The sequence below is a fragment of the Schistocerca piceifrons genome, chromosome 7 (assembly GCF_021461385.2).
Source record: "Schistocerca piceifrons isolate TAMUIC-IGC-003096 chromosome 7, iqSchPice1.1, whole genome shotgun sequence".
Lineage (NCBI taxonomy): Eukaryota > Metazoa > Arthropoda > Insecta > Orthoptera > Acrididae > Schistocerca > Schistocerca piceifrons.
In genome coordinates, this window is record NC_060144.1 from 190,380,089 (window position 1) to 190,452,177 (window position 72,089).

The 72,089-nt window shown below is 38.6% G+C and overlaps 1 protein-coding gene across 3 annotated transcripts; it reads right to left on the reverse strand.

Annotated features, from left to right (window-relative positions):
• Positions 1-8,056: 8,056 nt before the first annotated feature.
• On the reverse strand, positions 8,057-58,592 carry LOC124805207. 3 transcript variants are annotated; one of them, XM_047265706.1, is made up of 8 exons: positions 55,321-58,592; positions 50,373-52,370; positions 43,780-43,906; positions 26,287-26,490; positions 25,461-25,554; positions 13,337-13,487; positions 10,081-10,160; positions 8,057-10,002 (listed from the first exon to the last, which is right to left on the reverse strand). In XM_047265706.1, the coding sequence occupies exons 1-8, from the start codon at positions 58,563-58,565 to the stop codon at positions 8,693-8,695; spliced, it is 7,209 nt and encodes a 2,402-aa protein (XP_047121662.1). In that variant the 5' UTR covers positions 58,566-58,592; the 3' UTR covers positions 8,057-8,692. The 3 variants fall into 3 exon arrangements, with proteins under 3 accessions (XP_047121662.1, XP_047121660.1, XP_047121663.1); XM_047265704.1 differs by having other exon boundaries at positions 25,440-25,554; XM_047265707.1 differs by lacking the exon at positions 10,081-10,160 and having other exon boundaries at positions 9,855-10,002; positions 25,440-25,554.
• Positions 58,593-72,089: the final 13,497 nt, after the last annotated feature.

A 72,089-nucleotide genomic window follows, 5' to 3' on the forward strand; every position in this document is an offset into this window, starting at 1 on the left:
AAAAATACATTATTATCATCACTATGTGCGCCATGCCTCTTCCATTTCAGCTCCGCTTCATCGCTTACGCCGTAAAGGTGTTCCGTTCGTCTGGACGACGGAATGCGAACGCGCCTTTCGCCAGTTGAAATCGGCGTTGCTTTCCAATACTTGCCTTACACCATTCGATCCCCGGAAGCCCCTTTTGTTGATGGTGGATGCATCAGATTTCGGGATCGGTGCTGTGCTTGCGCACAAAGATGGTTCGCACGATCGCCCTATTGCCTTTGCGTCCAAATTGCTCTCGTCTGCACAAAGAAATTATTCACAGATCGAGAAAGAAGCTTTGGCTCTTGTATTTGGTGTTACTAAGTTTCATGATTTCTTGTATAGTCGTCACTTTACCATCATCAGACCACAAACCTTTGACATTGCTTTTTCATCCGTCCAAGCCTGTAGCTCCACGTACAGCGCAGAAATTCATTCGCTGGTCTATTTTCCTCTCGCAGTACCGCTACGATATCTTGTATCGGTCCACTGTTAAGCACGGAAACGCCAATGCGTTGTCCCATTTGCCTGTTGCTGAGGATAGAGCATTCGATTCCTCCAAACTTTCTTGCATGTTCATTGATTCGGAAACCGATGACATGGTCAAATCGTTTCCGATTGATTTTCGTCGTGTAGCTACAGCCACAGCTGCAGACCCTGTCCTTGCTACCGTTCTGCGTTTTGTTGCTACGCAATGGCTCTTCTCAAAGTCATGGATCGAGGATCCGTTGGTTGACCGATCTTTTGCTCACAAGGAGAGACTTTTTGTACGACGTGGTGTTTTCCTGTTGCGTTCTGATAATGATCAGTCCAGGGTTGTGGTCCCACGTTCGTTACAGTCCTCTGTCTTAAAGCTTCTCCACCAAGGACATTGGGGTATAGTGAGAACGAAACAACTTGCTCATCAGCACTGTACTTGGTTCGGAATCGATGCTGCGATTACGGCTATGTGCTCTTCTTGCATGGTGTGTGCCGAACAACAATCCGCACCGTCGCGTAAATTCTTTGCATGGCCAAAAGCCACTTCCCCTTGGCAACGCTTACACATCGATTTTGCTGGTCCCTTTTGGAATGCTCGATGGTTGGTTGTTGTCGATTCCTTCAGTCATTTTCCTTTTGTTGTCCGTATGTCTTCCACGTCATCTGCCACCATCCAAGCGTTATCTGCTATTTTTATTGAAGGTCTTCCACTGACTATTGTTTCTGACAATGGCCCGCAATTCATGTCCGCAGAATTTCAGTCATTCTGCAAGGCCAATGGTATTCAACATCTGACGTCCGCGCCATTTTCGCCACAGTCAAACGGTGCCACTGAACGTTTGGTCAGGACTTTCAAGTCACAGATGTTGAAGTTGAAAGAGTCGCATTCTCAGGAGGACGCATTATTGCTCTTTTTGTCCTCGTATCGCTCTCAGCCTCGAGATGGTCACTCACTGGCTGAGTTGCTTCACGGTCGCCCTCATCGAACCTTGATGTGTTTGCTACATCTGCCGCATCAGGTTCCTGTGCAGCGGCAGACACCTGCTTTTGCCCCAGGCGACTTTGTCTACTACCGCAACTATCGAGGTTCACGGCGTTGGCTCGCAGGGCGCATTCTTCGTTGCCTGGGCCGCGCGATGTATCTGGTTTTGGGGGCCTCTGGTGAGGTGCGTCGGCATCTCAATCAGCTGCGCCTCTGCCGTCGCACGGGATCGGCCGCTCCCCGTCTGCTTTCAGCGACGGTGCCGTCCGGTCAGCGCCCTGGGGATCCATCTACTGGCTCACCTCAGCCCCAGGTATTACCGACGCTGCCTTCCATTTTGCCCCATGGCGACGCGCCGCCGCCGCCTGTTCTCCCGCCAGCGACGCCTGCAGTGGATGCGTCGCTGCAACCGCCAGGCGCCTCCATGGGTCACGCGCCACCAATTGCTTCCCGTGACCAGTTGTCCTCCGCCATGGACCTCTTGCCCACTCCAGACCATGTCGTCTTCGCCCGTCGGGTGCCCCGACCTGATGGAGGTCGACCCTTCGGCCGCTCCTGTCTCTCTGCGGGCGCATACACCGCATGTTGGCATGCACCCTGGACTAGGTTTTCAGACGTTTCCTAGCTCCCCTCGGACCGAATGGCAGGGTGTGGGTGGCACAGCCTCGCCTGTTGTTAGGCTCCCCACCTCATCGCATACGCCATCATGGGGTCCTCTCCACGGCGGGCGGAAGCCTTATACCACAATCGTCCGCCGATTTGCGGGGGAGGAATGTGGTGTCACCACCAGACACCACACTTGCTAGGTGGTAGCCTCTAAATCGGCCGCGGTCCATTAGTATACGTCGGACCCGCGTGTCGCCACTGCCAGTGATTGCAGACCGAGCGCCGCCACACGGCAGGTCTAGAGAGACTTACTAGCACTCGCCCCAGTTGTACAGCCGACTTTGCTAGCGATGGTTCACTGACAAATTACGCTCTCATTTGCAGAGACGATAGTTAGCATAGCCTTCAGCTACGTCATTTGCTACGACCTAGCAAGGCACCATTATCATTTGCTATTTATCTTGTGATGCATGTACCGTCAGACTGATGTTCACCAATTATGGATTAAAGTTAAGTATTCCAGAAGCTACGTACTTTTTTTACTAGATTCAACTCCTTTAACTATTCCAGACCTCACGCCAGCCTGCGTGAGCTTAAACGCGTGCCTTTCGGCTTCCTGTCCTAGTGGCTTGGCTGTCTTGCCAAGTCACAACACAAAGAATACATCAAGGCCACAAAGCAGAAGACAATTTTGAACCTTATCTTTCAAAATAACATCTGTTGTACTCACACTATTATCAGATGTACAGAATCCAGCTTGGAAACATAAAAACTGATGTTATAATTGTTCAAGTACCAGAGAAAATGCAACCTGCTCAAACACATCAGACACTAAACAGAGTCTTTGAAGGAACCTAAATGGATCATTTTGTGTCCAAGTCTATGTCAAAATAGGAGGGATTTGGAGCAATTGGAAGATGAAGTCTCACTTCACATTCAGAACACATATTAACAAATGAGAATGTGAGTTTATACTTATTCACTACACAAAACAAAACAAAATTATTTCATTACATGGGAAGACTTATACTGACAGGTTAACTACTACAAATGAGTGTCATTGTTCACAGCCCATAAGAACAAATTACTGTTATTCTCTATACATGTGACAAAAATGATGACAGAATAGTAGAAATAATGGAGAACAATAACTTTCCCCTGTTTTTAAATGTCAACAAAATCAAAAAGACTGTCTTTGGTACTATAAAATCCTCACAAAACGCAAGTAACGTTGCCTCCCTAAAGCTGCAGCAAGATAAGTTGGCTCATCATACATGAAGCTTATGATGTGATCTGCAAACAAGAATAAAATATCTACAGACTCGCCTGTGTTAAATTTTTTTACTTGAACATGGAAAAAATTATGCTGACAAATTATGTTATGAATGTGGACCAACTGTATGTTACAGTACCTTTTCTGATTTTGCTTCAGTCATACAATATAGAGGTAGAAAGTGTAATCTATTGTCTCCAATAACATGGGCTGAATAGGGTTAGTGCAGTAATCTCCCACTGCACACCACTGTGATCGTTTTGCGAGCTGAGTTGGCTATGTTTGTAAATGCTATATCGTGTGCTTTGTTGCTGATTTACAGATATTTTGAGTTATGTATGTGCAATTCTGCAATGGTACAGATTATTGGTGGAGCTTGATTATAAATTAAACCAAAATACCTGGTTGCCAAGCGAATATTTCGATCAAAATTAACAGTTGGCTCTGCTGTCTCCTAAACTGTACTGACAACACCTTCCTATTTTGTGCTGGGTTGCAAATCAGATGCTTTTTCAAGCTCCTGAAAGGTATAGAAAATTTTAACAAATGGAAGAAAGTTATCCCAGGAGAAGACAAGGAGCTAACAAGAAACTCATACATTTGAGACACTCACTCTGCTGAAAATTTGATATTAAGAACAGACAAATTCATTATTGATAGAAAGGAAGTAGAATTGCCCAGAATTAACTGTCACTTGAAACCAATTTCAGTTCCTCAAATTGTCCTGAATTTTCCCAAGTATTTGTCTACCCCATTAAAGCTAAGAAAATCTCCCATGAAGAGGAAAGCTGATTGCAAAATAGTGAATAAAGTACCCATTAAATGTTTATGAATTTGTGAAAGTGATACCACTTCTGGTTTCAGCAGCACCCAGTTGTTTGGTAAGTCTGCATCAGTTGATCTGCTTGATGAAGTAACTGTATTGAAACTACAAACAAACAAAAAATTAAAAACTAACTTGGCTAGGGGAAACAATAAACTCAAGTCAGACAAGGCTAGAGTAATTGTGCTGCAGACAGAAGTATGTAGACTAAAGAAATGTAAATGTAGTGAAAGCTTATCTAGTAAGTAAAAAAATACTTGCAGATACTATCTTACAGAAGTGCCAGAGGAAGGATATAAAAGGAGTGAGATAAAATAGTGAATTTCTTTTAGAGTTTTTATTATACATTGAATCTCCTAAGGGTTATGGGTACCTCTTCCTTCAGATGTGCATTTGAGGAGACTCTTAAAAGGTTGAAATGCACATACGGTGTTAACAAGACAGCCATAGATGTTCTAAGGAGAATTTTAGAGAAGAGACTTATAAAAACAGAAAATCATGGGTAATTATCTTTGATGATCATGCTCTTGTTTTCATGTTTTTAACTCTGTGTTAATGTTGGGTACAACCAGTTGTAGTCTATGCCAACAGAAATGCAACTCCTGAGAACTGTTAGAAAAAGTTTTAATTCACATTATAATACAACTGGAGCAGGTAGATTGCAGAATTTATATGTGATGGCAGTCAATCTAACGAACAAGCCCGGAAACATTTGCAAATATCAGGAAAGAAGGGGAATACTAAATGCTATCTTCAAAATCCTGTCGATGGAAATAGAAAAGTTTGAGCTTTTTCAGGTGCAGTACATATTTTGAAATACATACGTAACCACTATCATGATAAATGTACTGTGCTGTTTGGTACTGACATCATGAGGTATGGATTTCATGAATGTGTTTATAAAGTTGACAGTTAAGAACAGTTTGCTGGTGTAAAGGCATGTAGTAAATTGACATATGCACACATCCACCCGACCTCCTTTCTGCAAATGGTATTTGCCTTCCTTTCCTGTTATTTAATACCAGAATGGCAAAAGATTTTCTTTTTTATTTTTATTTTATGGACTGAAAGTGGCATTGTGGGATTTGAGGATAGTGATCCAACTGAAAAATTTACTCAGTATATAAGCAATGTTCCCAATGCTCCAAATTCAAAAACAACATAAGGTGGTATGAGAAAAGATTCAGATCACCATAAAATTATGCAGCAAATTTTTCATATTCTGGCCGATCCAGACAGTAATTTTGCTTCAAACAGAACACTGGAACCGCTCAGAGTAACAGTACAGAGCACATTAGAAATATCTGAATATTTGTGGAATAAAAGATTCAGACACATATTGACTGCAAATTTCACCCAGGATCCCCTAGAGTGACATTTTGGTATTATTTGATCAGTGGCCTGCCATGACCACCCTTCACCAGTAAACTTTCTACATTTACATATGCTCCAGTCAATACATGTGCCTGTCAAGAAAGTTTTATCGTAGGGAGGGAATTGTGAATGAGGGACAGAACCCGCTCTTACATCCTATGTCAGTCAGGTATGAATCTTGGCAAAGAAGACTAAAAAGGAATATACTGACATAAAAAAATCTGTACTACGGAGTATAGAAGAAAAACTGATTGTCATGCAATTGAAAATCATTCTAAGTGGAAAGCCAATAAGTCCTCAAACAGTGTTACTGATAAGGCAAAAAATAAATAAATAAATGTATAGTACACAACACAGCAGGTTATGTTGTACTTCAGGCCTCAAAAATCACTAAATGTTGTGCCAAAGAATTCTTCAATAGAAAATTGTCCTGTTTCACTTTTCAGTAACTCGAAGGACTATGGTACTCATCAAGGACAAAGATATTTACGTTACCCTTCAGAAGCATTGTTAAATGTCTTCCTACAGGCAGAATAAACCTTAAGTACTAATCTTTCTTCCCCATCTGCTTTCTGGGGTGACTTGTTCTATGACTGTTTGGAAAGCATTGCAAAAATACAAATGAAGACTTGTTCTATGATTGTTTGGAAAGCACTGCAAAAATACAAATGAAGACTTTCGGCTTGGCTTGTAGTGCAGAACATGCCTTGGAGACTGTACACAAACTAATTTCTTACTACATGAAATGTCAGTTCTGCTTCAAAATGAAAGAACTCAGCAAGGAACTTGAGGGACAAAAAGTAAATCAAAAAGGAAACTTTCCAAAGTGTCCAGCAGTTTAAGGTGAGAAAATATGTAGAAAACATTTTTAATTTTTTATTTTAGTGTGTAGTAATTTTTATTCGTGGCCTAGTTCTGCTCTATGGTCCGGTAGACCCATGAGAATTTTCATCTTTTCCACTGTACGCACACTCTATTATGCCACTTTTGGCCAAGCAGCATTTATTTTAAGAGTACTCTTGTTGTGCCTTGTGAGCTATAGGTGCTGATACATTTTTGGTTGACTAGTGGCCAAGAAAATCTAAACCCTGACAAAAAGGCTGGAGAGTAATAGTTGAAAACACAACACTGGGAGAGAATTAAAGATCGACAATGTTCTGCAATATATATTACAGAATTGAAAACTTTTCATAAGAAATGACTTGTATTATTATAGCTCTAGATTATTCACAGCATTACTAAAAGCGAATTGTTATATTTAGCAGTAGATTTCACAATCATTATTTAGTTGGTCAGCCTTAGAAATACAAATTGATGTTGTAAGAATAAATATTAGTATTACCGTATAACATCCAGCGATTCCTTTTTTTTCCCTTGCTACTTTAATACACTGACAACACAAAAATTAATTATTATGTGCAAAATCATGCAGTTTATGCATTGCCGTGTTCTCATATTTCCATGTCTGAACAATTAAAAAAGTCAATTATCATTATTGAGCCAGGGCTTAGTCTAGATAAATATGATCCCACAGCGCACATGAGAATGGTGACTCTATAACACGTAAAACAGAGGTACAAATGCATGGGAGAGTAGTGCTAAACTGGAGCTAGTGCCGCCAAGCGGCGCAAAGTGTGTACTCGACTAAGTGGTCACACTTTCTACCTTCTATACACTATGCTTCAGTTATTCTACACAAGTTGCTACTAATGAAATCACGTTGTCCAATTGTTATGCTTCAAGAGTAGCATACTTACACCCACAAGTATATACACACTTTTCAATAGGAGGTATGAAAAACTTTGTTTCAAGCATGTGACATATTCTATGCCTAAAAAAATAGTATCCATGGAATCCTGCATTGATAACCTGTTTACAATACCTGAGAAGGAAAGTTGCTACTCGCCATATTGCGGAGATGCTGAGTCGCGATAGGCACAATAAAAAGATTCATACAATCATAGCTTTCGGCCATTAAAGCCTTTGTCAGCAGTAGACACACATACACACACGCACACACACACTCACGCAATTGCAACTAGCACACACGTCTGCAGCCTCAAAGAGCTGAAACTGCACTGCCATTGTTACATTCATCTTGGATTTTCCACTGTTTCATTTTAACCTGTTTACAACATATTTAAATACTTCTTGGTATTATACATTCCCATTAAAAAGCTGTATTACCCAGCAAATGATCCAAATTATATAAAATTATTATGCTGCTTTAAAAGAGCATGTTAATAAAACCAAAAATCAACATCATTTTGTCCTCTCATTCTGTCAACACTTCTGAAAACAAGTGTGACTAAGATTGAACAAAACATTCATACTTATTTTAATGAATTACTTCTACATAATTAAAACAACAAAATGCTTCATCTATTTACTATATGCAATGTTACATAAACATTAATGTTTTAACAAGCTCATATTTTTTGTTTATTATGTACAAAACTGTATACACATAAAATATTTATAAGTCTCTGTGAATAATTAAATACAAAAATTGAGAAAGTAAAATTCTTTGATATTTACAGTCTATGTACACCCAAAACACAATTCACTCAAAACAATCTATCCGCACTAGCGAAAATCAGAAATTCACAAGAACTTGTTGCACATTTCCTCTATAAATATTTATGTACAATATCACAAAATTAGAAACAATTTTATCTGTTCAATGGAATAAATAAGATGCAGTTACTACCCTGCCATAATGAGCAAGACTGTTTAATTACACTATTAAATTAGTTGCTCATGATGCTTCAAAATAAATAAAATTTATGATATACTCTTGCAGTATGTTGATGCCTGTAAATTTGTCTCCTTTGAAAGATACCATGATGGAATAAATTAAAAACAAACACAAGCACAAAGTATAAAAACGGGCAATTCACACAATAACAGGATAATATTCTGAAGCACATAAACATGTGTCTGAACAGATACCTTGAAGAAAAGATTAACAATCAAAATCCATATATTACAGACATCACAGAAATTTTCATTGCAGGTACCACACTGTACCACTTCTCTTTATCATAGTGTTCATCAACAGGGGAATTGTATTCAACTTCACAAGAATGACACAATGTACACAACACTTCAAAAGATGCAAGCTGCATTATTGTCTTTCACTGTGGTTTACAGCATCTGAATTACCAGTTGTAGCCAACATACTATCTGTTGTCCATCCAGCTTGTGTAAAAATAGAACCTTGTACTATTCCAGAACTTAAGGTTGACACACTATTTAAATTGAGATGTGGAAGTGTACTGTTCAACTTTAAACTCACTGGTGACACAGGTTCACTCTCGGTCTCAGTAGATTTACATATCTGAGGTGAAGTATACACTGGGACAGGGGGTGAACTCAAATACTGTGTATCTGGGGACTGAGGTAATACATTGGACTGGATTACATCAGATATCACAGGAGATTCACAAGGCACATGCCAGCTTGAAACACTGCTCACAGAAGAAGTTGCTTGGCACACTGTTGAAGATGGCACATAATTATCATCACGACTTGCACAAGGTACAGAAAGGATTTGTCCACGTGCATCACTGTATGTTGGAGGTGATCCTGAATAATTTAGTGCAGGTGTAGCAGTTTCAGGAAGTCTCAGAACAGGTGTTGGTATACTTCCAAACTGTCCTGGAACTATTGGTATTGTTTCTCCAGTTTTACCCTTCACATACAGTTTCCCTCCTTCGATCTTAAATATACACTGCCCAGAAGACCTATCCCGTGAAACACTGACTGGCACAATGGTTGGTGGATTCAAATCTTGCTGTATATTCACACCTGAACTACTGGAGGCAACTATCCCATTTAATAAGGAAGATGGCATTGGCTCACAGTTTACCACATTACTATGTAGTCCCAATGTATTCACTACCGACTTTGTTTGCACATCAGGATAAATTATGATATGCTTTTCTGCACTACTAACATTTGGCACTTCTTTGTGACAGGTTTGGTACGTTTCTGGAGTCACTTCGAGATTAGTGGAACAAGAATTTTTTATATCACCAAAGCCACTTTCCTCATCTGATAGACTGATTACTTCCACACCATTTCTTTGGTCCTGATTTAATGCACTTGGTGAGGTTTTATTTAAGGCGCTCTTGATCTTGCTACTAAGATTACTGACACTCAGTGTAGTCTGTTCTAAATCTCCAAGCTTTCTCTCTTCAACACTGCTGGAAGCTTGGTCTATTGTCCTAAGATCTGGAGTGCTGCACTGTCTCTCTAATTTAACACTTATATTTTCTGAACCTGAACTACACGACTGCTGATCTTCACATGCACTGAAAGAGTGAGTTTGGAACTTTCCACTTCCCTTGTTTTTGTTTGGATCAGAGTTTTTATTCTGCACACTTTCATCATTTTGTCCAGTTTCTGGCATCATCTGATCATCTGACAGGTAATCTGCAAAGAAATAGAAATGCTGTTAATTGTCTTTATATATTTAACATAAATTGTACCTTAAAATTTCAAGGTACTAACCATCCAGATCACTGTCACTACTGGCAATGTCAATAACTGCATCATTTCTATCTGTTTTATCTGTTGAGCCTTCAGTATTGCTGATATGAAAGAAAAAGAGAACTTTAATAAATCTGAAGACAGAGAATTTGTATAAACTTGCTAACATGGCTCTTAAATCTGTACTTCACATATAAATAATCATTGAAATTTTCCAAAATAAAATAATTTAGATTAAGCCACTGAGTAAATATGCAGCAAGAAATGCTGTTGTCTTAATCGAGAACAGAAACTTTTCAGATCCCCTTCATTTTCCACATAAATGAAGACACTGAAGATTGTAAAAGCATCTTAGTTTCATGACAAGAATTTTAAAACCTCATTGTAGTTGATGAAGTATGATACCAGATGAACAACTGATCACCAATGACCTCAGAACTCAAACAGAAAACAATGAATCAAAATGGGTACTTAAGCAGGGACTTAATATCTACAAAGTAAAAATAATATAGATTCAATCCATTTAAAGATTATATTTCATTTATTGTTATTTGATACATGTAAATATGATTAAGTAAATATTAAGCTAGTGGTACAAAATAAACAGCAGCCATTTAGTGTAACTGAAGCAGAAGCAACATTATTCAAAGCAGTGGTTTTCCTGCCAATTTACTACGTTGATTTAGCAAGTGTAAGCACAAACAGTGTCAGCAATTCAGTGTTGCTTTATTGTTAAAACAGTCAACAGCTGCTTCTCTTTGTTAATGTATACTGTGATACATTCACAGGGTGTCCAGCGACTGATAATTTTCACATTAAAGGTTCTTTACAGGTTTCTCAAGACAAATTTTTTTCATGTCACCTTTTCCTTAAATCTGAGACTAAAACATCATTTTTCAAAACATTATATTGATAATTATTATAACATTAAGTTATTTCTTTAGTAGTATAAATTACAAATAAAAAACTAAAATACTTTTAAAATATTAAATGCTGTATATTGATTTAAAGGCAATAAAAATGAACAAATCATTTCTTTAAATTTTCTATCTCTGCTGAAATCTTTGAGGCTTCACTCATTTTGAATTCTTTGATTTCATCTTCTTTCGTTTGTTCAATAATCATTCCTCCTCCTCTCTTTCACTTTCCTTCATCTTAATGTTTCATACTGGCTTCGTACAAACAATGTGCATTGCAAAAACAGTATATAAGACTTGAAACTGTCAACTCCATTTGCATCCTGCACTGCGTCATATAAGTATCTTTGAAAAATAAGACATTTTTCTGTCTGATTTTCAACTATAATTTTGAAGTTTGATGAAAGGCCTACATTAAAAAAAGGGGTGGAGGGGGGGGGGGGGGGAGGTGAATACACTAATTACTTAATACTGATAATTTTGTAAATGCTGCAAAATGAGACATGATTATAAATGTCTAAAATTTCATTAGTCTCTTCCTGTTTGAATAATTGTTTTACGACCACCTTCATTTAATTTTATTACTACTCAAGGTTATTACTGCCACTCCACTCATCAAAATGGCCAAGTTTTCATTACTACTCAAGGTTATTATTGCCACTCCAATCACCAAAATGGCCAAGTAAGCATTCACAAGCTACAGATCTATCGACAAAAAATTGCAGATTACCCCACGGCAAAATCGACGGCTAGCTTTAACTTCTTCATTTATGTCAGTCTCTCACCGTTGAGCAGTTGTTCAGCTACACAGACATGTTCAATGCTTTTCAGTACAAGTCATTACTCTTTGTGACTATGATATTCTGTTTTCGACTGCTGCCAACTACAGTGATCTAACAGTTGAAACAATAAGTGTTACTACAGGCTTAACGTAATTACTTCTGTGTATTTCTACAACCGTGGCTGATCTGTACTTTAACCCAGAATTCAAAGCAATAAATTCTCCTGTCTCTCCCCACCTCTGACACATCAGGTTCCTCAGATTCCCGCCTCATGTGACAGCTCAACAAGTATAAAAGTTACGAATCACTGTGTAAACATTGGCTCACCAACAGGTAGTATGTGCATAACGTGTAGACCCCCTTTGAATATTTGAATGCTATTTGAAATATGAGAGACAGTTGAAACCGATAATATATCAATATGTATACGTACCAAAATTTTTTTTAAATGTCAAAGTATTTAAATAAAATTCAGGTTTTTTGTGGTTTTTTCCATTTTGAAAATTCTTGGCCTTTTTCAGGTTTTCAAGATTTCAAGGTTGCTGGACACACTGATTCACTAACCATATTTCACTTTATGATGGTCTCTATGGAATATGTGAATGAATCTTTGTTTAAATCAACTCTTTTTTTAATCATTAACTGACATCCAAATTATTCTGACAGAGAAGTGTAGGAACATGTTTAAAAAAGTTCTGCATTAAAGATTGCACTCTTACATACTAGATTAATTCTATTGTATTGGTGAACAGGCTTAAAAAATTAAAACAAAAAGTGATGCAGGACCAGAGACTATTAATGAGAGTCTTGGGAGGGATGTTCAGGCCTAGAGCTTCTTCTAAGCCTAATATTGAACTAAGTAAAAAATTGAAGAAAGAACAGCCTGAATGGCATTTATCCTGAGGACTTCAAAAACATTTGTGAATGCATTACAAAATATTTCAAAGAAACCAATGTATACACCAGTTTACAGCATCAGTGTGACATAAATCTTTCTGTTTGGTGCAATAATATTTCATATTAGTTTCTTGAGGTCATCTTATTGTTATATTTCCTTAAATGATCTTTTCTGAACACAGGCTCATGGAACATTGTGTACACGTTTAAGTTTATTTGGTTCTACTTGTTTAACTAGCTCCGAGTAATCAAATCCATCTTCTCACAAACTGTTAGATGCTCTATTAAGATTATGAATATTCAGAAATTTATACATTTTTATTTATTTGTTATTTACCATATCTGAAAGAAGATTCCTGGTAACATCCATCATTCTAATGCTGAGGTGCAAATAAAATACTCCAGTAATACATAAAAAATAATAGATGACACATCACATGATAATCCCTTGCATTATCACTCTATAAATAGATTAAAAGCTCCAATGTCAAAGAAGTAATGTCATTAATGAATCCAAAATATGAAAACACACAATTTAATAGATATTTAAAGAAATGGAAGAGAAACGATTTACTGGCAACAAATGGGTACTAAAGTATTAAACAACGTTCTTTGATGAGTCACTTATGAGAAGGCGACCTTTCATTAAATGATTCTGTCAGTGCCTTGCCGGTTACTTACCGTGATAAAAACAATGGGACTTTGCAAATATTTTCTTTATTATCAGCATCTTCACTTTCAGTTAACTCCACAACAGGTGGAGTGTCATTCACCTCCCACACTTTTTTCAATTCACTGACTATATTTTCTACATCTTCTTTGTATGACATGCCTAGAAATAAAATAATACACCTAAAAATCTGCAGTCACAAAACAAGATAACAGACATTTTTACAAGAAAGTGATGACAGACCAGCTGAATTATTCTTTGTTCCACATTTTATAAGCTACATAGTTAATGATATGAAGGAACACAATTAGTCACTGAGTACTGAGTGGAAGTAGTTATTTATGACAGTGGACATCTGGTTTCCTTGTGGACTTGCACAAGATCTGTTCAAAAAACTAACAAATGTTTTTTTCATGGACATTTTTAGCATTCTAATAACATCCTGCTAACAGCATTGTTCGACACAAAATATATGTTCTGCTACAGTCATGCAGATGCAGAGACAGAAAAGTAAAAGGAATTATTCAGTATGTTGAGGGAAACAAAAATTTTATTGTGGTGGGTAGGGACCGTAAAATGTATAATCTATTTTGGGCAACATTCACTTCTACTTTTTGTGAAATTTGCATCTTTTTCTGTTGAAAGTGGCATGTTTATTTATTTTTTGTTTGTAAATGATTAGTCACACAAATTTAAAAGCGAAGACAAACAAAGCATTGGTTCTTCGTTTTTCTTCTGAAATGGCTCATGTTTTCTGCATGTGGCTGTATTTGAGCTTTCAAAAATTATTGTTTTGTTGAAAAGTAGCAGCATTTTGCTGCCGGTGAACTGAATACGTCTCTGACTTAAGATGTTTCTGGGCATTATTTGTCTTTGCCTGCACAAATTTGATGATTACAAAATCTGTAGACTATTAATTTCAACATTTCATAGGCATTCATAGCATATGACTTGCATTTGACAACACTACAGACAGGACTGACAAGGCAGTTAGCATAAAAGTAGAACCAAACCTATGGTAACATTATTTTAACATTAGGGGAAGAATTTTGGCACAGTTGAAAAATGTTACAGATTTTGTTTTCCTATCACTGTAGCAGAATGCAGACACTATAGGTATTGTGGCAGATGGCCGTGAGTGTAAACAAACTAGAATTTTAACCAACAGGGGGGAGAGGAGTGGACCGGGGAAATGAGTCCTGCCTCCCTTTTGCAGGGCAGCAGCCTATAGCAGAACTGACACATTTTCACAGGAAAATCGATTAAATTTTCTATACTTATATGTTGAAAATAAATCTATTTCAAACTATCTCTGATAAAATAGTTCATCTGTATACAATTCTCAACGAAATGGCATTTATTATGCAGTTTCAAGTTTCCACATTTTGAGGCAGAATCACAAATATATTCACATTTACTACAGGTTTTTTTCTTTGTCCCCTTTGTCCCTGACAGTAGTGAAGACAGCAGTGGCAAAAAGACAAGAAGTTATTGGGTAATACACACAATAATGAAATTATAGCAGAACACACAGCAGCTTGCCACACAGGCAAGGTGATAAACATCAGACAGGCATGTTTAAGTATATTTAAAAGTAGACTAAGCTTTCTGACAAAGTCCTACTTCAGTATCAGAAAAACACACTTACTCATAGACGTGCAACTCACGGACACACAGTTACTGTCATCTCCGGGCACTGAGATCCAACTGTATTAGCACCCAGGGTGACACACTGGCCACGGGGGCATGCGTGCTTATTGTGTGTGCATGAATGTGTGTGTGTGTGCGTGTGTGTGTGTGTGTGTGTTTTTCCTTCTCCTCCTCCCCCCCCCCCCCCCCCCCACCTCCTGTTTCTGAAGAATGATTTTGTTCGACAGCTTAGTCTATTTTTAAAAGTACTTAGCGCAGTTGGATAGATAAAAGAATCTATTCAACAAGCAGCGACAGGAGCTTACAAGTATAAAGGGTACTACAGTTTGCTAGCTTTCAGAGCTATTGGCTCTGTCTTCTGGCAGAAGGGGAAGGAAGAAGGGTGAAGGAAAAGGAGTAGTGGGGGTTAGGAAAAGGGACAAAGTTCAGAAAAGATGCCAAGAGGAAAGAGGAATCTTTCCTTTTCACTCTATCCGGTAAGTCTCCCTTGAACCAGGGTGCAGGGTGACTTCTCCAAACTCTACCCCTTTTCCTAAACCTCACCTGTCCTTTTTCTTCACTCCTCTTTCTTCCCCTTCACCCCTTCTGCCAGAAGGAGGAGCCACTGTCTCCGAAAGCTATCAAACTTTATATGCGTGTTCTCCTACCATCACTAGATGAATAGATTTTTTTTTATCTATCGCATTACTTAAATGTACCTGTCTGCCACTCAGTGCCTTCCCTGTGTGGTGAGTAGCAATGTATCATATTTTATTTTGTTGTTGCTACATCCTGGATAATCCACTGTTTGACAGCATCCAAAAATGTGATCCACAGAATCAAAGAAACTTCTGGAGAAAAGAGAAGCAGCTGTATGAATATTAAGAAGCCCTAATGGAAGAAGCTAGTAGTAAGTAAAGAGGAAAGACTGACAGGTGGAAGGAATATATAGGCCTATACAGGGGAAATAAACTTGAAGACAGTATTACAGGGGGAGAATACAAAGTAGAAGAAAATGAGGTGAAATGTACGATACTGCAAGAAGCATCTGACAGATAACTGAAAGACTTAAGTCATGGAGGGAGAGGAAGGAAGCAGTTGAAGTAGACAGCATTTTCTCAGAATTATTGAGATCTTTGGGACAATCACCCATGATAAAACTATTCAATCTGGTATGCACGATACATGTGACATTTAAAATATTCTCCAGCTTCTGGAAGAATGTAATAAACATACTTCCAATGAAGGCAGTGAATTTGCTCAACCATCATTTGAATATGTCATTGTTAAAACACCCAAAGAATTACTTACAAAAGACTGGAAAGACTGTAAGAAGCTGACATATTGAAAAGTTTTGATCCCAGAGAAAGGTAAGAACACATGAGCATTAGCGACATGATGATTTATCTTAGATGACAGACTGAAGAAAGGCAAAGCCACATTTATGGGAACTGTAGATTTAGAGAAAGCATTTGACAATGTTGACTTGAATACTCTCTTTGAAACTATGACAGTAGCAAGGATAATGTACTGGGAAAGTTGTCAACAACTTGTACAAAAACCAGATTTAAGTTATAACAGTCAAAAGACATGAAAGGGAAGCAGTAACTGAGAACAAAGTAAGATAGGATTGTAACCTAGCCCCCATTAGTGCATACAGCAAGCTGTAACAGAAATGGAGGGAGAATTTGAAAAAGAAATTAAAGTTCAAGGAGAAGAAACAAATATGTTAAGACCTCCTGCCAAATTAAAACTGTGTGTCTGATTGGGACTGGAACTTTGAATGTCTGCTTGTCACAGTTAAATGCTCTACAATTCAGGCATGACTCATGATCCACCCTCACATATTCATTAGTACCTCCTACTTTCCAAACGTCACAAAAATTCTCCTGCAAGCCTTATGGAACTGGCAATCCTCGAAGAAAAGTTATTCCAGACAACTGGCTTGGTCACAGCCTGAGGGATTGTTTCCAGAATAAAATACTGGAAAAGCTTTATCAGCGAGAGTGTGATTTCATCAGAGATGGCACAAGGCTTGGAAGATCAGTTGGTCAGAAGGGATAATGTGCTCTAAGAGATTATAAGATGAATATCATCAAAAACAAAAACAAGTGTACTGGAACAGAATCAAATTAAACCAGATGGTGCTGAGGGAATTAGATTAGGAAATGAGACACTGAAAGTAGTAGATGAATTTTATTATTTTGGGAACAAAATAACTGACAATGGCATAAATAGAAAGAATATAAAATGCAGACTTCCAGCAACAAGAAAAGCTTTTATGAAAAACAGAAGTATGTTAACACTTAACATAGATTTAAGTGTTAGTAAGTCTTTTCTGAAAGCATTTGTCTGGAATGTAGCATTAAACATGAAATGTGGGTAATAAACAGCACAAACCACAAGAGAATAGAAAGTTTGGAAATGTGGCACTACACAAGAATGCTGAAGGTTGGATGGGCAGATCATGTAAGTAATGAGGAGGTACTGAATAAAATTGGGGAAAAAGAAATTTGTGGCACATCTGACCAAAAGAAGGGATCACTTGATAGGACACATTATGAGGCATGAAGGAATAGTTAACTGGGTAATGGAAGAAAGTATGGGGTCAAAACTATTGAGGGAGACCAAGCAATGACTACAATCAGATGGTTTAAATAAATGTGGAGTGCAGTAGCTATTTGGAGATGCAGCCAGGAAGTCTTTGTGATGTTTTTGCAACATCTGATTTACAAGAGCAACAATGCAATGTGAAATTGGGTGAATTTTTAATTTAACACCGCTAAGATGGTACTCTTAGAGTGAAAGCAGTGTGTGCATAGTTTCCCCAGTTGATCACAAAACAGTTGTGTAGCTGAGAACCGTAAGGGCCTAAAGCACACAATCATCAATTTTGAGATTATAACATTTATGTGTGTTACTGTGATCTGTCAGTCTTATGGTGAGCCTGCTTTATCTACATCTGTAGACCTACACTGAATATATATGAACATTACAAAAAGCTGTCTCGCCAATTTCTCAGGTATTCACTGCCATATGGGCCCAAAATGCAAAGCATGATTATGTTGTTCTGCATTGCTCATCTGTCATTTAGGGTTGGGAAAATAAAGTGGTATCTACATCACGTGTTATTGTGGTCTTCAGTCCAGTGACTGGTTTGATGCAGCTCTCCATGCTACTCTGTCCTGTGCAAGCCTCTTCATCTCCAAATAACTACTGCAGCCTACATCCTTCTGAACCTGCTTAGAGTATTCATCTCTTGGTCTCCCTCTATGATTTTTTACCCTCCACCCTTCCCTCCAATACTAAATTGGTGTCCTACCAACCAATCCCTTCTTCTAGTAAATTTGTGACACAAATTCCTCTTCTCCTCAATTCTATTCAATACCTCCTCATTAGTTATGTGATCAACCCATCTAATCTTCAACATTCTTCTGTAGCACCACATTTCGAAAGCTTCTACTCTCTTCTTGTCTAAACTATTTATCGTCTATGTTTCACTTCCATACATGGCTACACTCCATACAAATACTTTCAGAAACGACTTTCTGACACTTAAATCTATACTTGATGTTAACAAATGTCTCTTCTTCAGAAACGCTTTCCTTGCCATTGCCAGTCTCTATTTTATATCCTCTCTACTTCGACCATCATCAGATATTTTGCTCCCCAAGTAGCAAAACTCATTTACTACTTTAAGTGTCTCATTTTCTAATCTAATTCCCTCAGCATCACCCGATTTAATTCAACTACCTTCCATTATCTTCATTTTGCTTTTGTTGAAGTTCATCTTATAGCCTCCTTTCTAGACACTGTCCATTCAGTTCATCTGCTCTTCCAGGTCCTTTGCTGTCTCTCACAGAATTACAATGTCGTCGGCAAACCTCAATGTCTTTATTTTTTCTCCATGGATTTTAATTACTACTCCAAATTTTTCTTTTGTTTCCTTTACTGCTTGCTCAGTATACAGATTGAATAACATCAGGGAGAGGCTAAAACCCTGTCTCACTCCCTTCCCAACCACTGCTTCCCTTTCATGCCTCTCGACTCATAACGGTTTCTGTACAAATTGTAAATAGCCTTTCGCTCCCTGTGTTTTACACCTGTCACCTTCAGAATTTCCAGTCAACATCGTCAAAAGCTTTCTCTAAGTCTACAAATGCTAGAAAAGTAGTTTTGCCTTTCCTTAATGTATGTTCTAAAATAAGTTGTAAGGTCAGTATTGCTTCGCGTGTTCCAACACTTCCACGGAATCCAAACTGACCTCCCCCGAGATCGGCCTCTACCAGTTTCTCCATTTGTTTGTAAAGAATTTGTGTTAGTATTTTGCAACCATGACTTATTAAACTGATAGCTTGGTAATTTCCCAGCTGTCAAGACCTGCTGTCTTTGGGATTGGAATTATTGTATTCCTCTTCAAGTTTGAGGGTCAAGCAGCAGCATATCTTTCATTTCATCTTCATTTGCATCCTCTTCCATTTCCATTCCCTCAAGTATATCACCCTTGTAAAGACACTCTATATACTCCCTCCACCTTTATGCTTTCCCTTCTTTGCTTAGGACTGGTTTTCCATCTGAGCTCTTTGTATTCATACAGGTCATTCTCTTTTTTCTGAAGGTCTCTTTAATTTTCCTGTAGGCAGTATCTATCTTACCCCTGGTGATATAAGCTTCCACATCCTTACATCTGTGCTCTAACCATCCCTGCTTAGCCATTTTGCTCTTCCTGTCAATCACATTTTTGAGATGTTTGTATTCCTTTTCACCTGCTTCATTTACTGCTATTTTATATTTTCTCCTTTCATAAATTAAATTCAATATCTCTTCTGTTAGCCAAGGATTTCTACAAGCCCTCTTCTTTTTACCTACTTGATCCTCTGCTGCCTTTACTAATTCATCTCTCGAAGCTCCCCGTTTTTCTTCTACTGTTGCCTTGTTCTTGTCAATCATTCCCTAATGCTCTCTCTGAAACTCTCTACAACCTATGGCCCTTTCAGTTTATCCAGGTCCCATCTCTTTAAATTTCTACCTTTGCAGTTTTTTTCAGTTTTAATCTACAGCTCATAACCAATAAATTGTGGTCAGAGTCCAAATCTGCTGCTGGAAACATCTTATAATTTAAAACCTGGCTCCTAAATCTCTGTCTTACCATTATATAATCTATCTGAAAGCTTCCAGTGTCTCCAGGCCTCTTCCACATACAAAACCTTCTTTCATGAATCTTAAACCATGTGTTAGCTACGATTAAGTTATGCTCTGTGCAAAATTCTACCAGGCAACTTCCTCTTTCTTTCCATACCCCCAGTCCATATTCACCTACTACTTTTCCATCTCGTCCAATTCCTACTATTGAATTCCAGTCCCCATTGACTATTAAATTTTTGTCTCCCTGAACTATCTGAATAATTTCTTTTATCGCGTCATACATTTCTTTAATCTCTTCATCATATGCAGAGCAAGTCAGCATATAAACTTCTACTACAGTTGTAGGCGTGGGCTTCGTGTCTATTTTGGCTACAATAATGAGTTCACTATGCTGCTCGTAGCAGCTTATCAGTGTTTCAATTTCTTAAATTCATTATTAAACTTATTACTGCATTATTGTTACTTCAGTTTGTATTTATAGCTCTGTATTCACCTGACCAAAAGTCTTGTTCCTCCTGCCACCGAATGTCACTAATTTCAATTATATCTACCTTTGACCTATCCATTTCATTTTTTAAATTTTGCTAACCTACCTGCCTGATTAAGGGATCTGACATTCCTAGTTCCGATCTGTAGAATGCCAGTTTTGTTTCTCCTGATAACGATGTCCTCCTGAGTAGTCTCCGCCCAGAGATCTGAATGGGGGACTATTTTACCTCTGGAATATTTTACCCATGAGGACACCATCACCATTTAACCATACAGTAAAGGTGCATGTCCTCAGGAAAAATTATGGCTGTTGTTTCCCCTTGTTTTCAGCCGTTCGCAATACCAGCACAGCAAAACTGTATTGGTTGATGTTACAAGGCCACATCAGTCAATCATTCAGACTTTTGTCCCTGCAACTACTGAAGAGACTGCTGCCCCTCTTCAGGACCCACACATTTGTCTGGCCTCTCAACAGATACCCCTCCATTGTGGTTGCACCTACGGTGTACGGCTATATGTATCGCTGAGGCACGCAAGCCTCGCCACCAATGGCAAGGTCCATAGTTCATGGGAGGCTACATCATGTATGTAGCAGTGATCAATGCACATTATAAAAGTAAGTGTACACTGTGCATGCTGCTAAAACTCAAAAGCGAGTCCCGTACAATTAAGGGAGTTATTATAATGTGATAGCCCTCTATCCCCCATCCATGAAGAAGGTTCCCTTTTTTACCTGAAGGATGTGCTTTTGAAAATATAAGAGCTGGGAAGTTTCGCACACGAGAAAATTCTCGAACATTCGAGAGTACTCAAGAGCATTCCACAACATTCCAGACTGTTCCATAATGATCCAGGGTGTTCTGGAATGTTTGGGAATAGTTTGGAATATTTGGGAAGATTCCAGAATGTTTGGGAAAACCCGGAACATCCCGTATCATTGTGGAGCATTCCCGAATACTCTCGAATGTCGTGGAATGTTCTGGAACATCATGGACCATTCAAAGCTTTTTTGGTATGTTAAGGACTTGACCATTGGTAAAGGACCAGTCGTGGATTCGAATATCAGTTCCTTATAAGTGAAAAAGGGAGAAACCAAAAAAGTAGGGCAGTGAGTGAGTGAAAACGTGTCAGCAGCCAAAGTAACATAGTGACTGGAAATAAACCGAAAGTAAAGTGTACTTAATGTATGTGTTAATAAAAACTTGATTTGATTTATCTCCAGATAATGCCTATAAGCAAAATAGCAGGTCTTGCCAATTCTGATGCAGAACGTCAAAACCAAAAAGAACAGCAAAAAACAGACAGAGAGCATGAAGCACATTTAAGTTCCTAACAAACAACAATGAGCACCTTGAGAAGCAGAGGAACCGTAGAACAACGGAATAAACAGATTGAAGAATCAAGAATTGCAACACAATCTTATAAGATAGCTAACTCAAGCCAGCCAAGAAAATATCACCCTATGTGAAGTGCGGACAAGGACAATTAAACAGTGCAACCTAATAATTGAACCATTCCACCATGACTTGATGAAAAAATATAACAAACACAAACACATCATAATCAGAAAAATAGATAAAATCTGCCAATTATGCGACACAAAAAAATTTATTGAGAAACACCAGGATTCCATTTTCCCAACACAGCATAAGACTTCCACTAAACTAGACTCTTTAAGAACCAGAAAGGAATTTGTGTATCAGTACATAACCACACAGAACACATAGAATGTACACTGACAAACATTCTGAATGCTATAGTTTTAGCTAATTCAGGGTGTATACGTCGACAAGGAAAAATAATTCCTGGATTTTTCCCAGGTAAAAATACACTTTCTCCCAGGTGAAAATACACTTTTTCCGTGCTAAGTGACATATACTTTCCATCGGAACTGTAAAACTTAGCAATCCTTTGAATGGTTATGGTTTTATACACCGGTGTAGAATTTCCCGTCACTTTAGAAAACAAAACTCAGGGGAAAAAACATGTTTTGGAAAGATCTTTGATGTGCAGTAACAGTACACTGCATATTTTCATATTATGATAGTTTAAATTCAAATTACTCAAAACACCGCATGTTATTTTCCCCAGACCCACTAAACACTGCATGTTATTTTCCCCAGCATCGAAAACGAGATTGCGATGTGCTTTTGTAAGCCAGTCATAGCTCATGTCACGCGGTCTCGCCAGCCGATGACAGCAGATATTCAGAGGACAGGACATGTGATGTAGTCAGCCAATAGCAACATCACTGTTAAGTAGCATGAACACACAAACAGGAAAAGTTAATGGTTTAAATTAACATACATAGTGTTGCTACAAGAAAAGCAAAGCTGCAAGAGAAGCTAAGCTTTCACATATAATGTGAATTGCTTGTGTTACTCTTTATGATACATCACACAAATGTGCCAGTAAAATTTTTAATAACAACATAAATGTCTGATCTTTTGGGTTTGGAATTCTTCTAAATGGCTCATCATCAAAGAGTTGATTTTTAAATGAGCGTAAAACGCTCTGTGGTTTAAGAAATTCATTGTACATTCTCACACATAGTTCATCTTGCGTAAAAGGAAATTTACTTTGAAAGTAACACTTTCAAACCACCATTCACAATATTTTCCCGTGATCTGTTAGAAACAGATTTGTTCCAGCAGTTGCTAGAGAGCGCCAGATATCAGGCGTCACTGCGCTTGCACATCTACGATGATATAGGAAGCCTGTATGTTTGTACGTGTAAAACATTGAAAGATCTTACATTATGTCATAAACGAAACAAGACAGAGGATAATCCAAGAGCATTGGAATTTCGTGAACAATACTAAAATGCATAATTCAGTTTAAAGTGCACATCTGCATGTCCAGATTCCCAATGAAGTAGACCTTGACCTGATATTAAGCTTTTCAGTGAGGTTTTCTGGATGTAAATTTTCTTGGAGTACCAGTACTGTTTATCTCATGTTTGGTTCTTGATTGTGGCATAATGCCATACGTGCTACAGGATGAAAACATGCACTTGAAACAACAATCAGTTGAAACTAGCTAATAGTATGGAATCACTTTGTTTCAAATAAATTGGCAACCTCAGTGGAAAAGATTAATAAAGGCTAAATTTCTGTAGCAAACTCACCAAAAGAACTTCAGTATTCTGCAAGGTGATTAGTGCAAATAACACATTTTAGCCTTCCATAATTATGTGAATATATTTTAATTCATCTGTTAGCGCCCAGCCACAGAAAACCATTCTGCTTTTATTTGATGTGAGAGCAGTAAACAAAGAGGAAACAGCAAAATCACTAAACATGGGTCACATGGAGACTACCCACCTCCCCACTACAATTCAGATTGCTCTGCACATCAACCCTGGATTGACAACATTTCCGAACTGGGGCAAAGAAAAGAAATGTTTGCAATAAGAATCAAAGCTTGAAGAAAACAGAATCTACAACATTGCCAAAAATGTACCAGCACGAGAGTCGCATTAATTTAAAGCCACAAAATGTTTTGGTTATTTTTTCCTGAACACTCTCCTTTTCCCTCATATGTAGATGTAGATAAACATGAATAAATTTTTTGCAACTTTACCTACTACTTCTATGTGCAAGATAAATGAAAGGCAAGCACTCGCCTATAGCTGACTGACATGTGACAAATATAAACACGCAACAGAAAATTATTATTTATAGTAGCTTTTAAACTTTTTCTCTTTCTATAGTAGTAGAAGTACACACATTTACATGCACAATGACACAAACACCCAAATGTACACACCTGTGGCCACAGTGAGAGTGTTGATTATCTGCTAGGGGCAGATCGAGGTGGGAAGTTGGTAGGGAAGGTCATGTGATGCAAAGAGGGGTAATGGGATAGTGTAAGGCAGATCTTTCCACAGATGACTCAACACCTGCGTGAAAAGGCAAAAGATCAGAAGGTAGGGCATATAAGAGAAGGAGAGAGGTAAAAGAGAGGGAAGGCAAGAAAAGGAAGGTAGATATGAGGAGAGAGGGAAGAGAGAGAGATAGAGGGACAGAAAAGGGGACAGAGTGGGGAAGGAGAGAGGGAAGGAGACAGAGGGTCGAGATGGGGGGAGGGAAGGAGGTAGGGAGGTAGAGGGAGAGGGGGAGGGAGGGGGTTTAAGGGAGGGAGGGAGGGGTAGAGGGGGGGGAGAGAGAGAGAGGGAAACAGAGAGAGAGAGAGAGAGAGAGAGAGAGAGAGAGAGAGAGAGAGAGAGAGAGAGAGAATGCCCACATGGGAAGAGGATAAAAAGAGAGATGGTGAAGTCACTGTTTAAGCGATTTGTGTTATGATGTGCTGCATTTTTGGCAACTGGATGGTGGAGTTTTAGGTTTGCATTTTCCCTTCTGTCTTCTCTCAATACCATTCCTTCCCCCTCCAGATCATGTACTGCCTCCTCCCGACTCACTTCCCATTCTCTCCACAAGTGGGCATTCTCTCTCCCTCACTCCCCCCTTTTCCATATCTCTCCCTTTCTCTCTTCCCTCCCTGCCTCTTTCCTCATCTCTATCTTCCTCTCCTTTCCTCCCATCCCTTTTTTGTCTCTTCCCTGTCCCTACTTCTTATATGTTCCACCTTCTAACTCCTTTGATCTTGTTGTGCAGCCACTGAGTCATCTGTGGATAGACACTATCCCACTACCCTCTCCTCGCCTTGTGTATGCTTCTCTACCCCCTCCCAACCTCCATCTGTCCAGGCAGCTGCTATCTATAATCAGTTCTAATTGAATTTACAATTACTTTTCCAATTAAACAATCATGATTCACATGTCAGATCTCAAAACTAAAAATATAAGTTCATTTATGTCAGATCACCTAAGCTACATGAACGATTACTTACGCATCACATCCTTGTACATACGTTTCAATAAAGACTGTTTCTTGTTCTTCAATTGATTCTTTTCAAATGAAAGTTTCACAAAATCTGCCTCAAGTTGTCTAATTTCTTCTCTGGCCTAGTAAAACAGAAATAGTAAAATTAATGTAAAGTCACTACTTGTATATTTTTCCTTCCTTTAAATTACTGGTATACTTCTGTCATATCTATTATTAAAGTTATATATATTTATATAGTGCAGGCCTAAAACAATTTCATGACTGAAATAAGTTTTGAACTTTCTTCTTTGTAGATATGTATAACTTGCTCTAAAATGCAACAAAAGTGACAACACTTCATTAAACTACTACTCTGTGTCACAAAAAGTTATTATCAACAATTAAGTACAAAATTAGATATAACAAAGTTACATATTTTCTTTTCACAATTCTTGTTACTTTGACAAAAGTTTTTCAGCTTTTATTTCTGTGCAGCATGTAAATTCAGTCTCAGGAATAACTGTAAACTGCCACAATAATTTATTGATGTACAAATATGATGCAGCTCTATGTGAACTACTTTTGAAGATATCACTTAATGCCACATTATGGATGAAGACAAGACAAAATGTAATCTAACTACTAACATGAAGAAGGTAACTTTATTTACGACAACATGTTAACAAAAGATAAATGGAATTCTTTAAGCCTTCAGGATACATGCCACATCATGAAAAATGAAGTTACACAAAAGTGAAAAATTCATTCTGTATTATTATTACCATGAACGACAATGCAACAATGCTCAGACAGCATTCTTTTTTTTCTCTCTCTTTTTTTTAAGAGAAAAATAAATAAATAGAAGGACTTACTTTCCTGAGAAGCTGCAACTTTGACATATGCCCAGAATCACTTTGATCAAGAAGCACACGGCCAATAACATTGAAACCTTCCATAACATCTCGCCGACGAAGCTTCTCTTTCAGTTTGTGCAGAAGTGAATTCTTCAGCCCATATGCTGCAGCATTATTGTACTTCATTTCATACAAATCAAAGACGCCTACGACTGTCATCACCTGCAATAAATAAAATTCAAAGTTATATGGAAGAAAGCAAAAAAAAGGTTGTAATTACAATGAACATATATAATGCTGCCCTCAGCAACAATTCAGGTGTTCCAATGTTCCACTTACTACAAGGCATGTCTGGAAAGGGAGTATCATTTTAGAAGAAACTTATAAAAACATATTTTTAAACCAAAATTTATTTTTATAAGAAAGAGCATTTCTTAAACCATGTTTCTACAAAGATGCCTACAGTGTTCAGACATCTGTCATAGTGGGAAACCAACTTTTCTATGCTTCTTTATAAAAAGATGCCACACGTGGATAAAGCCAGTAATGAACTGCATTTTTTGCGTCGCCCGGATGCCAGAGTACCTTCCTCCAAAATCATGCTTCAACTTCAGAAACAATTGGTAGTCAGAAGGTGCAACATTGGGGCTGTACAACGAGAGATCGCACTGCTCCCAACCAAATTGTTGAATAAGGTTTCGAGTGACAACAGCAGAATGGGAACGTACATTGTCATGAGCCAACACAATGTCTTGACTGAGTTTTCCATGCCTTTTGTTTTGAATAAGCACGCCGAAGTTTTCTCGACATTTCATAGTATTGTACTGCACTGACTGTTTCACCTCTGGGAAGTATCTCAACAAACAGAATGCCCTGTCTATCCCAGAACCTAGTGCACACCTGATTTTTTTGTGATGACGATGTTGTTTTGATTCTGGAGTGACGTAACAAACTCAAACTGTATTTAAGAATTTATCTGCCTTATCACTGTATAGAGTAAGAGGTGTCAAAGCACTGCCAAGTTGCTTCGTTTTGCAGACATCTGTAAGCATTTTCGGAACCCACCAGGCATAGTATTTGGAAAAATTTAAGTGATTTGTTATGGTCTCAAGCAAAATAATTTTTGAAATTTGTGGAAACTCATCACAAAGCATTCTTACTGTTAACCATCTGTTTTCTCGAATTTCTTCATTCACTTACTCAACCAAACCACCACTGACAACCGAAGACTGCCCACTGTGTGCTTGGTCACGAGCATTGGTTCATCCATCATTAAACTGTCTCGTCCACTTTCTCACTATTCCATCAGTCATTGTATTTTCACCATAAACCCCTACAAGTTGACAACGAATTTCAGCTGGCTTAACATTCTTTGCTTTTAAATACCATATAACAGTGCGCACTTCACAGTTGACAGGCTCAGATAAACAGTGTGCACTTCACAGTCGACAGGTTCAGATAATGTCTTACACATTTTGAACAATCACTAACAAATGTGAACACAATCCAGCTGTAATGGCATCAGTGAAAAAACAATGGACCAGAGAGACATGTGTGAATGTGCTGCTTTGCGATGCTAGTGCTGTGGTGGTGATAGAACAAAATGGTACTTCCTTTCCAAACATGCCTTCTATTTAATGCTGGAATTAGCATTAGAGAAATGAAGTTCACGTGACTATGAATCATGGGTGAAAGGCGACACATATAGATTTTATGTTTCAATGCACAGGGCAGCATTGGGAGAGATTGCTCATAGCAACTTTTCTGAACTGACACAGTTAGCGTAAAGTCACAATTAGAATGAATGAAGAAAGACAAATGTTTTACAATCATCTCTCTCTCTATCTATCTATCTCTCTCTCTCTCTCTCTCTCTCTCTCTCTCTCACTCACACGTGTGCGCGCGCGCGCACACACACACACACACACACACACACACACACACACACACACACACACACACACACAGAGCATAAAAAATATTCACAGCAATATGAAATATCTAAGAATGAGAAAGGACTAAGGGACTTTGCAGGGCCCACGAGGGCTTAATCATCCACGAGTTCAACAGATGAGAGATACAGGCACCAATTGGTTATGGTGTGGAAACACGAACAGCTAGAAGGTGAATGGTAACGGTAACAGGTACAGAATGACCTGAATCATGGACAAATATTGCCCCACCACCCTCAGTATTCTCACTATTTGTATTATCCTTCATGATGATGATGATATAGCCTTTAAACATACAGTTGCAGAAGGTCTGAAATACGTCTGTTGTATGCCTAATCATAAGGGGTTATTCTGCGTTGAAAACTTGACTTCCTCCATAACTCCATAAGTGTTCTTAAACTCTTCTCATTCTGTTGCAGTACAGCAGTAACTAAATGGAAGGGATTTTCTTTTCCCATGTGTCTTGTTTTTAGTTATGCCTGTTGGTCAGTGAGTAGAGGGGTAAGAGACTTGCCACTTCTCCAACACACATTTCCAGTTCCCTTTCTGACTAATCATTGTTGGTTAATACTAATGTCTTCCTATCTGAGAGTCTCAGGCTATCTCAAGCTAGGTGTCTTTGAATTTTGCTTGTTCTTTGGTGTGGATTCTGCCTTTTGCAATAGTGATGTAGGCTGTCTCGAAAGGATTGAACTACTTTGGGCATATAGCTTTGTGATAAGGGTTGTCTCTATAATTTTTTGGCAACCTCTGCTGGAAATGGGTTAGGACTAGCCAAAGGCTTCGTAACAAGGGCATTGTTGTATATAAATCTACACATATACAAGTCTAAGCCAATACCTATTGCCTTTGTCTGTATAGTAGCCATGACCTTTACTACAGCTTTTCTTGAAGTGGTAGCAAAAGAAATTGAGAAAACAGTAGCCTGCAATTCTTTATATTCTTTACTTTCTTGGAATATGAAAGTTTCTTGGTCACTTCAATTTTCTCTCTTATGGAAAATACCTGCTCCAAGTAGTGTGACTCCATAAGCAATTTTCACAAAAGTCTTTCACTGAACACGATGGCCCTGCTTCTTGGACATCTTTAGCATTTATAACATACGATCTTTTGTGCTCTCTAAGGATAGACAAACTGAATGTTAGGATGAACATGGCAGACTTCTAAAGCTAACCACTCACTCTCTTCTTCTTATTTCTAACTTCTATTTCATCTTCCATTTCCCATACTTTTTGCAGTTCAGCACTGTCCATATCAATGATGACTTGGAAACATATGATACCCTTACTGAATTTGACAGTGCGGTGCTTCACTACTTGACATGGCAAATTAACTAAAATTCTTTGACGCACAATTGTCGCTTGGCAAGACAGCAGTTTAGACCAATAGTGTTCTGCTGCAAAGTCATTCAACTGATTTTACAGTTCCATCAATGATGAAGAAAGGGGGGTTCTTTCTCAATTGACCCCTGTTTTCTCTTTGGCACACAAATGTTCTGACACTGATGTGCTCTTTCCCAATTATCAAAGTTTGATTTTGGTAATGCAGTTCTGGGGAGGTGAGGGGCAGTTATGTAAAGCCCTCTTAGTTTTATAGGTATTAGTAATTTCTAATGGCTGCCCATAGCACTGCGACATTTGTTCTGCATTTGAGATGCAGTTAAGCCTAGATACCTACATGCTAAAACACACAACATTGCCTGAAACTGTGTTTCTGGGGAAAGTATTACTGAAAAATGAAGCATGGGAAAACAAATAAATAAGAAATCGAAAATCTTTGAACTGTAATGCTACACAAGAATGTTAAAATGCAATGAGGGCCAGTAAAGTAACAACAAGAGATGCTAAAAGTAATATATGTGCAAAGACCAGAGGAAGGAACACTTCTCCATATACATATACACTCCACAAAACACTACACAGTGCATGGCACTGGGTGGTTCATACCAATGTTTGTCACGTTCTGACCTATTCATTTGACGCATAAAGTAAGGGGAAGATTACTGTGTAAGTGGCTCCATATGTACCTTCTTATTACTAAGAAAGATGGTACAGAAGCTGAGGCACTTTATTTGCACGAGGAAGGAGTGGGGTTCTAATCCGTGTCCAGAGTTAGATTTAAAGATATTTTCCTAAATCAATTACAGCAAATGATGGGATGGTTCTTTCCCCATCTTTGTTCTTTCTGAGATAATTCTCCGTCTCTAATGATCTCATTGTCTACTAGACGTTAAGCCCTAACAAACTTAACTTTTATTTCTTTTATTCCTTATCTTATTCTTATGGTCCTGACAAGGTATTTTTTATTGAAGTGATACTGTCTTCCTCTGATAAAGGTTTTCTAAATTAATCCCTAAGTGATATGTATGATTGAAGTTAATACTGCCTTCCTTTGAAAAGGTTTTCTAAATTAATCCAAACACATTTTCAAGGGAACAATGTCACCTTTCGTCCACAGTTTCCCATATAAATTCCCTGAGAATTTTTGTTATAATTTATCATGGACTAGAACAACTTGTTACAACTCTAGAAGCTGTATCTCAATTCCTTGTATGTCTGTTGTCATGTCCACTATAAACGGACTTTAAAAATTGGATGGTGCTATGGAATAGGTCACACTACAATTTTGCATGTTTTTCTTACAATCCACCAGATAAATTTAAGTACGCCATTCACATTTCCTGATGTCAATTTCTAGTGTTCTTTCCATTTCCATTTAGTGTCATCTTCAGTTACTTGGACAATGTGACAAGCTTCAGAAGTTTACCACTATTCTTATAATGATGTGCTACCCTTTTCTTTGCTATGAGAATTATCTTGCATTTAAACACATTTAATGAGAACCACTATTCAGTAGACCAAGAGGAAATAACATGTACATAGCTCCGTATTTTATCATAAACTTACAGGCACAACACTGTCCTTTAAAGAACAGCATTGTCAGTAATGGTGACCCAATCACATAAATTATTTATTTGAACAATCTTTCTGTTACACTTCCTTTGGGTGCATCTGATAATAATTGTGTTTCTGTCAAAGGTTTGCAGTATAGTATACTTTGTTCTACCATGCAAAGTTCTTTGAAGCAACTGTATAACTGTGAACTGCTTTTGTATGACAGTATATTGGTCATCAGTTGACACTATGGTACAGTGTTAGACATGTTTAAGAAATTGAAGAATATTATGTATTCTTAGATTATAAAATACAGATGTTCACCTACATCTAATATTTGAGGAAGAGAAAAAAGTGAAAAAGCTAACTGGCTTTAATTTATTTTCCTGATTCAGTGGGAAAGCTTGTTTTCCACCATGGATGTTATATAAAACTGGAATTATTTTTAAAAGCTATATATTTTCAAATTGTTTTCAAAACAACCTTATTCCCTTGAAAGCACTTTCCATTACAACTAATACATTTGTCCCACTGGTGCTTCCACTATTCAAATCATTTTTTGTATGCTTCCACTGTTCTAATCATTTTTTGTAATCGTCCTTAGAAATGGCTAACAGTTCCTCCCTCATTTTTATTGACTTCTTAAATGTTGTCAAATCAGTGTCCTCTAATGCCCCTTTCCATGTGTCAAAATAAGAAAAGTCACACAAAGCAAGGACAAGCGAATAAGGTGCATGGGGCAGTGGAACCATGTCATTTTTAGCCAAAAACTGTCTACCAGGGATGGCTGTGTGTGCAGGCGCATTGTAGTGGTGGAAGAATCAGTCTCCTGTGCATCACAAACCACATCCTTTTTGATGAAGATAACCCACTAATCTCTAACAGTTGATCAATTGCCTGTTGACAGTATGTGAGCACAAGTTCTCGAATTTTTTCATTATTTTCGTCAATTTGGGCAGTTGATGGACATCCAGAATGAGGTTTGTCATCAGTGAATGTGTCACCATTTGAAATCAAGCACACTACTGGTAGACTTAAGTTTTTCCCATAGTGTTATCTTGGTATACTGTTTTCAACATTAAAACAGTTTCAGACCACTTTTACCACGCAGAAAGTAAAATTTCACAGCTGTACGTTGTTCACTTAAACTTGTCATCATAAAAAAAACGAAACAAGAACAAAACAGCATTGCAGATGAACAGAACAAGCCAGGTCAACAACACAGGTGGCACCGAACTGATAATGAGTTGCGCTATATACGCCTAGTGGCAGAAACTTGTGCTACACAAGCTCTGCCCATGGCAATGTTATCCCCCCCCCCCCTTTGTAATGTTCCAGATTTGAGTATGTCCTACAACATGTAATAGGATATGTGCCAAGACACCCAGTAATAGCTAACTAAGTGCTAGAGACCATAAGGAGCACTCGAGAAGAAGAACTGTACAGGCAGACAGAGACAAGTATTAAAGACATTGTCTGCAGTAGGTGTGCAAAAATGAAAAGACTGCCACAGCAGGAAGAGATGACAGAAAAGTGTAGAAGCAAAAGATGAAGATAGATATTAATGGGACAAAAAAGTATTCATGTTTGCTACAACTAAAGTTTTGCTTTCTGGCATTTTATTTTACATGTCATAAAATGTATCTATGGACCAAACAATTTTAAGGATTTACTACTTTTCATAAATTACTCCCAGTATTTACCTTACTCAATGGTTCTAAAGACTCAAGACTTCAGTCTCAAGCTAAATGTGGATAAACTATTACAACAATAAACACGTATTACTCTTTATTCCAACTAACAGCTCTCATTATCCACTGTTTGGCTCATTTTTTGTCACATAAATTTAATTATTGTGTACGTTTCTATGGTTATTTGTTGTGATTATACAGTGTAAATTACCTGTCACTGAATACCTACTGCCAGGAACATGGTAACCTTACCTTTTCTGGAATACTGGGTTTTCACTGTTGGCACACATGTACGTTGAGCACTTTGTCCTTTTGTTGTAATTTCACCAAAAGTCAGGTGTACAAACGTTGTAAAAATGGAAGAGGAAAGTCATGTGTTGCTAAGTCAGTGTATGTGCAAAGATATAAATAAAAGACAGAAGAACAACATTAAGCATAATAAATGGAAGAGGAACAATAAGAATTACAAATGGAATTCGGGTTAGCTCACAATAAAAAATCAGAGCCTGGGAAAATCTTGTCTGAACAGGTGGGTGCAAAAAGTTGTAAGGGAGACAAAGGAGGCCACTTTGTGCAGATACTGACATTTTAGTAATCCTGAGAAGTAGTGCAGAACAAATTCAGGTATGTTGAAAAAACTTTGTGCATGGTATATGAGGTGCAATCAAAAAGTTCCAGGATTTTTTTTTTAATTTAACAGGCTTCTTACATCCAATTTCCATTTTTTTTCCCTGTTGGTACACATATTACTGACGTATGTTTGCATTTTCAGCTGTTTCTGGATATTTAGTTTCTTGTTGTCACTTGAAAAGGTTATGCATGTTTTTTAGTGCTCGGCGAAATTTTACTATCAAAAAAGATGAGTCGAAGAATTTGCAACAAATTCTGCATGGAAAATGTAATAAAGTGCAGCACCACACCTGAAATGTTGAGTGCAGTTTTTGGCAAATCTATTACACATAAGACAAGAGATTACAAATGGGACAAACATTTCAAAGAGGGTCGAAGATGACAGCAAATGCCCTGGACACTCTGGGATATCAAGTACTGACGAAAATGTGGAAGAAGCAAAGAAAATGGTTCTGGAAAATCACCCAATTGCCACCAGAGAGGTTGCTGATGATGTCAGCATGTCCTTTGGCACCAGCCACGCAATTTTTTGGATGTTTCGGACATGAAATGTGTAGCAGCAAAGTTTGTTCCAAAATTGTTAAATTTCGACCAAAACCATGTCGCACAGACATCACTCAGAAATTGCTGAATGAAGCCGATAATGATCCAGAACTTCTAAAGAAGTTATAACAGGTGATAAAATGTGGATATATAGGTAGGACATCAACACCAAGGCCCAATTGTCCTAATGGAAACTGCCTGAAGAGCCAAGACAGACAAAAAATTCAAGTCTGATCATATGTGAAGGATCTTCTCACTGTTTTCTTTGATTATAATGGGATAGGGGACATGGATATGGTCGTAAGGTCAATAAGGAATACTATCTGGAAGTTATATGTTGTTTATGTGAAGAAATCTGAAGAAAACAGCCAGAATTGTGTCAAAACCAATCGTGGCAACTGCATCACGATAAAGCTCCCATTCACACCTCAATGCTCGTTCATTGTTTTTTTGGTAAGGAACAAAACTGTTTTCTTCTTCTGTCATTTTATTCACTGGGCATGACTCCCTGTGACTTTGTTCTATTCCCGAGGCTTAAGAGAACTGTGAAAGGATTTTGTTTTGCCACTTGTGATGAGTTAAAAACAAAATCACTGAAGGAGTTGAACACCATAATGAAAACTGTGTTCCAAAAGCGTTTCCAAGATTCGAAAAAGCACTGGCACAAATGTGCTATATCCAAGGGGAAGTAATCTGAAGAGGACAAAGTTGATGTTGATGAAAAAATAAAGACTCCTCAAGAAAAACAAAAATTATGGTTATTTTTTTATCACACCTCGTACATAATCACTGCTAGACATTTGCAAATGCTCCAAGAGAAGATAAACCATGGCATACCCTTTCAAGACAGAAAGGGTAAGCACAATAATTGTCCGAACAAACTGCAGGATGACCTGAAAAATTTAATAAGAAACTACAAAACAAGAAAGCCACTACTCAGGACATAAAAGTGAAAAGCTCTGCCTGAGTTATGATTTGAATGTGAATAAACTTTACCACCTCTTTAAAGAAGAAAATACTACAATACAATGCAGTGAAAGAGCATACAGAGATCTTTTCAAGGCAGGATATAATTTATGCTTCAGAATGCCACATTTGGACTCAGTCGAGTATTGTGACACCTTTAGTTAATTAACAGTAAAATTGAAACAGAATGAAAGAAAATTCATGAAGTGAGCGAACTGCACCATTTCCAGCTGGAAGCAGCATATTCAATCCTGCAGAATGGTACAGAGAAGCCTAAAACAAATAAAACCTGTGTTGCAACAGTGTAGGGAAAGATAAGAGTGCTACTTACCATAAAAGTAACACATTAAGTGGCAGACAGGCACAATTAAAAGACAGTTACACATAAACTTTACACCACAGCATACGTCAGAAAAGGAAAAAGAAAGAGAAACAACACACACCATTCACTCACAGAAGAAGCACACCTCACATGCACATGACAGCCAGCTCCAGCAGCTCGGACCAGCCTGCAAGTTTCTCGTGGATGGACTCTGCAATCTGGAGGGGGTGGGTTGGGGAAGGGATAGCAGTGTACAGGTAGGGCGAAAGAGGATTGCTGCCTGACAGTGTGAGCAGACTGCCAACAGGTGCAGTGTCAAGAAGTTGTGAGACAGGGAGATGGGAAAAAATTGCGAAAAAGGAGAGGAATAGGAAAAGATGGATGGGTGTGCTGGCAGAGGACAGCGAACAAGGAGGATGGGAGGTGAGAAATGGTCTATTAATTGTGCCTGTCTGCAATTGAACATGCCATCTTCATGGTGAGTAGCAATCTATCTTTTCCTACATTGTTGATATTCCAACCTGGAGTTTCCTTGGTTTGATTTTGCTGTACTGCATTTCTTGCATCCCACAACCCTCTGATGTTTTCCTTTGTTACTATTCTCTATAGGATTACTCTTCTCAGAGTCCATCCTTTCTCTTCTTTCCTGTGTTTATTCACCATCTTCCAAACTGCATCTACTTCTCAGCCACAATGCATCAACGATTGTCCACACACAACGCATGCTTCATGACCGCACTGATTATTTTTGCAGCATCCGATGCCCCAAATTCTGTCCTTCGATAACTACAAACATATTTCTTCCTATTGATCCCACTTCATTCTCCATCCTGACATACTTTTAGTGTTTTATTTTCCACACCTGCCCTTGCCAAACAAACTTGTGATCCGCAACCTAAAGCAGCCCCCATCTCTCTCTCTTCCCTTATCACAACACACACATACCCCCATACCCTCTATTCCTTTCCTCCCATGTTTCCATATGTTTTAACATATTTGTGTGTATTTTTACATAATTTCATGCAGTTTCAAGCATTTTTATGTATGTTTATGTATCTGTGTGTGTTTTTACATGTCTTTATGTATGCTTGTACGTCTTTTGTCTTATCCAGCTCTTCTCACAAGCATCAACACCTTATTTTGTCCATTTCCACATCATTCCCATTTCCTTTATACCATCCTTGACACAATGGACCTCTGCTCCAGCTTCCTACACCAGTTTAGAAAGTGTCCTTTTCCCTGTCTAAAGCCCAGTCCCACATACTATTTCTTAAATGCTGCCTAAACCAAGAAATCCCCTCAATAGCCTAACCATAAAAATTCCTTTCTCTGGATCCCACCTCTCCTTTCACAATGATCTTCACCTTCTCAGATTCTGTCAGTCCCTGGCCCTCACAAACTTGGTACTGCAAAAGCACATCATGGCACAGGCATCCCAGAACTATCTCTGCTCCCTCCACAAGATACTGCTTATGTGAAAACTCTGCTTCATACATCACATCTCTGAAATTGAATCCCTTACTCTCTGCAACACCTGGAGGAGCATTCTCGACACCACCTCCGTAAGTTATCCACCCTGCTGCAGCCTCGGGGCACCACTATCCAACCGTATCCTACCCACAGTGTTCCTCCTTGTCCACCCCTCATACCACTTATACCCTGCCTACCTGACTTATTCAGTTTGCCACATCAACCAAAACTCCTTCAAATCCAGAGCCGATGCACTCCCGTGTCACTGTTGTTAACCCTTCCGTCAAAATCCTCAGCTCCATAGAAGTTTCAGTCCTATCCAAAGGCTCCACACCCAAATTTAAATATGCTGGACTTGTCAAAGACCTACTCTTCTTCTCACGGTCCCTGCCATGGAAAAACTTCTTTGTTGCCAATCACTCCTTTCAAAGCCAACCTAATTCCAACACTGAACCCTCCCTCCCCCAGTTCACACCACCATCCAACCATGATCCCCCCCCCCACCTAACTACTCGCTGGTCACCTTCCAGGAATTCCTTATCTTCAACTTGGTCTCACCATCCTTCCCCATGCCCCTTCCTCAGAAGATTGATCTTTCAGCAGAAGAAATAACAGCCATACACAACCTCAAAACAAATCCTGACCTAATTATCCTGTCTGCATCATTTTTGTTATGAATCGTAGTGACTACTGGTAGAAGGCCTCTGCCAGCTGTCTGACTACTCCACCTATAAACTCTGCCAGAGTGATCCCATCCCAGTAGTCCAACAAAACTCCAATCCCTGCTTAAAGCCATAGGCCCTTCCCAGAAACTCTTCCCTGAATCCATTTCCCTCCTCACCCCACTCACCCCAATGACACCCTGCACACCCACATTCTACATGCTTCCCAAAACCCACAAACTCAACAATCCTGGATGCCCCATTGTGGTTGGTTACTGTGCCCCCACTAAAGAATTTTGGCCCTCATTGACCAACACCTCCAACCAATTGCCCATAATCTAACCTTACACTTCCTTCACTAACTATCCATCATCCCCACCCTTTTACCTTCTGGAACTCTACTCATCACTCTCGATACCACCTTCGTACACAGCACCCTCTCACACCGTTGGTCTTAGCACTATTGAACACTATCTTTCCCATTATCCTTCAGATTCCAGACCGACTTCCTCATTCCTCATACACCTTACTAACTTTATCCTAACCAGCAACTACTTCTCCTTTGAAAGGAAGATACACAAACAAGTCTCCAGCAGAGGCATGGGCACCCACATGGCAACTTTCTATGCCAACCTATTTATGGAAAATCTAGAGGAGACACTGAAGTCTCCCAAAATGCCAAACCCCTAGTTTGGTTCAGGTTTACTCATGACATCTTCATGATCTGGACTCTGTACCAAGACACCCTATCTTCATTCCTTCACAATCTCAATGCCTTCCCTCCCATTCGCTTCACCTGGTCCTCCTCAACCCAGCATGCCACCTTCCTAGATGTTGACCTCCTCCTCTCGGATGGCTCTGTCTGCACCACTTTCCAAATTAAACCTGCCAATGACCACAACAGTACCTGCATTTCGACAGCTGTCATTCCACTGACCCCAAAAAATCCCTCCCATGCAGCCTGGCCAACCAGGTATGGCGTATCTGCAGTGACAAGAACTCCCTCGCCCAGTATGCTGAGGCTCCCACCAAGGTCTTCACAGAAAGGCACTATCCCCCAGATCTAGTCTGCAAACAGATCTCCCATGCCATTTCCCCCCCACACCCTCAATCCTCCCACCACCCCCAAGAACCCGCCCTTCGTCACCCAATACCATCCCAGACTATAACAACTGAACCACACCCTCCGCCAGGTGTTCGATTACAAGCATCATGTCCTGAAATGAGGGATGTCCTACCCAAGATCCTTCCCACATCTCCTAAAGTGGTTTTCTGTTGTCCACAATGTCCTAATACATCCCCATTCCACTCCCAATCCCAAACCCTTTCCACAAAGATAATAATCATGTCATGGTGTATATGTGGACAAGGAAAAAAAATTCCAGGATTTTTCCCAGACATCCCATTAAAAAAATATACTTTTTCCCGGGCGAAAAAACACTTTTTCTGTGCTAAGTGACATTAGCTTTTCTGTAGATTTTTCCTTTGTAACTGTAAAACGTATCACTCATTTGAATGGTTAACGTTTTATACACATATAAAAGGTCGGGGGTGGGGGGGGGGGGGTGGGGGAAGTGTTGGAAAGACTTTTGATAATAAAAAAGAAAGGAGAGAAGTTTTGGAAAGACCTTTGATGTGCAGCAACATATACACTGCATATTTGCATATTACGAAAGTGTAAATTCGAATTACATCAAACACAGCACATTAGTTTCCGGAGCCTTGAAATCGAGATTGCAATGTCCTTTCGTAAGCCAATCATATCTCATGCACATGATCTCACCAGCTGATGACAGCAGATATTCAGAGCATAGGACACGTGATGTAGTCAGCCAATAGCAAGATCACTGTTACACAGTGCGAACAGACAAAGGCGAAAAGTTAATGGTTTACATTAATACACATAGTATAGCTATGAGAAAACCTAATCTTTCACATATAATATTGGTCTCGATGATTAATAAGCTACAAGAGAAGCTAAGCTTTCTCATGTAATATTGATCTATTTTGTATGTGTTATACTTTAAGATACATCACACAAATGTGCCAGTAAAATAATGACATAAATGTCTGGTCTTCTGGGCTCGAAATTCTTGTAAGTGGCTGGTCCTCACAGTGTTCAGTTTTAATAATGCTCTATGATTCAAGAAATTCATCCCACCTTCTCACACGTAACATAATTCATCTTGTGTAAAAAGAAACTTACTTTGAAAGTAATGCTTTTCGAACCACCGTTCAAAATGCTATCCTGAGACTGTTAGAAATAGATTCAATTTAGCAGTTCCCAGACAGTGCCAGAAAACAGGCATTATTGCACATGCGCAGCTGCAGTGGTGTAGGAAGTCTGTATGTTCATATGTGTAAAGCACAAAGAGAGTTTGCATTACGCCATAAAAGAAACAGAACATCAGAGGATATTCCAAAAGCATCGGAATTTCGTAAACCATACTAAAATACATAATTCGGCTTAAAGTGCACATTGGTTTTTTCACGATTCACAATGAAGTAGGTCCCATCTGATATTAAGCTTTTCACTGTGGTTTTTGGGATGTAAATTTTCTTGGAGTACCAGTACTGTACTATCTCATATTTGGTTCTTTATTATGGCATAATGCCATGCATGGCAGAAGATGAAAACGTGCACTTGAAATTCAGCGAACAGTTGGAAGCAGCCAATACTGTGGAACAAAACACTTCGTTTCAAATAAATTGATTGCATCAGCGGAAAGATTAATGAAGCTAAATTTCTTTAGCAAACTGACAAAAATAACTTCATTGTTCTGCAAGGCGATTAATGCTTGACTGCTAATAATTTGGAAATAAAATAAAATCAGAGAACTGAAATTTGACATGGAAGCTGTAAACAAAGAGTAAATAGTGAAATCACTTAACGCAAACAGGAGTCAGCTGGAGACTAACCCCCTCCCCACAGCAATTCAGTGAACTCTGCTATTGCGCGAATCTGGCAGCTAGGGCACACGAGGAAAATTTTTCTCATTAGCATCTGGCTGCTTGCTGCCAATACAACTAACAGCCACACTTCAAGTAGCGGGAAGCAGGAGAAGATACTGCTCATATGTGAGTCAACTGTGCATGCGCATGAGTCTGCTGGCAACTGGTCAAACATGCCTAATGTAAACAGTTGTGACGTCATGCTCATAGAAAACAGTTTATTTTTACGAAGTATTACATAGTATTTTGCTGTTTACAGACACTTGTGTGTGCATGGTGTTTTGTTGTTGTAAATGGCGCATTTCCTTTGCCACTAAAGTTTTATTTTTTTCCCTCACATTTATATTTTATTGCTGCAGTATCATTCTCCAGTAGCAGGATACAGTAACATTTTTCCCTAGAGAATCAATTCTTACCAGTCAAAATTACAAAAATTTAACTGAAAGCTAAAACAATGAAAAATTTCTGGAATTCCTAAAAATTCCCGGGTTTTTCCCGGTTTTCTCCTACATGAAAAAATTCCCGGGTTTTTTCCCAGATTTCCATGGTCGTATACCCCCTGCATGTGAAAGATCCTGGCGCCAGACCTGCTCAATCCACCCACCCAGCACATCCTATTCCACCCACGTCACAGGTTTATCCTACTTCATCAGGGGCTGGGCAACTGGTGAAAGCAGCCATGTCAAATACCAGCTCTGCTGCAATCACTGCACAGCTTTTTATATAATTGGTATGAATACCAACCAGCCATGCGCTCAGATGAATGGCTACCACCAAACTGTGGCCAAGAGCAAAATAGACCACCCCGAGGCACAACATACAGCTGAACATAATGTGCTTGATTTCAATGGCTGCTTCACTACCTGAGCCATCTGGATCCTCCAATCCACCACCAACTTTTCTGAACTGTGCAGGTGGGAGTTATCCCTACAACACATTCTCCACTCCCATAATCATCCCGGCCGCAACCTATGGTAACATACTGTCCACCCACCCTCCATCCAACTGTTTCTACCTCTTTGTCCTATCACCTCCTCCCCATTCTCATCTTCCATCCTCTTTGTTTGCTGCTTCCTGCCAGTGTACCCTCCCATCTTTCCCCACTCCTCTCCTTTTTCACTACGTTTTACCCACCTCCCTGCCCCACAACCTCCTGATGCTGCATCTGTTGGCAACCTAGTTCCTCCATCAGACAGCACTCCTCTGTCCACTGCTATCCCTTCCCTGCCCCCTCTAGATTGCTGCTTCCATTCCACATGATAGTTGTAGTCTGGTCTGAGCTGCTGGAGTTGGCTGTCATGTGTGCGTGAGGCGTGGTTGCTTGTGTGAATGAATGTTGTGTTTCTGTTTCTCTTTCTTTTTCTGGTGGAGACTGTGGCCAAAAGCTTATGGGCAATTGTCTTTTAACCGTGCCTGTCTGCAACTATGTATCATCCTTGTGATAAGTAGCAATCTATCTTTTCATTGTTGACATCCCAATCTGGAGTTTTCATTGTTTGAAAATCTATGTTGCCATATGCACAGACCTCCAGCAGGTCCTGTATTCTCCTACTCTTAAGCATTCTGCAATACTCTGTCAACATCACCTGCCAATTTACAATAAAACAACACACTACATTTGTGACAATGAGTATGGGTGTACGTATGGCCAGAAATGAGGCCAGATGAGGATCAACGGAAATTACCTCATGCCTCCTGAATTTTCAGTACTAAAACTCGGTGAAGAAAGAATGGTGTGATCAGATCGGTGCATAGGACAGAACGATAACTGGAAAACGTTTTGTATCAATATCGCTAAACTTGAAGTACTTCACATCTGTGTATCAAACATTTCTAAGTACAAGGCACAGCTTTCTGCTTTGTGATCGAGATTTTGCATTAATCAAGAGAAACAAGAAGAACCACCTAGTGTATGAGTCATTTCAATGGGTGAAAATAATAACAACTGCTAGACCAAATAACTCATTTTTGGTATGTTTCATTCAACAAGATGATTCCATTGAACTAATCACTATTGAAAAGCAAATCCACAAAGGTCTAAAATGGAAAATAATGGATTACGTTTGGATGAAGATGTCCTCAGACTCCCCAACAGTATGTTGGTACCGCAAGAGTCATAACTACTTGCAACCTTGGTAATCTGCAAACTTAGCAAAACTTTTCAGAGGTAAATACAGCATTACAGTTCTACTTGTGATAATTAGCTTGAGTAGCCTACTCAGACAGCATAGAGAGCCCATGACTGTATCTACAGAAAAGAAAGCTAGTCTGATAGACATATGGAGATATATTCCTGAACAACATTGAGCCTTTTATGAGAATCTAAAGATAAAGTGAAGTGGTGTGATGCTTAAGCATTGCAGAACATTCATTTGCAACAATATTTCTAGTGTTCAGTGAATTCTGTTAAACAGAATGTAAATTGCAAGCATGGTTTCTCAATCATTATCTTTATACAGAATGAAACCAAGACACACTATTAAATACTTTCAATAGCGTGTGTCGTAAACAGCAAAAAATGTGCTACTTTCTTTATAGAGTTACATTTTTTCACATATGTCACACAACCATATTTTGATTATTACGTCAAACACTGTCACAATTATTGTCCATTAATAGCTAGCAAACTCATTTATACTGATTACCAATTGCAGAATAAGTATTCACAAACATTTTGCTTGTTTATTTGTTTTTCTTCTCTCCTAAAAAAAATCTGCATTTTGAGTGTTAAAATGTTTTTGCAGGAAGGTATTCAATTAGGCTCATTGGATTTTCTAGAACTTATCTGAAACACTCCAGTGGTAATATAATCTAAGATTAAAGTGTTACTGCCTTCCACTTCCATTACAAGTTCAGTTTTAAACATTCTGAAATCTTCTTTACTCTGCTTCAGAACTGGCTAAGCAATAAACTTAAATTTTATATCCTTTAACACCGCTCCCCTAGTGGGTAAGTACCCCTGAAATATCATGTGTCTGCTTCCTTCCCCAGGGTTGCTCAATATGAAACCGCTTATGTTAACTGTTAAGTGTGTATTTTATGAAAGTATGAATTACTTTACAGGTGTTACTTTTGTCATGGAATAAACATCATTTCACTTGAATCAGAAGTATCTGCATTTTAAAGTTTCAGAGTGTGTCAGAAAATTTTGTTACTTGTGATAGGTCTGTGAAATTTTTCATCTCTTCACCTTTAATTTAATTTTATGTGCTCTTTTCCAATTTACCTTAACCATTAATTGTGTCAAAGCAGATAGTACAGGTTGGACAATGTGTAATTAAGTATAAGTTACAGTATTTGTGATTTTGTAATAAGCACTAAGATCAGAAGGGTGACTCATTATGCAACTGTCTAAAGTGCGTGTATAACACTAAAAAGCCTACCTAATTCTTCCCATATTTTAAAAACCGAAGTAACATAAATACGTACATGATTGCCATTGAGGATTTTTGTGTCAAAAACTTTCTTGGCGGCTGGATCAAAACATTCAAGAGGAACACATTTCCATTTTACTCTTAATTGCTTAGGTACATACAAAATCCTAGACTGCAGGAACCTATGAGAAAAGGACAAAACATATTAAATAATTGAAACAAAAGATGCTTTCATACACAGGAAAAAAATTCAGTGCTTCACTAAACAAGAGAACACAAATATTTCAAATTAACATAAAACCAGATGATTAAATTAATAATAATTATGATGATGTGAATAATGTTTGCCACAGATTGTGCCAAAGAACTGCATTTCAGAAGTTATACGTACAATGATAAATGTAAAAAATTCAGAATGAATTTTTTCCTCTGTAGTGCAACGCACACGGATATGAAACTTCTTAGCACATTAAAATCGTGTGCTGCTCTGAGACTAAACTTGGGACCTCTGCCTTTCACAGGCTAGTGCTCTACCAACTGAGCTACCCAAGCATGAATCATGACCCCCTCCTCACAGCTTTACTTCTGCTAGTAACCTCATCTCCTACCTTCCAAACTTCACAAAAGTTCTTCTGCGAAATTTGCGCAACTAGCTCTCCTGTAAGAAAGGATATTGCAGAGACACAGCTCATCTGCTGCAAAGTGAAGAATTCATTGCGGAAACGTCACCACGGCTGTCGCTAAGTCATGCCTCTGCAATGTACTTTCTTCCGTGAGACCTAGTCCCGTAAGTTTCACAGGCGAACTTCTGTGAAGTCTGGAATGTCAGAAGTAAAGCTCTGAGGACAGGACATGAGTCATGCTTTGGGTAGCTCAGTTGGTATAGCTCCTGCCCATGGAAGGCAAAGGTACAGAGATCAAGTTTTGATCTGGCACACAGTTTTGACCTGCCACAAAGTTTCAGTATAAATCACCATAGCATACAATTTACATGAAATACTTGAGAAGTAATTTAAGTTACACGAATAACCAAATGCAGCAGCAGTGAGCAACTTGAATGGCACACAAAAATACATTTGTGACCATAAAGGGACAGGCAGGATGGGTAGGGCGGTGATACGAGTGGGGAGAGGCAGAAAGAAAAAAAATATATTGAGCGTGTAAAAAATAGCTCATTTTTGAAGACTGCTTTCTAATTTACTTGTTACATACTTTTCACCTCTAATATAACATATTAGGAAGAATTCTGGGACACTGATATGGTTGTGATCACTATTATTATGTCAGACCTCACAGACACCCAACAAGGAAAAAAACTGCTTAGTTGGAGCAGTCTACTAGGATTATCTACGGTATTGCATCTTTTATGTTGCAAGCACATACTTTACATGAGAACTGCATATGCAATGCCTGTTACTAATGAAGACAAGACACTAGACATGACTTTTACCTCTCGTAAAACGATCACTGTCCAAAAGAAGCTGTTGAACTTAATAGTTGTCTACAGCACAGTGTTTAGCTAAACAGTATGGTAGGAATAGCATAAATAATATGTTCATGATATGGTAGCAATTGATAAAACCTCTCATCAGCTGGATTTCGGTTGTGAAAAGAGCACAAAATCTATGTTACTGACCAATGAATACATGCACTGTGGTGCACCAAGTCTATTCCCAATTGTTGTCTGTAGCAATATACACTGTCGTCACATTAATGTGGCCACCTGCCAAAAGCCCGAATAACTACCTTTTGCAGTGTGGAATTGAGTCAGTGAGATTCTGGAAGGTACTGACAGGGATGGGGAGCTATGCCAACTCCACTGCAGTGGCCAGCTGTGGTAGGTTTTTTAGTGAGATCCATGGCACAATGAGCCCGATTGGGGTGGTCCCACAGATTCTCGATTGGATTGAAATCTGAACAGTTTGGTGGCCAGGGAGTAAGGTAAACTCATTATGGTGCTCTGTGAGCTGCATGACACTTAGCATTGTCCTGCTGGCAGATACCATTCTGAAAAGGAGAAAAAAAATGCACGTAGGGATGGACATGGCCTCCAAGGGCAGATGCATATTTGTGATGATCCATTGTGCCTTCCAGTATGATGAGATACTCAGGGAATGCCACGAAAACATTCCCCAGACCATAACATTCTCTCTTCCAGCTTGGACCCTTGCAATGATTGTTGCAGAGTGTTTGCTTTCAGACATTTCAAGCTGATGGAACATAAAACACGATTCATCAGAAAATGTCATCTGTTACACTCAGTGGATGTCCAGTTGCAGTACTGGTGTGCAAATTCCAGCTTTCGTTGCTTATGAACAGCAGTCAGCATGGGTGCACGAAGCAGGCACCTGCTGCAGAGGCCTTTACGCAACAACATTTGCTGAACTGTCACAGAGGAGACACTGCTGGTAGCCTCTTGGTTCATCTGGGCAGCTAGCTGCTCAGCATTTGCATGTCTATTCACCAGAATACATCCCCACAACTGTTGTTTACCCCTGTCACCTACGGCCAGTGATGCACCACAGTTGCCTTGGCGCCAATTTTAGATAGCACATTTCCCCGTGCACGGTGTACTTTAACCACGGTGGCACTCAAACAGTTTACGAACATACCTGTTTTGAAAATGCTTGGCCTGAAAGCCGATGATCGTGCCATTCTGGATGTCAGGTAAATTGCTGATTTCCACATTGTGACAAAGACTGTACTGTTTTCTACATCCCCTGGATGCACCTTACACACCTTCCACTGCTAGTGCTGCCACCTACCATGTGTGAGTGGTTATTGCACACTGATGTGAAACACATGCAGTGGTCACATTGCTGTGACTGGACCGTGTATATCATCAGCCTGAATTTCACGTTTCCTTTAGTTTTGTGTGTATATTAACACATGCTGCAATAGATAACAATACGGAAGTAGACTTGCTGCACCATGTTGCATATGTCCATTCGTTTGCAGTCCATGCTCTGTGCCTTTCCCCACTGAATCCCAGTTTGTGAGAGGTACATATCAATGTTTTGACTGTTTTCCATAGAACTACTTCTCTATAGAATGTTGTGTTCCATATTTTTGTGGCCACACGTTGTTCATCACTGTAGAATTTATCATTTGGAAATATGTGATGAATCTAGGAATATACTACAACCCCCTACATACCACTCTGATAGGGATCACAAAGACAAGATCAGGCTAATTACAGCACACACAGAGGTGTTTAAGCAAACACTTTTCCTGCGCTCGATACATTAATGGAATGGGAAAAAGCCTTAATAATCGATACAATTGAATATATGATCTGCCACGCACTTCACAGTGGTTTGCAGACTATAGATGTAGATGTAAGAGGCGCTGAACTGTCTTAGTCAAACAAACAATAGTTGGAAATTTGGACTGGCACATTGCTGTCTTTTGGAGTTCTGTTTCCATATAACTTCATAAAAGAGACAGAATTCTTTTAATAGAACTTAGGCTATCACTTTTTTAGTCTATGGAAATGTTCGAAGTGTGCAAAGTCGAAGTACAGTTGCAAAGTGAACTGACAATGCAACACGTTCATTTCATTCTTAAGAACTATAAATTATATCCTGAAGACATAATTTTATCTTTACTGCACCAAAATCTCAATCTCAAGAAAAAAGTGACATACTTTGTCAAATCTCTTTGATGGAATAAAAGCCAACCAAAATTCCACCAAAGTATTATTTCTGTGCACAGCCATTTAAAAACATATAAAGTTTCCTGTCACTTTCTGGAACATTTGTTTTTGTACTAGGCGTTTTTTCCTAAAAGTTGTCAGCCATATTTTCTACGGTGTTTTGGCAGATATTTGCAATGTGTATCGGGAATCAGTTCAAACAAACACTAGTCATAACCTCTTTATGTGATGCTGCTGGAAATCATAATGGTCATCTTCATCCCAGGAACACTTCTCGTCAGTCAAAAACACAACTATCAAATGCCTAGACTTCAACTTCTCTTGTGTCACCTGGCAAAAACTGAATCAAGGTATATGTGGGACAGGAGAACAACTACCACACTCTGCAGTTGGAGATGGCAAGACTCTCCAAACTGTGACTGTGGCACAGCCAATGGCCACATAGTGTTCAAAGACTGTCCCTTCCATTCTTTTACCAGCTTCCTGAAAGAACTACATCAACCAGCTTCTAAAGCAAAAGAGTAGTTGTAAAATCATTAATTTTTTTCTTTCAGTTTATGTAACTAGTTGTTTATAATTTCTTTCTTTGGAATTGTTAATGTGCTTGTGGGTGTCCAAGATCATAAAATGCTAGGTAAATAAATAGCAATAGGTAAATAAATAATTAAGATATTTCAAAGCATTTACAGAGGCGCCCATATTGACATGTGGAGCTTCTGATACAAAGGACAGTTACCATGAAGCTTATGCATTTTGAATGTAAAGTGTTTATATGACTCTTCTCTTCATATCCTTCTCTCCCTTTTTTTTAGACAAATCAACAGATACTCTTGAAGGTAAAGCACTGCTAGTACTAACTGGAGACATTATGTCAATACAACATTAATATATGACAACAATGTGTACAAATACTTGGTACTAAACATTGCAAATAGTACTCTCAAAACAATAAAACATTGAACCAGCTTTGGTAACCATGACATTCAAGTCACAGTTCCTGTGCATCTAACCAGAGGGCAGATACTTGCCTTTTTCTCATAAAGGATATGAGTCAGTGACTTGTGTATCAAAATAAATGTAATACTTTGTTATAAAAGGGGCAGACTCTGCATAGATTGAATTTCTGTTTTTTCATACAATAGCGTCTATTTACTTATGTATGTCACATTAAACAATGTAACTCCATTTTGCTAATTTAGTGTCTTATCCCCTTTCAAAATAATCAATTTACCTACTCATAGAATTGAAACATTATTTAAAACAGCTGAAGAACACTGGTGTGTTTAATAAAGGAGATGGATCCTTTCGAATTGTTATGTTCTTTTTCTCCCAAAATTATTATTGTTATCATTGTTATTATTTTCAAATCTTGTGACATTTTTAATACTGCCATTTACAAGACACGCACAATACCTAAAATCTTTGAATAATGACTCAGGGCTTATTCAACTTAACTTTATTGTCTATTTCTTTCTTTTAGTTATTTAGAATCCATTAGTAAGATTACTTTGCCGAAAACTGTGCTAATACAGAGAATCAGTAATTTCAGGTATTGTTGTCATTGTTCATATGTAAACACACACACAAACACTAACTTACTGATAAAATAGATGAAAAAGCTACATAAATAATGAAAGCATTCATACAATCAGTGACGAAAATATGTTACATCAGTGATGTAAATATGTTACCAACACTTGCATTCATTTAGTTTCAGTTTTAATTATTGTAAACTTATAAAAGAGATGTGTTGGAAGTCATTTTAAATCGGTCTGTGAAAGGCTACTAAATGTATGAGATCTATGTCCACCAATGCACAGAAATATACTGCAAATGAGTTAGTACACGTTACAAGTCATAAAACGTCTCGAGTTTCTAAATTTATTTTTCATATCCAGATCGTTCTATAATTTACCACTTGCTCTAAATGACTGTTTGGACAGTGAATGTGTAATTATTATGGACAATATCCAACTCCAATTATGCTTACTGCAACATTAGCACTGGTCTGTGAACTCTTGTTATTTCCAAATGATAATTACTGTGCGAATCATGTTCATACCTATTTGAATATTGGATCTGAAAAACAGTGTTTTAAGTGTATAATTCTGTGACTTTGTTAAATATTTGTTTACTGCACATGAAATTTTGTGAATACTTATGTTAGTGGTAGGTTACTGCATTTGAACGATCATATTATAGCATGTCAACCGAATGTGGTATGTGGCTATTCATTTATCCATGCATCATTACAATAGCTAAGACTTGATATGGTCATAAACAGTAATTCATTCAACATCAAAGTGCAATTAGTGTTTGAATTGTAATCTTGGTGTAGACTAAAGCATTGACAATAGCCTAGTTTCGAAAACTAATTTTTCAGCCATCACAGCAACCATGGGCACACCTGCACTAATAATGGATAAGCTGCATCTGCTGCACCAAAAAAGACCGATATTTTTTAAATAAATAAGAATGGTCAATGTGTCATTTTAATTTTCAAAGTATAGTGCTTGGTAAAAGAATAAACAATAAGTGGGGCCTATGTGCTTCATTGCTGGATCATATGAAACATTAGTTCAGTTGAACAGGATCAAAACATAAAGGACAAAACAGCATATGATCCCAAGTATCATCTGCCAGATGGGCTATAATATGATACATGACACTAATCACACTTACTTTGAATGTTAGTGTTTCACATAGAAAATATTTTAAACTGGTCATTGTTGTAAAACTTTGTTTGAAATCATTAACTTAGTTGTGTCATAATGCGTTTGTTTATCATTACATTCACTCCTCATTGTCTAGTTTCATTATGTAAAAGAATTGTAAACTGTGAAATAATACATGTAGATGCAAAAACACGTTTCATTGTTTTTCTCTTTCTTTACTGTTCTGTAATGCATGCAACTTTAGATCTAAACCAGCCAGCTGTTCTTTACTATGTTGATAAATACCCTTGTTTCATCACAAGGAAAACTACTACTTACTTATCGAGCCATGTGTCTACAGCATCCATGTTGGGAAACATGAGTTCTTGATCCTTGATGAAAAAGTGACGGAAAGTGATCTCACCAGTGTGTAGACGCACAGCAGGAATGTAACCTAGACTAGGCATCATTGGATACAACACACAGGGCACTTTACGAGTTCGATGTATGACATTTGTGCGAGATGACTTCTGCAACGAAGAAAGAATGGTGCCTCCTACACTTTGCGCTGGTCCTGGATTAGGAGGCATGACAAGTCGGTGCAGCGATATCCGATGTTGCTCAGTTGCTGTGAACGGGCCAAACAACAATTTCTGCGGGGCTTCAAACGTGGCATAAACTCCAAATTTTGGACACGAAAGATCATTAACCAGGACGTATCCTTCACGTCGTTCTAGCAGAGGCTTACAAAGTGCCACTTTATCCCGCATGGACTTGTAAACCATGTCTAGCATTTCTTCATATTCGACACCACACCTTTTGGATGCCACATACACCATATCATACTTCTTCACAAGAGGTACAGAAAACCAGTGAAATTTGTCAGCTCCTCGAGGCAAAGTGTACAAACCCTGAGTGACACAATACGTTTCTTCATTCACATTTACATCTGCCAGTTCAAATCGCATTTCTGCATCAGTTGATTCTCCTGCCGCCAGCAATTCTAACATCTTTGCTTTGAAGCGAGCTGGCGATATCTTAGAACGAAGTTCAGCAAACGGCCCCCCATCGGGAATTCTGTCATTGGGCACAGAAACTCCAGAACCTGCCCATGCCTCAGGAGACAAATGCTCAGTCTCAGATGGCTGCAAATCTTCTTCAAGTTCTGGGTCTGCCTGAATTCCAGCTTGTTCTCCCTGTGTACCTTTAACACGGTTTGTTATCGTACCAGCAATTTGCCAGCATGAACCATCACACCTCAAGATTGCATATTTGGAATTCTCAATACGACCTGGGATAACAAGATTTTGCACAACAGATGGGAAACCTTGCAGCTTACGCATTTTTTTAAGATTGATAAACTGAGGTGATGGTTGTCTATTAGTTGGTGTGATGATAAGTTTCATTCCAGTATCAAGGACACGCAACCACACAAAAACGTTGTTCATTTCGAAAAGTTGCTTGAGAAAGTTCCAGTTTACCACTTGTATATGACCTTTAGGGAATGTATTCAAGTCTGGAAAACTATTACCCTCACTGATAATTGATGCCCTAGATTCATTGCTGCTGCCTTGGAGAAGACTTATTAGCTTCGAACCTAGCTGCTGTTTCTTCCTAGACTCACTTTTAGAAGGAGACTGTTGTGATGGAGATTGTCGTGGTGGAGACAATTGCGATGGAGATTGTTGCAATGGAGACTGCTGTGCTGGAGACAGTTGAGTTGGAGACTGTTGAGTTAGAGACTGTTGTGTGTCCACTGCATTTGGGAACTGTTCTTTGATCACACTTCCTTGCTGTTGATAAGTAGTAGCACACTCTGCATCCTCACTGGGCTTCTGTCCACAGAATTCTTCTAAGGTGAGGGTAGTGACAGCTGCAATCTGAATTCCAGCTTCTGAACCCTTCTCAGATTTCACAGTGACCTTTCCTACATTGTTCTGGCACTGATTTGGTTCCCGTCGATTTAGACGTATCACACTGCTGCGAAAACGTCTAGAAAGGTAGGTGTGAGAAATGCCTGCTGTCCTTGCTGAATCACGCTGTAGATTATGCACGTGAACTGTGTTGAGAGGAGTTGTGCGCTTCACAGCCACATTGCGTGATTTTGTCTGCTGCTCTGATGCTTGCATGGCCAACTGTCGACGTTGCTCTGCAGACAAAGGAGGGGAACATAGTCTTTTAATAGCAGTGTTTAATTTAATAAGCTCACACAATGGACTGGGAGGGATTCTCCTCTTGATACAATCACAACCATATTCATCATGCTCCATACAGTATGGTCTTTTCTTTATACCTTTCACCTTGTTTATGGACACAAAAGACTGTTCTATTCCATACCTGTAAAATAAATTAGACATTACAATACTGTAAGATAGACAAATACAAAACTTAATTTCAATAACAATAGCCATTCGGCAAAATAATCACTAAGCATACTAGGAATGTTAGATCCTAAAACAGTATCTGTTTATCGTAAATCATGATGAAACTGTTTAATTAAGGTAGGTCTCCCCTATGATATTAAAGACTACATACAATACATGTTCAAAATCCTGAAGAACTATACTATAGCTTAAAAAATGACACAGTGAATGTTGCAGCCACATTAAAAAATGACAGTGTATTATAGTTTATGTATTATGTGAAAACGGAACACGACTGTAAGAAAAACAACACACACACACACCACGCATAAAATAAAAAATATGCACGGAGCGTGTGTGATCAGAGGCCAAGATGCGCACGTACGCACGGTTTACAATAAAGCCTGCTTAATATGCTACTGTTGTTTCACACACCACCAGTCAGCCAGTGTCTGCTCAAGTTCGGTGCAGTGTGTATGCATTTCACGTCGTGTTACAAATGTATTATTGTTCCTGCCATTTTTTGCCAATATGAGTCATTCCTCTTTAAAACAGAAGAGGATATTTGTTTCTTTGGTGATAGATGTTTCAGCACTAGTAAGATTGGACAGTGACGAGACTATAAAAGAGGCGGAGGCAGAGTTGAGCATAAATGAAGTAACAGTAGGTGACTAGCAGCGAAGCAGAACCAAACTAGCACTGTGTATTCAACCACAGTGTCTTGTTTTTCTCCTAAATGACATCAAAATTCACAGATCATAAAACCATGAAAACATCAGATTATGAAAAGACTAATGAAGGTCTTTTGTTGTGATTTACTCAACAGCAAGCTAAAGGAAGTCCTATAAGTGATCCGATGATTCAGAAGAAGATGCTTTTATTTTGAACAGAATTAGAAGCAGGAGAAGAAAGTTCTTCCACTAGCTCTAGCTGGCTGGATGGAAGAGAAGGTATGGGGTGCACCAGCTTGAATTCTGTGATGAAAAGTTATCCGCTGACAGTGGAGCTGCCAAAGTGATACATGAAAAAACAAAAAACTATAGTAAATGAAGAAAATCTGCCACTGGATCAAGTTTATAATTGTAATGAGACAGGACTCAATTATAGAATGCTTCCAACAAAAATGCTAGCAGCTAGAAATGGAGCTTATGCTATGGTTTATAAGAAATCAAAAGATAGATAACAATTCTAGCTTGCAGCAATGTCTCTTGAGATCATAAATTGCTGAAATTGCCACTTTTGATCAATTGCTAAGTCTGCCAAACCAAGAGCATTCACAAACATACAGTTGTCAGCCTTATCAGTTTTATATAAAAATAAAAAAAGTGCCTGGATGGATATCTCAATTTTTTAGAGATGGCTTTTTGACACATTTGTACCACCCTCCCCCCTCCCCTCCCAAAACAAGGGACTTTAATGAGCAAAAAATTACCACTCAAGGAATCCTTACTCTATACAATGCAGGAATTCCCTCCAAAGCTATAGACATTTACCCTTTTTTACCTCCAAATACTACTAACCTTGTCCAAGCAACAAACCAAGGAACACTGACACATTTGAGGGAGGAGGGGAGGGGGGGGGGGGAGGGGATGTGTTGCTACCACTTCTGCACTCGACGGTAAATGTGCCCCCAACATAAAAGTTGCCCTGCAAAAATTAAAATGAAGGATGTTGTAAACAGGGTTGCAGAATCTTGGCACTACTTAAAATCAGAAATACTAAAAAAGTGTTTGGAAATTCTCTCAGAAGAACATAATAAAAATGAAAAAAAAGAAAGAAAGAAAAGAAAAAGAAAGCAATAATGACACTCTCCCAGAAGAAAACAAAAACGAACTGTTGTTACATATTGTTTGTCATCTTTCTGGGTCTGAAAATGGAGACCATGAAGTGCAGACGTGGTAGAACCAAGACAATCAGTATGTAGTGATGGAACGACACCATTAAACTTAGCACTGCACTAAATGAAGCAACAGATCGTGGCAACACCAGCTGGCATTATGCTTCTTTGAAGACAATGGGACTACACTACTAAGAACAGATTTTCTTTACAAAAACAGACTATTGATTCTTTTTTCTGACAGTAAAATATGCACAGTACTTTAAGTAATATGTATGTGCTGAAAATACAATGTTTGAGTTTTTACTAGAATATTATCTCTATAACAAACTCTAAGTAATGTGTTAACTGATGAAACAACTGTGTTACTGTAATAATACTGTGAACATGAAGTTCTGAATCTATTTTTACATAAAGTTTCTAAAATTGTCCCGCATTATATAATTCGAGTTTTTCCAAATTCAAGCTCTTCTTGGTCCCAATTACCTTCAATTACCAAGGTTTCACTGTAAATCCCAATGTCAGCTGATGGAACAGGAAGCAGCTGCAGTAATAGTGCAATACACAAACCTATTCTCATTTCCCAGACATTCACTCCTAATCCCGCATTCTATGACCATGGACTGCTTAGGATTTGTACCACATACTACTGTTGAAATTGAATTTAACAGCAACAAGGTGCAATTTCATTCCATTCAATATTTCCTTGATGTTACCAGATGTTTTCCTAGACAGATTTTAGTTTGCTGTTGTAGTGCTCATTTAGTGAGATTTTAAGTGTGCCTGCACCTCCAATCATTTATCTGTAGGTGATTTTTTGTCTGCTCTCACGGTTTGTCTGATTTTATTTGTTTTCTACATTGTCCAATCTCCCACACGATAAGTCATTTCATTGTATAGGTTGCCAAAAAAGGAATGATGAAGTGCTCTTTCTTAAATTGATAACTGGAATTATTATAATGTAAAATATTTTTCCATATATAGGTATCATACATGCAATTGTATAAAATAAATTATTATCAGTTGTTACTGAGCATGTGTTATTTAAGTATAATACTTCATGGTAATAATTAAAAATATGACTTACCTTTCTTTTAATGCATTGTGAAGCTTCTCAATCACGCCAGACTCCGAATCTGCAGCTGCATCAGGAGCAATTGTTTCAGCATTTGCTGACTTCTTAATCACTGACACTTCTGCAGCTCTGCCTTGTACTGCAGGTTCCAATGTGGTGTTTGCAGTGGAGGATGGAACAGCAGTGGAGTCACAAGCTATTACTTTGATCTCAACATCATTTTGAGGTTCCTGGACAGCTGGCTGTGCAGTTGACTCTCCCTCACTCACAACTTTAGTTATTTCTAAATCTTTGATGCAGATGTTGCTCAGTATCTGTGACCTAATGGGTACAGTACCATTTTTCATTTTGGTACCAGGCTCTGAATTGTTGGTGATCACTGATTTCTTGGGTGTCCATAGCTGGGGAGGAGGAGGACGACTTGGGGTAGCCACTTTTTCCAATTCTAAAATAGGTGCATTTGAATTCACAAGCTTTGGGTTGCATGGAGCTAATATCCCTCCTTCCTCAACAATGCGAGCCTCAATATCGGTTGGCAACTGAATAATCACTGGCGAATTTGGCAATGGTGCTTTGGCAGAAGTATTCACTTTTTCTGACGGAATTCTATGCGAACGAAGTTTGCCACTCACTGTTCTTTCAATTTTTATCTTGTCTATGGGATATTTCTCTTGAGAGGGCTTTTCTTCTCTCGAGCCAACTACTTTAATTTCTGAAGAATCAGATTTGTAACGTGATTTAGTTCTCTCATCTTCATTTTTTGCAAGTGCTTTAATCTGAGGAACGGTAAGATGAGAAATCAATACAGAGTCCCTATATCTCCCTGGAAGTTTCCTGTCCCTCTTCTTTCTGATATTACCATCTCCACCAACAACAATAACACCTTCATCCCCCTTTATTACTGTCTGGTGAAATTCTCTCTCTTTCTTTGCCAGGTTTCGTCCTACTTCGTTCTGCAGCCTAAGTAACATGTCGGGTGACAAAAGTCTATTGTTTGTGACTTCCTCTTTGTTGAAAGATGTTGCCGAAATGCACTTACAATCAAACATACACGATACTTCTCCACAGTGGCCTCTGGGTAGAGATTTGCAGGTTTTCAGACTTTTGCAAACACAACCAAGTCTGCAAAAATCTTCTTCACATATAGTTTCCTGACCAGCATTCATCTCAATAACATTAACACCTAGTCGCTCCATCTCACGGACCAAATGCACAGTCTTCTTTTTCTTGCTTGCCAGGTTACTTTCAATTTTCTTTTCACAGTTTCGCACAAGTCGAACAGTACGATGAAAACCAGTACAGGTATCACTGTAAGAGGTGTCTGGATCATTATGCACTCGATCTCCATTTTCTTTATTAGCCACATAAGTCAATATATTTCTGACAACTTCACAAACCTCCTGACTTACACTGCTATCACTCTTTACATTGCTGATCTGCAGTGCACTGCCAATGAAGTTCAGCTGTGTCTCTTTACATAATGGTTTGTTTGCTGTTTTTTCTTCTTTTTCTTTTTTCTGAAATTCCTCTATAATTATGCAGTCAGGATCTGGAGACGTGGAGCGATTATTATTCATTGGGAAACGTGTTTTTTCTTTCAAAAGTGTTAGTTTCCTTGGTGATGTTTCAACGGCAGCTTTAGAAATCTTGGTTGCAATTCTGTGTGGTACTAGCTGTTTTACTTTCTGTTCAGGTTCAGAACAACTAGCCTTCATTTGGTGTCCTAGGCTATTATCTGTCTCCTTCAGTGTCTCTTCAAATATAAACTGAGTTTTTCTTGCTGGTAAAATAATACGCTGTTTTGGTAAATTAACACCATCCCATTTGGCAGGGAGTAGTACAGAAACTGCAAAATTAGCCCAGTTTGCATCTATTTGGTACGTGTCTGATCGAATTTTATTTAACTGTTGTATGACAGGTTCTGGTAATTTTTTACCAATTCCAGCAATGAATGAAAATGAAATATCACAAGTTTCACCAATGTTATTAAGTAATCCAGTTACAGTATTCTTGTTGCAGTTACTTGGTGGTTTTGAAATACATACTTTTTCTGTTTTAACTACATTTTTCAAATTACTACTAGGTTTACCACTGACACCTGTCTCTTTCAGAGAGGATAAGCTATCAGTATGTGAATCCCTTTCAGACTCACTCGTTGTCATTCGGTTGTCCTTCTTATTACGTTTACTGCTTCTGAGATAAGGTACCTTTTTAGTCTTCCTGTGTGGCTGTCGCCTACGAGATTCACCTTCAGAATCACTGTCCACAGAATCTTCATTATAATTTGGAACTTCAGTTGGCCTCAAGCGTCTCAGTCTTCTACGTGGTGGTTCAGCTTCCATTTCATCCAGATCACTTATATCAGCATCATCTATTCCTCTTTCTATCCTATCTGCCGACCTGTAGAAACTGTGTCCATCAAAAGTACTTCGAGAATCGGAATCGCCAGCATCTAATTTTACTTTACTCTCACTTATCAACTTTTTATCTGCTTTTCTTAATTTCTCTCCGGTAAACTTCCTTTTGTCAGGAACTGACACATTCTTCAAGTGCTTAGACTCCAACTGTTCTGGTACATTATGTCTCTGTTCCACAGCATTTTCTTTGCTTTTGCAAGAGATGGCTTCTTCTGCTGCAAGACTTGGCACTTCAAAACTGATTTTTAATTCAGACTGGGTGATAAGAAAGTTGTCCAAGACATCACTGATAAATGCAGATTTCTCACAATCCTGCGAAATTTCCATGGATGCACCATCAAATGGTCTAAAAACATCATTCTCAGCTGCAGAGTATTGACTGTTGGTTTTTTCTGCAAGATAACAATTGCTTTGTCTTCCACTCTGTAATTCCAGAGATAACTCACTCACTGTATCATTTCCATGCATATTAATTTCTGTAACACTTCTGTCAACAGGAGATTCCTCGAAGTCTAGAGATGTTCCAGAAATACTAAATGTAGGAGTACACATTCTCTTCTGCATGTGTTCATCACATTCAGGTTCATCTAGATTCTTTGGCTGGTCCTTCTGTGATTCTTTCACATCTCCTGTTACAGATTTTACACTACTGCTCCCGTATTTATCCTCCCAGTCAAATGCACTACTGCAACTGCTACTTCGACTAGCATGTGGAGGGTTGTTATTGACAAGAAACTGTTTTGTTCTCCATCCCTTAATCTTGGTAATATCTTTCGTTTTTGTTGGCACAATGGCCTGACTAGCTCCTTGTGATTCATTGTCAGTGTAGCCCTCATACATTACATCCAGGCCTGTGTCGCTCTGAAAGTGGTTTTCATCATTTAAAGTTATGCCTTTAAAATCTAGTTCTATTTTCGTGAATTCCACCATGTCATGCTCAGTTTCAAATGACAGGAACTCGTATCCATCTATTGTATCACGTTCTTCTTTCCCTGTACTAACACACTTTGGAGTTTTAAAAAAATTTTCATCATCATACTCTTCCTCACTCCAAAGGCATTCTAAATCTGAAGAGTGTAGATCAGGGACTTCACTGCTGAAATCTGAATGGAGAGCTTCTTCTAGCACAGGGGGTTCTCCATTACTATGGGCATCATTACTTAACGTGTCCTCAGCTACGGTCTGTTTCGATTCACTGTTGAAACAATGTGCTTTTCCATGTTGCTCCTTTTCTGTGGTATCACATGAAACCTTCATGGCATCATCTTGTGGTTCCTGCAGTTCTGGTTCATTAGGAGCACAAAGTTCTTTTGAGTTCAGTTGTGGCATTTCCATTGCATCCTCTGTATCACGAGACACTGGTGAACATTCTTCAGCAACTGAAGAAAGCTTGTCTTCTGCAGGCAGACTGTCACCAGAAATTGTCCCTTTCAGAGAATCATGCCGCTGTTGTACATTTTCATCCAAGTCCTCATTGTTAGTTTGTCTGCTCCCAGCTAATACGCTAGAATTATCTGGTGCTGAACTGCATCGAAGTATATACTTATTTGGCAGGTACTTTCTCTTTAGTTTTTGTGAAAATTTTAGATTCTTGAATGCAACATTTTGTACACGTCGTCTCTTTATTGGAATAGGCACGTCACACTGTTGCTTCCTTCGTTTTGTTCGTGTTACTATTACCTCTGGCAGCAGTTCAGGTGGGCTGACATCATCTGTTATTTTGGCTTCATGCCTATCTTTCAAGTAATGTACAAGTTCTGGTGGACTGCTACACATTGTTGTGTCACATTTCACAGTAATTACTATTGTTCAACCAATTCATATAATTAAGTATTCTATCTATAAGTCTACCTTCAATGGGACCTTTCTTCCATGGCATCTAATTACATAATACCATTTCGTACTGCTGAGCTGAAATCATAAGAGAAAAATTTACAATATTTCAATTATTACAGTTAGGAGTGTCATTTGATCTATTTAATATTACAAATGTAATGAAAGTAAGTGATATTAAGCAGCAGTTAGAGGATGTATTTGGTATTTAAATAAGAGATTTGAATGGTTGGCTAATTAAAATGAATACACAAGAATACTGGCAAGCATTTAGAACCAGCTAATTGCACACTACAAACCATGCTCTATAGTCACAAACTAATCTAATCTGCATTTGATTCATAATCAAGGAATTGTTTTCTGTGCACACAATTCAGAAACCATTTTCAAATTACAGATATGACTAGTAACTAAATGCAACAACTGAATTCACTGTAGAAATTATGTTCAGTGCTAAGGGATGTCAAACAGCATCAATGAGTACAGCTCCCAAACTGTGCTGCACATTAGGAAAAATAATGATAATTACACAAAGGAAAGTTACATTCACATCAGCAAGAAAATTGATCTGCTAATTCAAAGCATCAAATCCTGTCACAAAAATAAAATCACCCAATAACCTTCTACGAAGAATTAAGACATCAATAAAATCCTCTATGTGTATACTATATAAACTATTATAATAATCAAAACAGAAGTTAAAAAAAGAAACAATGTTATCAAAAGGAGAGACTGCTACTCAACATATGGGGGAGGTACTGAGTTGCACACAGACACATCAAAAAGACTGAACTACCCATTTAAACTTTCAGATAGCAGTCTTTTCATTGTGCCCGTCTGCGACCCAGTCTCTCCTATATATGGCGAGCAGCAATCTATCCTTTCTGTATTACTGTTGTTATTCCATCTTGGGCTTTCCATTCTTTAAAGTAAGAAAACTACTTTCAGTGAAGTTTTTCATATAGTGTCATGGCACTATAACTTTAAAAGTTGTCTGTACACATGAGTGAATCATGAATCCCTGTTTTAAATTATGTGAAAATTAATAAATGGCAAGCTGTACAACTGTTTCTTTTATAGAAGTATCCGATAGTACTATTGCAATCAATGACTACTTCTGTTGTTACTCAAAAATTGGCAACAATAAAAAAATTTAATTGTTACATGGACAATTCAGGACAATATCCAACATTATTTACAAGCAAGCTTTTCTTATTGTTGTACTGAATAACATATTTTATATTAGAATCCATTCCTAGCAAAGGGACACCAAAAAATGGCAATGACTCACAGTGCCACAAACAGCAATAAGCAACATGAAAGACAGATGCAGTAAAAGTTGCCCATCTCAAAAAGCTGTATATTTTAGAGCCTTCCTTTTTATCCTTTATTTTCGATGAGAAAAATTTATGTGGTTAGTACTTCAATCTTCGGTGCAGTCTTACTGGACCATCTGGTCTGGGATACACAACACTGTCAAATACAAGTCTTGTAAAAGAAATCTGCAAGGGTTTGAACACTTCATGTGCATACCAGACACATATTAGTCACCCCTTAAAGCAGCACACTGGTTGCTACTGAGCATTGTAGATGGTTTAGAATTGGTACCGGCAGTCACATGATCCTCAATCATTGACAAGTCACAGCAGTGAAACGGTGCACAAGTGTCAGTCAGGTGTATACGGGTCAGTGCAGATATGATGGGTCAATGTGGAAGCTTGACAGAATGGCAGAAAGGAACTATCAAGTTTGTGCATGCTCACGATCACACCACGAATGACGTCATCAACTTGTTGGTATATCAATAAGACGTGTCCAGCACGTCTACAAGGAACGGTGAAGTACTTGCAGCATGCAGAGTAACAACAGCGGTTGTTAAACAGGTCCTATTTCATAGGGACGGGACACCAGTGTTACACCATCTCAATGACGATTGGTTTCAAACTTGACAACAATAGCTGCTGTCAGTGAAGACAGATACATCTCAACCAATTTCTGAGTGAACATTGTGAAGGAGCTGCAAGCAATGGACATTTGGAGTTGGGTACCTCACAAAAGCAATTTCTTCACAGCAGCACATAAGGCTGTTTGACTTCAATTGGCCAAACGAACAGAGACTGGACAGTACCTGCCTGGACACCTGTAGTGAGGTCTGTTGAGTTGCAATTTTTGCCTTTTTACAAAAGATACGAGGTATGGACTGCACTGCTGGCATTTAACCCATAGTGTGTAATTCAGACCAGAGTTGGTTCTGTGGTGTTTTTGTACCATAGCTCTGGCCCACTAATTCAGGTTACTATGAACATGTATCAGGGTACTTGTTTGTTACAACATTCTGAGTGGTCAATAGCTGCCATTCTTTCAAATCTTCATAAAAAGTGTGCTGTGAACACCCCCAAGACGAAAAAAGCATGTTCACAGGTCTGCACACACGTTTCTGGAGTGACAACATTTATGCACCATATCCTACCTCAACTGGTGCACAAAAAATGTGTTGAACTATTGGGGTGAAATGTAGCTATCAACAGCTATCAACATCCCCCCCAATCTGGTAGCTCTACAGAAAGCAATCATCAACGAACAACTTCAGCTGCATAGGACATACCTGAATACACTTTTGGAGTGTCTTCTTTGCTGAACTGAGACCATTACTAAGGCTAGAGATGGTGTTATACAGTACTGGCATGACATCTCCTCATAGTGACTAATTTGTCTAGTGTGCTGCTTTATTGTTTCATTATCAAACAAAATTTATGTAATTTGCTGCTTTGGGTGTCATGTTTTTTATTTGTTACTGGTGTGTACATAGTTCCGCGTAGTCAGCGCGTACACAACTTTCCCACTAGAGCGCGCACCCCTAAGCACAACAGCGCACGCGCAGCGCTCTTCCGTCTCCGCACTACGAGATGGCGCTGCCTTAGAGACGGACCAAATTCTGCTTCCGCTGATCCGTGTATTAATATGTAACGCAGCCAAGGAGACTGCTGCTAACGTAGAACCTTTTCTCCTCGCGGATCACACTTGCACAGTGATACACGAACGCGCGAGGTATTATAACGAGTGTACAGACCTCCGATTAGTCAGTCTGCATTAGTCTGTACGAGTCTGCATTTATCTGCACCTGTCAGTACCAGTCTACATTAGTCTGTACCAGTCTATAGTCAAGTTTCAGTCTGCTTCCACTGATCCGCGTATTAATACGTAACGCAGCCAAGGAGACTGCTGCTAACGTAGAACCTTTTCTCCTCACGGATCACACTTGCACAGTGATACACGAACGTGCGAGGTATTAAAACGAGTGTACAGACCTCCGATTAGTCAGTCTGCATTAGTCTGCATTTATCTGCACCTGTCAGTACCAGTCTACATTAGTCTGTACAGTCTATAGTCAAGTTTCAGTCTGCGCCTAATAAGATTACCATATTCCTGTACATAGCCATGAAGATAAATTAATAGACACTTTGTCAAGTATCAGAGGTATGTGAGAATAAGATTAACGTACCAAGACCAAAGGAACTTCAGATTGTCAATTGTAAACAGCATCCAGAATCAAGTTACGTAATGTCTATGCTTTTTATTATTTTAATAAATGTGTGTGAAAATTAATCAAGTTCTGTTTAAAGTTGGTCACCGTCAATCTGCTACTCCAAGCATGCAAGTGGCATTTCTATCGTCTGACCTAACAGCAGAAGATAAACACGCCACAATAAGACCACGAGACATATTGCTGACACTCGCCTACTTCGTTAGAGCGACAAATCAAATAATCTGATGGTGTGTGTACCGAAGGTCTTACAGTACGCATACCACAGTTACCTATACAATTACCAAGCAGTCTTCTTCATTTTCTACTTCAACATCTTCAAATCCTCATATGCCTACAAGTGTGTTAATGCCAATGTGGGTATAACTGCTTCCACGATGAATTTTTTACTTTGCAGTGGAGTGTAAGCCTTTGAAAGTTCTTAACAGACTCGGTGTGCTGGATCATGACTCAAACTAGGACAATCCTCTTACTGAATTATCAACATGAGACTCATAGCAATTACTCGCAGCTTCAATTATGCCAGTATTTCTCTCTTATTTCCCCAAAACTTACGCCTATACTGGTACTCCACAAGTCACTATATAACATATGGGACAAGGGAACAATAACTGTCAGTACTTTTTTGTATCAGCCCACATTTCTCTAATTTTAACGTTCCAACCATTACACAATTTATATGCTGAAGGAAGTAAGACATATCCTGGGCACCTGAATGAGAGTTTTGTACATAACCTCTTTCATGTGTAAATAACATCCCCCCCCCCCCTCCCACTCAATGAATCAGTCTGGCACCTGCCTGCACCACTACTAGATTTGTGTGTTCATTCCTGCTTAACTCACTCTGAATAGATACTTATATAATGGAAGGAAACATTCCACGTGGGAAAAATTATATATAAAAACAAAGATGAGGTGACTTACCGAACAAAAGCGCTGGCAGGTCGATAGACACACAAACAAACACAAACATACACACAAAATTCAAGCTTTCGCAACAAACTGTTGCCTCATCAGGAAAGAGGGAAGGAGAGGGGAAGACGAAAGGAAGTGGGTTTTAAAGGAGAGGGTAAGGAGTCATTCCAATCCTGGGAGCGGAAAGACTTACCTTAGGGGGAAAAAAGGACAGGTATACACTCGCACACACGCACATATCCATCCACACATACAGACACAAGCAGACATATATATGTCCTGTCATTCAACAACATCTTTGCCTCGACTGACATCTCTGCCCAACCTCTTTGCCTTTACAAATGTCTGCTTGTGTCTGTGTATGTGTGGATGGATATGTGCGTGTGTGCGAGTGTATACCTGTCCTTTTTTCCCCCTAAGGTAAGTCTTTCCGCTCCCGGGATTGGAATGACTCCTTACCCTCTCCTTTAAAACCCACTTCCTTTCGTCTTCCCCTCTCCTTCCCTCTTTCCTGATGAGGCAACAGTTTGTTGCGAAAGCTTGAATTTTGTGTGTATGTTTGTGTTTGTTTGTGTGTCTATCGACCTGCCAGCGCTTTTGTTCGGTAAGTCACCTCATCTTTGTTTTTATATATGAATAGATACTTATAGATACTTGAATGTTGTGTAACTAACTGCTGGTCAGTTATCAAAAAATGCGAGATAATTTCGTGTCCCTATGCAAAATACTATACATTCATTTGGGTTTAGATGAGATACCAATCTTTGCACCTGACCACCTGCAAGTCTCTCTGAAATTTGTAACATGTTTCTAACAATGTCATTACTCTGTACAGAAGTGAGTCAACAGCAAATAGCCCCATAAGGTTATAGGTGTTATCTGCCATGTTATTTACACTGACAAGCATAAACATGTGAGATTGCAGATTACTGCAGGACTGAATGCCACCTGGTGGCATTGCAGACATGGGTCCTAGTAAGGAAAATACATGAGCAAAGCAAGAGATGAACTGGCAATCATTCTAATGGCAATACAGGTCGCAAATGGGGAAATCCACTGACGATTTTGACAAATGACAGGGTTATGTCCATGAGCCTTGGAAACAGCAGAGCTGGTCAGCTGTTCACATGCTACTGTCATGACTATCTATGGAAAGTAGTTAAAGGATGATGAAACACAAGTAAGTGACAAGGTGTTGGACATTTTGTCTCATCACAGAATGTGGAGGCTTTCCCGCTCTGTAAAACAGGACAGGTCTGAATCTGTGGCAGATTTGAGGACAGAGTATAATGCTGGTGCAGGCACAAGTATTTCAGCACACACCCTCCAGTACACACTGTTTAACACGGGGCTCCACAGCTGGTGACACCTACGAGTTCCCATGTTAACCCAACGACATCATCAATTATAACAGCGGCAAGCATGGCAAGACTGGATTGTACATCAATGGAAATGTGTTGTCTGGTCAGGTAAGTCACATTTCTCATTACACCAGGCTCATTATCATGTTCAGATACACCATCCTCCAGGTGAACAGCTGTTCAAAACATGCACCACAACATGAACACAGGACAGCAGTGGCAGTATTACACTATAGGGTCATTTACATGAGCTTCATGGGGCTTGCAGTAGTAATCAAAAGCACCATTGTAGACCACACCAAAGTGTGGTCTACAAGAACATTACCATGGGCCACCTGCATCCCTTCATACTTGGTGTCTTGCTGGCAGTGACTGCAACTTTGAGAAGAATAAGTGATGTCTCACAAGGCTAGAATTGTACTACAGTGGTTTGCAATAACTGTCCATCTCTCAAGGCCAAAACTGTACTACAGTGCTTTGAGGGGCATGATGGTGAAATGACAGTGATGTCTAGGACACAAAAATCAACTGATTTGAACCCACTGAATACATATGGAATGCTAGCAGGTGCCAGATTCCCGCCCATAAACCACTAGTCCATTATCTGTGGGAACTGCATGACGTGCGTAGATGTCAGGTACCGTAAAGGCAAGTAAACATGTAAAGGATCTGTTGAACCCATGACATGCAGAACTGCTGCTGTACTGTGTTTCTAAGGCCAACCAGCTCATTCTCAAGCAAGTGGTCACAATGACTTGGCTCATCGGTGTATATTCTGTATACTATAAAAAGCAATAACCCTATCAGATGATCTTGAGATGGGCCAGATGTTACAGCGAAGCTCTCCATTAAGACCTCACTTGTACTTTAATGAAGTTGTGATAACTTCTCATCAGCTATACAACTTCTTACTTAGCTTATGATGATATTTTATACTGGTCAGGTGATGTGCTACATTTGCTGCCTACTTTTGCTTTTGTTACATACACAAATGACTAATGCAGTCAGACTGCATACACTTCATTCTCCATTTCTTTGCTCTTTTAATTCTGACACACACACACACACACACACACACACACACACACACACACACACACACACACACACAGAAAGACACCAAAATATTTTCCATATTTTCATTGGATCTTTGCATGTTGTGATGATGTTTCCAGTCTGTCAGAATTGATCGTAAACATTTTGTACCATCCAGTATTTTTAAATTATTGTGTTCAATTCCCCTAACATGTACTGAAGCTTTATTCATTTTACTTTTAGTTACAATTAACGTTCAGGATTTATTTAGTCTCATCAGAGTTTTGGTTTCACGTGTAAATTGTATCCAGACTCTCATTAAGAACCGTTGTTGCTCTTGCTTTCTATCCCATTAAGTGTTGTATCTTAGCAGGCAGTGTAATGAACAAGCAGCCCCACAGACACTCTTGGATGCAACGAAGAATGTATTCAAACCACTCCCAATTCAACAGTACTATCTGGTTTAGACTATTTCTCAAGATGTATGGAAGCAAACAGAATCTTGCTTGTTATATTGACCAAAGAGCAAATAATTAAGAGAAGATTAAGAGGAGATTATGCTGGTTGCAATACTGATACAAAGATACCTGTGAAGCACCTATTTGATAAGAGATGAAAGACCATACAAGAAACATTATGAGTCTGTAATGAAGACAATGCTTATAAACTTCACAATTTCAGACTCAGCTTAATAAAGCAGGCAGTGATAAAGTTTCATTTTACTCTGTATATTTTCTCATATTTCACTGCTTATCAAGTGCTGTTACTGTAAAAAACTGCCAATTTTGTATGTTCAGACAAATTATAACGTCTCTTTATTTTAGATTAATCATAGATCAGCTGGCAACATTTGCATAAGAACATTAGCCAACTCACTGAATGTCTTCTCCTTAATACTCTAAATAGAGATCCACTGCGCAATACAGCCTAACAGCTTGAAACATGCAAAGGATGAGAGGGAGCAATAAGGGTTTCCAGTTGCATGTTCCCTATTTAAGAAACAAAGCAGACAAAGGAAAGCTGTAGAAAACTGGCATAAGTTGTTTTGATTGAAATATGCTACCACATGTTCTGAGTCAAGGGACATCACATGACTAAAAATAGGAAATGGTGTAGAAACTTAAAAAATTAAAAATTCTTTCAAACAGATCACTGGAAATTAGTTATAACAGAACATAAAGAAGTTCTGCATAAAAAAAGAAATATGATGACACTGATGGAGACATTATAATGGGATGGGGGGAGGAGCAAGCTTCAGAAGGAATACTCATACCAATGCAAGTATCAGTGTCCACAGAGGCTTTCAAAGTGACGTACATCAGTAAAATCTTCTCAGTTTACAATCCGCATCACTTCAAATAAAACACTAAAGCTTTGGATAGCTGTCTGCGCCATCATCATCAGGAGTTAAAATCAACGACTGCTGCAGCTGGCACGGTGTTCTTCTGATACAGGGTTGTTAGGGAGCTGCCTGCCTGCCTTGAGGGACCATTGCGGGCTTTTCAGACAATTTCTGTTTATGTTGTTTAAGTTGAACACCACGCCACCCCCTGCAGTCAGTGATTTTAACTCCTGATGTCGTTGGTGGAGACAACTATCAAAAGTTCCAAGTGTTTTACTCAAAGTGACGCCGCTTGGAAACCAGGAAGATTTTACTGAATGAAAGTATGGAAAGGTGCAATATTTGCACCTCCTACTGTAGTTGTCAGTCTGTTGGATGAACCTTGAACACAAAGATCTATTTAAAGTTAAATCTGGCAATGGTTGTCTGGAAACAACTTGTTTAAACAGATACAGAAAGGAAAGAAAGAAAGGATAAACACACACAGAAAACAAAGCAAGAATAGAACACAATCTGTCATCTTGTTTCTCAAACAGACCCAAACACTTTGTACAGTATTTTAGACTGGTCACTGGTCATAGTATTGGCTAGCAAGTCACATACTATCTTGGCATCAAAAGGTGGTAAGCCTAGACAAGGCAGAAAATAAGAAAGATCTGGATGGATGTACGGGAAAGTCAAATAAACTATAAAAAATGAGGAAATACGGAAGCGTCCGATCCCACCCGTCTGCTTTGACCCATGACGTCACAAATATGGCGGAAACAAAAACAAACACACACACTTTCCACAAGAAGCCTAATGACACTAACGGGACAAGCGCGGGAAATGGGGTGTTTTGGGTGGGGGGCAAACTAAATATAAACAAATTTAGACGCCTTGCGTACCTACAACGTGTAAGTGAAGACAGCCATGCATGAATACCGACCCACCTCCCCAGGGGTCGTAACCCCTGCAACCCATAGAAGATAAAGATGCTTCAGTAGCTGATTAGTGTTTTCTGTCTTAAAAAAAAAAAAAATCTCAAGGGATAGAACGGACAGATCAAAGATAAATATAATAAACTAAAACAGAAACTCGAGGAAACAGATAATTAAAATAAGTAATAAGTGTTTTTAAATTTAAAAAAATCTTACAAGATAGAACTAACAGAACAGAAAAGTAAATAAAATACGATAAAACGGAACTGGAGACAGCCACACTCAAACCAAACTCCGCGCTGTCATGACATCACACACAACACCCTTACGTCACGGGTCAAAGCCGACGCGTTGGATCGGACGCTTCTGTCGACCCAAAAATGAATAATAAATCTAGTGGTGCATAGAATGACAATTTTTCATGTTGGTTAGGACCTGCACCAGGAAAATCACACTAATCAGAACAGACAGCTACCCCTGGAGTTACAATTTCACAAGGAAATGAAGTTTACATTTTCAGTTGTTCTCTTAACCCTAATGCGAGAGGTAACAAGAATGGTAGTGTGTGTGAATGTCATGTTGTAAGATCAATATGCAAGAAGTTTCTGCCAGGTGAAGCTGATGTTCTATGTGACTGTGGAAAGGTGCAATGTTAGGGCCTCCCGCTGCAGTCAGTCTGCTGGATTAATCTCGAACACAGAAAAAAACTTTTTAAGTTAGGAACAAGCAGAATGTAAGTTTGAAATTTCTCCAAAAAATTGATCTCAAATGAATTCAAAAGCCAATAACTTTAGCCATCAATATGTACAGTAAAAATGATCTGTCACTAACAATAAAAATAAAATAATCCATATGAAGAATTGCAGCAAATGAAAGCATGTTACCTTGCAGAATTGTGTTCAATTTCAGATACCAAGCCTTTATAAATTTATTGTTATTCTGTCTACTTTCTATATCAAATGTTTAATCTCTGATATTTTCGTTGTCAGCATCTGCTTACCTGAAAATTATGAAAAAAACTATGTATATGAACTATGTAGTGCAAACAGAATCACATAAAACTGATTACAAGAGAAGTAAATCTTAAAGATGTGAGGCTCGACATAAAAATAATGTGCAAATAAACACCAGTATTCTCAAGTTCTCTAAAGCTAATCACTAAGATACTTGAATAAAATTTCAACAAATGTCCATCTGAAATTATTTTAAGGACTACTTAGTGGATGTGTTCTGGCTCCATATAAGTGAATTTACAGTGCCCAGATCATGGAAACAAATGAGAACACGGGGCTATGAGCTTTTGAAATGACACAGAAAATTGGCCTGAGATACTACGGCTAGAATATATCACGAGAAAATCCTAGGCAAAGGAAACCACAGGAATTTTAATATGAAATGACATGGCAATTAAAATTCCAAACTGTGCAAGCTATTAATCTGAAAGAAAGAATTAACAGGCTAGGAGCAGTGAAATTATTAAGAGGAAAAATGGGGGGCACCATGAGTAAGAAGGATTATTTTGAGCTAAAATCATAATTTTTTACCAAAATTTGCAGCTTTCAGGGGAAATAGGGAGCATGGCAATACGAAAACTGAATACAAATGCAAACAAATAGGATCAGGTTATGTTTCGACAAATGCCTATCTGATTGACCGATCATGATCTGGCTTAACAGCATTCAACATAATTTTTCTGGACTCCGTAGTCCAGCCCAGAACGTAGTGCATTTATACACCACATACATAAACATTGCAACCCAAATGGCTTAAATTAGAGAAAAGGTGTTTTATAACAGAGATTTAAATAGTTAAAATTACTCATGCTTCATACTCTTTAGAAATATTTACACAGTGACAAGATGTATGTAGCACGAGCAGTGAGTTTTTGTATGTATTTACTAGGGCACTCCTTAGGAGAAGAATGCTGCAATAATTAGCACTGCTGTTGTTGCTACTACTTGACTAGTACTCTTATTATTTTTAAGTAATCATAATGTTACTCATACCAGTGAGCTCCACGATTGCCTGTGAACACTAGCAACAGCAGAAAAACAACATCTTTGTATGGAAAAGAGAGACGTATGAAGCCATTCAAATAAAATTTCAGAGCTAGATGAACAATGTGAGCAATGTAAGCACATGGCAGCACAGCAGTCTTTTCATTTATTTATTTTAAAATGAATTTGACATAGCACAGGCAGTTCATCAGTTTTCCTCTGCAGTTGATTATTCACAAAAGAGGCACACCTTATGTGCAACAATGAGACAGTGTTTTATAGTAGTAAGAGTACAAGATGACAAAGAAGTAAACAATGACATCCACATACCATACTATAATTTTTAGTTTACCTGAAAAATCTCCCAAAAATATAAAAATACAAAATTATTAATTAATTATTTTATGGTAACAGATGTTGTGAGTGAAGTCATAGTAGGGCAAGAAAATAACATTAATTACAGCATATGGAGGCCAATAACAGCTGAATAAAATTCCAACAGTGGCAGAACTGCGGAATTGTTGCAGTGCACATCTGAAAGCTTGATGTGTCATTATTTGACAGATGATAGTACAATTCAAAATTAAGGAAAACCAAAGAAATAATAAAAGAACACCCTTTCACTACATTGTTGTATTTTAGTTTTCCCTGGTTTCTGCTTTATTCGTTTAATACGGACACAATCCTAAAAGCTTTCAATTACGTGGAGCTGCAGAATTAATAAACTTTGATGTTTCTTATCTTCTCTAATTTCAATGCCCATCTTAGTCTTCATCTATTCACTGTACATCTTGTTAAGCATCACCAAATGGATGTGAACTTTTTTTCATCCACAGTGGATGTAGGTAGTCCTGTAATCGAAGCGGATTTGTGCAACTTTATACCTATACACAAGCTGTGAATATGGATTATCACATATAATTTAAACGGCACATTTAACTCTTAAGTGATGTGCATTTTTCTGGTCTTTCATATTTTCTGCAACAACCAAAACTTACAAAAATGATCTTAAGCCAATATAATTACTGAATTGCACAACAAACGTAACTGCAATATAATGTTCCTTCCATGTTGTTCATTCCATAACAACGGAAGAGATGGGGTCATAACTTGCCAAAGCTGTGGTACTGCAGTCTATTAATTGCTATCATGTTAATAGCCACAACACTTAATCCTCAGGCATAATGTGGGAATTGATGGATTACGTATCTGCACGTGTATCATGTCACTACCATGTAGTGCCTCCCCATCACTGGGTATGGCTACACTTTAACCAATACAGCCTACATATCGACGTGTAATACACTGACTCCCACGCTATATGAGGATGGCCATGAGGCAGCATGTATCCATCTGTGACTATGGCTGCAACTGAGTTGAGGTGTAGTTGTATCCACTACTGATGCTGTCTCATGGT

Excerpts from the sequence above, each read along its gene's own strand:
- LOC124805207 (XM_047265704.1), bottom strand. The coding sequence starts at position 58,565 with ATGTATGAGGGCTACACTGACAATGAATCACAAGGAGCTAGTCAGGCC. Across the intron at positions 26,491-43,779 it reads AAATCCTCAATGGCAATCAT|GTGATGACAGTCGTAGGCGT; the intron begins GTACGTATTTAT and ends TATTTATTGCAG. Across the intron at positions 13,488-25,439 it reads TATGTACAAGGATGTGATGC|GCATGTCATACAAAGAAGAT; the intron begins GTAAGTAATCGT and ends TTTTATTTCTAG.